At 44.7% G+C, this 62,407-nt stretch overlaps 4 protein-coding genes across 5 annotated transcripts in view; 2 read left to right on the top strand and 2 right to left on the bottom strand.

Annotated features, from left to right (window-relative positions):
- exosc3 (exosome component 3) overlaps positions 1 to 45 on the bottom strand; it is a 2,034-nt gene extending 1,989 nt beyond the window's left edge. Inside the window, exon 1 of the mRNA XM_062393211.1 lies at positions 1 to 45. This exon is cut by the window's left edge and continues 234 nt beyond it. The gene's annotated coding sequence lies outside the window, so the exon portion shown is untranslated.
- Positions 46 to 3,251: 3,206 nt separating this feature from the next.
- tgfbi (transforming growth factor, beta-induced) lies at positions 3,252 to 22,510 on the bottom strand. The gene is made up of 17 exons (XM_062394051.1): positions 22,317 to 22,510; positions 21,283 to 21,381; positions 17,395 to 17,459; positions 15,071 to 15,228; positions 14,599 to 14,763; positions 14,369 to 14,515; positions 14,153 to 14,294; positions 13,847 to 14,059; positions 12,057 to 12,194; positions 11,815 to 11,957; positions 7,252 to 7,388; positions 5,402 to 5,532; positions 4,490 to 4,614; positions 4,298 to 4,400; positions 4,132 to 4,199; positions 3,997 to 4,021; positions 3,252 to 3,904 (listed from the first exon to the last, which is right to left on the bottom strand). Exons 1-17 carry the CDS (start codon positions 22,427 to 22,429, stop codon positions 3,849 to 3,851), a joined length of 2,028 nt encoding a protein of 675 aa, XP_062250035.1. The 5' UTR covers positions 22,430 to 22,510; the 3' UTR covers positions 3,252 to 3,848.
- A 3,085-nt stretch (positions 22,511 to 25,595) lies between these two features.
- stard15 (StAR-related lipid transfer (START) domain containing 15) lies at positions 25,596 to 30,723 on the top strand. Its single transcript, XM_062393525.1, has 6 exons — positions 25,596 to 25,890; positions 28,676 to 28,823; positions 28,935 to 29,038; positions 29,224 to 29,341; positions 30,290 to 30,342; positions 30,442 to 30,723. The coding sequence occupies exons 1-6, from the start codon at positions 25,735 to 25,737 to the stop codon at positions 30,652 to 30,654; spliced, it is 792 nt and encodes a 263-aa protein (XP_062249509.1). The 5' UTR covers positions 25,596 to 25,734; the 3' UTR covers positions 30,655 to 30,723.
- A 5,023-nt stretch (positions 30,724 to 35,746) lies between these two features.
- Positions 35,747 to 59,513, top strand: arap3 (ArfGAP with RhoGAP domain, ankyrin repeat and PH domain 3). Of its 2 annotated transcripts, XM_062393523.1 has the most exons (36): positions 35,754 to 35,900; positions 35,989 to 36,703; positions 38,170 to 38,379; positions 39,036 to 39,998; positions 40,551 to 40,591; positions 40,669 to 40,745; positions 40,916 to 40,983; positions 42,050 to 42,250; positions 43,907 to 43,976; positions 44,118 to 44,238; positions 44,579 to 44,763; positions 44,951 to 45,057; positions 45,793 to 45,992; positions 46,500 to 46,585; positions 47,419 to 47,601; positions 47,683 to 47,821; positions 48,076 to 48,180; positions 48,400 to 48,571; positions 48,664 to 48,766; positions 48,985 to 49,183; positions 49,271 to 49,334; positions 50,126 to 50,289; positions 53,838 to 54,050; positions 54,756 to 54,861; positions 54,936 to 55,083; positions 55,164 to 55,232; positions 55,301 to 55,375; positions 56,389 to 56,506; positions 56,759 to 56,887; positions 57,030 to 57,166; positions 57,366 to 57,448; positions 57,557 to 57,592; positions 57,757 to 57,820; positions 57,932 to 58,069; positions 58,456 to 58,494; positions 58,580 to 59,513. In XM_062393523.1, the coding sequence occupies exons 3-36, from the start codon at positions 38,306 to 38,308 to the stop codon at positions 59,084 to 59,086; spliced, it is 5,184 nt and encodes a 1,727-aa protein (XP_062249507.1). In that variant the 5' UTR covers positions 35,754 to 35,900; positions 35,989 to 36,703; positions 38,170 to 38,305; the 3' UTR covers positions 59,087 to 59,513. The 2 variants fall into 2 exon arrangements, with proteins under 2 accessions (XP_062249508.1, XP_062249507.1); XM_062393524.1 differs by lacking the exon at positions 58,456 to 58,494 and having other exon boundaries at positions 35,747 to 36,703; positions 58,525 to 58,757.
- Positions 59,514 to 62,407: the final 2,894 nt, after the last annotated feature.

Genomic DNA, 62,407 nt, shown 5'->3' on the forward strand with positions numbered 1-62,407 from the left:
GAGCAGGAAGCGGGGCCGGAAATGAAGGTGACACACACACCGGAAACGAAGTCGGCGGCCACAGAGGGACGGATAAAACAAGACGTGGTTCCAACATTGGTTCCGCTGATCTCTGGTTCTACGGTTCTACCTTAGGACGAGTCAATTAGTTACGAGGGCGAAGTACAATTACTCGTGATTCATTTAAGATACATTTTAATGTTGTTTTCTCCTCGCCATGTGAACAGCAGGTGGCGCTATGACTCCATCATGTTTCATGTCTCTGTGTTGCAACGTAACTAGGAAACTTACCGTAACCCTTCTAAACTAAACCAAACATTAACTCTTCAAACTAAACCAAACTTTAACTCTAATAAACTAAACCAAACTTTAACCCTTCTAAACTAAACCAAACATTAACTCTTCAAACTAAACCAAACTTTAACTCTTCTAAACTAAACCAAACTTTAACTCTTCTAAACTAAACCAAACTTTAACTCTTCTAAACTAAACCAAACTTTAACTCTTCTAAACTAAACCAAACTTTAACTCTAATAAACTAAACCAAACTTTAACTCTTCAAACTAAACCAAACTTTAACTCTAATAAACTAAACCAAACTTTAACTCTTCTAAACTAAACCAAACTTTAACTCTTCAAACTAAACCAAAATTTAACTCTAATAAACTAAACCAAACTTTAACTCTTCTAAACTAAACCAAACTTTAACTCTAATAAAATAAACCAAACTTTAACTCTTCTAAACTAAACCAAACTTTAACTCGTCTTAACTAAACCAAACTTTAACTCTTCTAAACTAAACCAAACATTAACTCTTCTAAACTTAACTAACTTTAACTCTTCTAAACTATTCTAAACTTTAACTCGTCTTAACTAAACCAAACTTTAACTCTTCTAAACTAAACTAACTTTAACCCTTCCAAACTAAACCAAACTTTAACTCTTCTAAACTAAACCAAACTTTAACTCTTCTAAACCAAACTAACTTAAACGCTTCTAAACTAAACTAACTTTAACACTTCTAGACTGAACTAATCTTTAACCCTTCTAAACTAAACTAACTTTAACTCTTCTAAACTAAACCAAACTTTAACCCTTCTAAACTAAGCTAACTTTAACTCTTCTAAACTAAACCAAACTTTAACTCTTCTAAACTAAACTAACTTTAACTCTTCTAAACTAAACCAAACTTTAACTCTTCTAAACTGAACTAAACTTTAACTCTTCTAAACTAAACTAACTTTAACCGTTCTAAACTAAACTAACTTTAACTCTTCTTAACTGAACTAAACTTTAACTCTTCTAAACTAAACTAACTTTAACCCTTCTAAACTAAACTAACTTTAACTCTTCTAAACTAAACCAAACTTTAACTCTTCTAAACTGAACTAAACTTTAACTCTTCTAAACTAAACTAACTTTAACCGTTCTAAACTAAACTAACTTTAACTCTTCTAAACTGAACTAAACTTTAACTCTTCTAAACTAAACTAACTTTAACTCTTCTAAACTGAACTAAACTTTAACTCTTCTAAACTAAACCAAACTTTAATTCCTCTAAACTAAACTAACTTTAACTCTTCAAACTAAACCAAACTTTAACTCTAATAAACTAAACCAAACTTTAACTCTTCTAAACTAAACCAAACTTTAACTCTTCAAACTAAACCAAAATTTAACTCTAATAAACTAAACCAAACTTTAACTCTTCTAAACTAAACCAAACTTTAACTCGTCTTAACTAAACCAAACTTTAACTCTTCTAAACTTAACTAACTTTAACTCTTCTAAACTATTCTAAACTTTAACTCGTCTTAACTAAACCAAACTTTAACTCTTCTAAACTAAACTAACTTTAACCCTTCCAAACTAAACCAAACTTTAACTCTTCTAAACTAAACCAAGCTTTAACTCTTCTAAACCAAACTAACTTAAACGCTTCTAAACTAAACTAACTTTAACACTTCTAGACTGAACTAATCTTTAACCCTTCTAAACTGAACTAAACTTTAACTCTTCTAAACTAAACTAACTTTAACTCTTCTAAACTAAACCAAACTTTAACCCTTCTAAACTAAGCTAACTTTAACTCTTCTAAACTAAACCAAACTTTAACTCTTCTAAACTAAACTAACTTTAACTCTTCTAAACTAAACCAAACTTTAACTCTTCTAAACTGAACTAAACTTTAACTCTTCTAAACTAAACTAACTTTAACCGTTCTAAACTAAACTAACTTTAACTCTTCTAAACTGAACTAAACTTTAACTCTTCTAAACTAAACTAACTTTAACCCTTCTAAACTAAACTATCTTTAACTCTTCTAAACTGAACTAAACTTTAACTCTTCTAAACTAAACCAAACTTTAATTCCTCTAAACTAAACTAACTTTAACTCTTCTAAACAAAACCAAACTTTAACTCTTCTAAACTAAACCAAACTTTAACTCTTCTAAACCAAACTAACTTAAACGCTTCTAAACTAAACTAACTTTAACTCTTCTAGACTGAACTAAACTTTAACCCTTCTAAACTAAACTAACTTTAACTCTTCTAAACTAAACCAAACTTTAACCCTTCTAAACTAAGCTAACTTTAACTCTTCTAAAATAAACCAAACTTTAACTCTTCTAAACTAAACTAACTTTAACTCTTCTAAATTAAACCAAACTTTAACTCTTCTAAACTAAACTAACTTTAACCCTTCTAAACTAAACTAACTTTAACTCTTCTAAACTGAACTAAACTTTAACTCTTCTGAACTAAACTAACTTTAACTCTTCTAAACAGAACTAAACTTTAACTCTTCTAAACTCAGCCAAACTTTAACTCTTCTAAACTAAACTAACTATAACTCTTCTAAACTAAACTAACTTTAACTCTTCTAAACTAAACCAAACTTTAACTCTTCTAACCTAAACTAACTATAACTCTTCTAAACTAAACCCCAGTTATGTAAACTAAGCCTGGTCACAATTATAGAAAGATCCATGATCCATGTATTTCAAAATAATAGCCTAAAGCTGCATATTAGTTTTTTCTGAAGTCACTTTGTCTTAGCTTTATGCAAAATATAAAACAATGAATGAATATGAAATATAAAAATGTGTGCGTGTGTGTTTAAACAAGCACACACTGAGGCTTTGGCTGTTCCTCACCTGGAACACATTAACGTTTCATAAAACTGATCCTGCTCCTGCGGTGGCGGGCGTGCACGGATGAAACGTGCACATATCACAGACACATGAACCTGAACTCTGAGGCTTTATTCAGAAAGACACACACATACAGTTACAGACTTGGTGTGTTTTCATTTTTATTTTACAAAACAGAGCAAAGAAAAAATCTGAGGATCTGCTGAAGTCAGCTGGTCACAGTGTGAGTCTGACCTCTGACCTCGGACCTCAGGCTGCAGGATGTCAAACTTCAAACTCTGGACATTTATTAAATTGACTTAACCCTCTTTATTACAGAACACAGAAAATAAAACACTTTTAAAATAAAACGGCGATTAAAAACTTTCAACTGTTTGTAAAAAATCCCTCAATTTGATCCATCGTTTATCACTGGTCATAAAAACTACTTCTCCCAGAATGCCTTTCAACAACCCACAGGGGCTGTGAATAAAACAACAAACACTGATGAAAGTTTATTTTTCTAAATGAATCGTTTTCACGTGTTTGACCAGAATCTTTGGTTTGGACGACTCTGAAACTTTTCCTGATCTCAGGGAACAAACTTTTTGGAAGATTTCAGAGGATTTAAGGTTTGAGACATTTGACCCTTTAGGAGGAGAAGGCGTTCTGTGGTTCTCATTCTTTGGTTCCTCGGATGTTGTGGCAAGTCTCTCATTGACCCATCGTCCTGCTGGAGCGACTCCGGATCACCTTCTGGAAGAGGTCGTCTGAAACAGAGGGACACAGCGTAGTTGACGAGAGAACGACTCAACGCCGTCTCAGTAGAGTTTGAACTTTTCAAACACCTGAACAAACTCACCGTTCCTGAAGCTCTTGGCCTCGGCCTGTGAGAAGAGAGAAGGTGTCAGAGTCCAGTAAAAGGCTGAAATGTGAAACATGCTGTGACTGAGTCCTCGGGTTCACATGAAGGTGATCAGGTGTTTTCTTTACTCACCCTGGAGGAAGCAGCTGATCTGAGAGCAGACGCAGGTCCGTCAGCCTGTTCTCTGTCCACTTTGGGAGCTGCAGAGAGACAGAGACATCAGCAGGGGGCAGCAGGACAGAAGATGAAGTAATGATCTGCAGGTTCACCAACAGGAAATGAAGAGGCTGAGACTCACGCAGGGATCTGATGATGCTGTCGACAGCGTGCACAACTCCGTTAGTCGCCATCAGGTCTGCGTCGGCCACCGGGACCTTGTTGACGTAGACGGTGTAGTTCCGCTGAAAGGAAACAGACCACCACGTGATCATGTGCTGTGACTGATCGATGATCAATGAAAAGTATTGATGAGTGAGGCGCGAGCACTGACCAGGCCCAGCTCCAGCTTCTCTCCCTGCAGAGGCTTGACTCTGGTGTGAGATCCCACGCCCCCGCTGACCAACACACCCTCCCCCAGATGATACCTGAGCATGGCCGACAGCTCCTGGTGGTCGCCTGCTGACAAAGAGAGGCTGTCAGTCCCTTCCTGTCAAGGACTTTACTTAAAGTTTTAAATCAGTTCGAAAGAGTTCAGCCTCAGTTTTAGAATTTGCATCTGATCCTGAAAGATCTGGCATCGTGATGAAAGAGGGGGCGGAGCTTTCAGACCTCGGCCCTCGTGCCTTCATTCTGCAGCAGCACAGTTTATATAAACCACATTCTGCAGTCGCATAAACTGCTGGAGACGTTAGGACCAAACAAGGAGCAGCTGAGACGAGAAGGAGCAGAGACGTCACCTGATCCAGATGTTTTCACCTCAGTCTCTTTAAAATCAATTTTTACTTTATGTTTTCAATCTGGAAGAAACAGTTTTAATCAAGGGAATGTTGCATTTGTTCACCTGTTGGTGGCCTCACCTCCTTTTTGTGCTTGTGACAGTTTGTTTGTCTGAAGAGTCCAAAATGACTTTTCTCCAGTTTGAAGTCATTTTACACTTTTTACATCTTGGTGGTTTTTAACTGTGTTTGAAGCAGATGCAGGATTTAAGTCGTCAGACATCAGATCTGAAGTTTCCAGAGAAACAAGCTGAGCAGCTCAACTCACAAGCCGGACTGAAACGCCCTCTAGAGGCCGAAAGTCACAGTGACGTTAACTGAGGGTGTGGGTACGTTTACAAAGTGTGATGTCACATAAACTGACGGGAGCGAATCACCCTCTGAACCATGTAGCGTGTTCTTCTTGGGTTTAAACTATGTTCACAGGGGGATCGTGGATTTCAGAGTTTGTGAGGTGTCATACGCACGCAGCAGGTTGTTGAGCTGGAGGCGTGGCAGGGCGTTGAAGGCGTCGTTGGTGGGAGCAAAGAAGGTGTGCGCCCTCTGCTGGTTCAGCAGCTCCGTCATCCCCGCCGTCTGGATGGCACCGACCAGGAGACTGAAAACACAGGTGTGTTGGTTTCTTAGACCTTCGTTGAAATGGGGGGTGGGAGCATGGAGGTTTATCCTGTGATGCAGCGGACGTCTTCTTTAACATCAGCTTGAAGCAAAAACATCTATACTGCCCCCTTGTGGCTGGCTGCAGCACAAGTCATAAACCCTGCCTCCTCCTTGGGAAAATTCCGGATGTTGATATCACAATGATTCATATTAGTAACAGTATTATTACGTTACCTTTCATTTAGCTGACGCTTTTATCCAAAGAGACTCTAAGTGAACAATAAGTGCATCAACCATGAGGAACAAACCAGAACAACAAGAATCAAGAAAGTACTTCTTCCAACATTTAAGAGCCAGGACGGCAACAGTCGGGAATTTGATGAGTCGTAGAAGTAGAAGTATTTGCATAAGTAGAATTATTATTCGTAAGGTACAGTTTACTAATGTTTAATAGATTTTACAACTGTACCGTCCTATCAGTTTTGCCACAATTTACCTGTGGTGTTTACCTGTTGTTTACTACGTTGACCTGTGTTGCCTATTGTTTCTTAGTGTTTACTAGTGTTTACTGTCGTTTACTAGTGTTTACTGTCGTTTACTAGTGTTTACTATCATTTACTATCATTTACTAGTGTTTACTATCATTTACTAGTGTTTACTAGTGTTTACTACTGTTAAACTGTGTTTACTGTTGTTTACTAATGTTTACTGTCGTTTACTAGTGTTTACTGTTGTTTACTAGTGTTTACTGTCGTTTACTAGTGTTTACTAGTGTTTACTGTCGTTTACTAGTGTTTACTGTCGTTTACTAGTGTTTACTAGTGTTTACTGTCGTTTACTAGTGTTTACTGTCGTTTACTAGTGTTTACTAGTGTTTACTGTCGTTTACTAGTGTTTACTATCGTTTCCTAGTGTTTACTATCATTTACTAGTGTTTACTGTCGTTTACTAGTGTTTACTAGTGTTTACTGTCGTTTACTAATGTTTACTATCATTTACTAGTGTTTACTATCATTTACTAGTGTTTACTAGTGTTTACTACTGTTAAACTGTGTTTACTGTTGTTTACTAATGTTTACTGTCGTTTACTAGTGTTTACTATCGTTTACTAGTGTTTACTGTCGTTTAGTAGTGTTTACTAGTGTTTACTACTGTTAAACTGTGTTTACTGTCGTTTACTAGTGTTTACTGTCGTTTAGTAGTGTTTACTAGTGTTTACTACTGTTAAACTGTGTTTACTGTTGTTTACTAATGTTTACTGTCGTTTACTAGTGTTTACTGTCGTTTACTAGTGTTTACTGTCGTTTACTAGTGTATACTGTTGTTTACTAGTGTTTACTAGTGTTAAACTGTGTTTACTGTCGTTTTCTAGTGTTTACTGTTGTTTACTAGTGTATACTGTTGTTTACTAGTGTTTACTAGTGTTTACTAGTGTTTACTACTGTTAAACTGTGTTTACTGTTGTTTACTAGTGTTTACTGTCGTTTACTAGTGTTTACTGTCGTTTACTAGTGTTTACTGTCGTTTACTAGCGTATACTGTTGTTTACTAGTGTTTACTAGTGTTTACTACTGTTAAACTGTGTTTACTGTCGTTTTCTAGTGTTTACCATTGTGTATCAGTGGTTTCCACCATTGAACAGTTAGCAGGGAAATTGTTTCTTCGAGCTCTGGAGAGGATTCTTTTCCTGGTAAACATGATGGAGACGTGTTCTCACCTGAAGCGGTCGTCGGCCTTCAGGATGTCCATGATGGTTCCCATTGGTGGAGTGAGGACTTTGTCCACAGTGAACATGGAGGCGTAACGTCCCGTCTTATCGTGAGCAGCGATGCAGGCGTTCTCGATGCACAGATTCTATAACACAGAGACATGAAACGAGTTCTGAACATGATTCATTCTCCACATACTCATTATTATTATGATAATAACTAGAACTAGACTTGTGAGCAGGAACAATGTGGACCCGAGCCTCGCGACCGTACGGATGTGACGAAAAAGCACCAAGGTGGTCTAATCTCCCCCCTCACTCCCATCTAGAGGCATTCGCTTAGGACGGGCATAACATGTCTAGTATAAACATGGTAAGTATAAAAGTATAAAAGTATAAAACATGGTAAGTCCTGTCACAGCTAGGTGGCGCTGTGACTATGGAAGTTACAGCTACTGGAAGGTTTTTGGCGAGTCATCCAGATTTGCCACCATGCCAAGGACACGTCCCCTGATGACAACTCATAAATAATATAACTTTTAATCAGATAGTCTCAAAAATGATAAAAACCAAGTGTGAAGTCGACCCCATGTAATCTGTCGGAGAAGTTCGTTTGAAAACTGCAAATATCATTTTCAATCCAAAATGGCCGACATCCTGTTGGGTGTGTCCAAGAGTGTCGAGAGGATTTTGTGTGCGTCTGGTCATGATACATATCTGTGCAATTTGAAGAGGGTGCCGAGTGTTTTCAAGTATGATCTGTCCCCAAAAAGACTTTTCAACAAGCAGAGGAAGAAGAAGAAGAGAACGACCACAGGTCCCTGCAGCGTCGAGCTCGGTCCTGAGAAGACTCAGTGTCTGGAACGATTGAGTGGGAGCAGGGAACATTTTGTGGTTTTCAGAGTTCATGTCTGAGGAGACGTGAACCACCCGCGAGTCCTGAGAGACGTGAAGACGCTGGAGACAACCTGTCAGTCTCCGGTCACGATCAGCGACTACACAAAGACACTGGGAGACAAAGCGTTAACAGTTCACCTCCACCAGCTGTGGACTAGTTCTGTTAATGAGTCACATGACTGACGACTGGTCGATGCTTCACCACAGAACCACAGCAGTGAGCGGCGTCATGTGGGATGATGTCATCACCACATGTGGTCGCAGTGATGGAATATGCTGAGTCACCGTATCATCTCCATCCAACAGAAGGTTTCATGAAATGCAGAAACAAACTCAGTGACCGGATGACATCATCACACAGGGACTGACTCCTCAGCCAATGAAGTCAGACCTTCCACTCAACCTGCCTGGCAACGGATGACACAGTGGGAAAGACTCAACCGACTGAAAGTTGAAGAATCAGAATCTGAACAGGTCTCATGTTTGTTCCATGTTTCATCTGATTGGTACGTTTTTCACTTTGTAATTTAGGGTGGGGGGGGGGGGAGAATGGAGAAGATAAATTAAGCTTCATTTGGTTGTCATGGTGACATCATGATGGTATCACTAACAGCATCAGATCCTTCAGGCGCAGTACTCCACATTACCACAGTACTCAAGAGTACCACAGTACTCCACATTACCACAGTACTCAACATTACCGCAGTACTACAGTACTCCACAGTACCACGGTACTCAACATTACTACAGTACTCCACATTACCACAGTACTCCACAGTACCAAAGTACCACAGTACTCCACATTACCACAGTACTCCACATTACCACAGTACTCCATGGTACTCAACAGTACTACAGTACTCCACAGTACCACGGTACTCAACATTACTACAGTACTCCATAGTACTCAACAGTACTACAGTACTCCACATTACCACAGTACTCCACAGTACCAAAGTACCACAGTACTCCACATTACCACAGTACTCCACATTACCACAGTACTCCACAGTACCAAAATACCACAGTACTCCACATTACCACAGTACTCAACAGTACCACAGTACTCCACATTACCACAGTACTCCACATTACCAAAGTACCACAGTACTCCACAGTACTCAACATTACTACAGTACTCCATAGTACTCAACAGTACTACAGTACTCCACATTACCACAGTACTCCACAGTACCAAAGTACCACAGTACTCCATATTACCACAGTACTCCACAGTACCACAGTACTCCACATTACCACAGTACTCAAGAGTACCAAAGTACCACAGTACTCCACATTACCACAGTACTCAACATTACCGCGGTACTACAGTACTCCACAGTACCACGGTACTCAACATTACTACAGTACTCCACAGTACCAAATTACCACAGTACTCCACATTACCACAGTACTCCACAGTACCAAAGTACCACAGTACTCCACATTACCACAGTACTCCACATTACCACAGTACTCCATGGTACTCAACAGTACTACAGTACTCCACAGTACCACGGTACTCAACATTACTACAGTCCTCCATAGTTCTCAACAGTACTACAGTACTCCACATTACCACAGTACTCCACAGTACCAAAGTACCACAGTACTCCACATTACCACAGTACTCCACATTACCACAGTACTCCACAGTACCAAAATACCACAGTACTCCACATTACCACAGTACTCAACAGTACCACAGTACTCCACATTACCAAAGTACCACAGTACTCCACAGTACTCCACAGTACCACAGTACTCAACATTACTAAAGTACTCCATAGTACTCAACAGTACTACAGTACTCCACATTACCACAGTACTCCACAGTACCAAAGTACCACAGTACTCCATATTACCACAGTACTCCACAGTAGCACAGTACTCCACATTACCACAGTACTCAAGAGTACCAAAGTACCACAGTACTCCACATTACCACAGTACTCAACATTACCGCAGTACTACAGTACTCCACAGTACCACGGTACTCAACATTACTACAGTACTCCAAAGTACCAAAGTACCACAGTACTCCACATTACCACAGTACTCCACAGTACCAAAGTACCACAGTACTCCACATTACCACAGTACTCCACATTACCACAGTACTCAACATTACCGCAGTACTACAGTACTCCACAGTACCACGGTACTCAACATTACTACAGTACTCCAAAGTACCAAAGTACCACAGTACTCCACATTACCACAGTACTCCACAGTACCAAAGTACCACAGTACTCCACATTACCACAGTACTCCACATTACCACAGTACTCCATGGTACTCAACAGTACTACAGTACTCCACAGTACCACGGTACTCAACATTACTACAGTACTCCATAGTACTCAACAGTACTACAGTACTCCACATTACCACAGTACTCCACAGTACCAGAGTACCACAGTACTCCACATTACCACAGTACTCCACAGTACTCCACATTACCACAGTACTCCACAGTACCACAGTACTCCACATTACAACAGTACTCCACATTACCAAAGTACCACAGTACTCCACAGTACCACAGTACTCCACATTACCACAGTACTCCACAGTACTCCACAGTACTCTACATTACCATAGTACTCAACAGTACTACAGTACTCCACATTACCACAGTACTCCACAGTACTCCACATTACCACAGTACTCCACAGTACCACAGTACTCCACATTACAACAGTACTCCACATTACCAAAGTACCACAGTACTCCACAGTACCACAGTACTCCACATTACCACAGTACTCCACGGTACCACAGTACTCCACAGTACTCTACATTACCATAGTACTCCACAGTACCACAATACTCCACAGTACCACATTACTCAACAGTACTTCTTCTTCTTCTTCTTCCTCTTCTTCTTCTTCTTCTTCTTCTTCTTCTTCTGTTCAATGCTGCCTCTGTCAACAGGATGCTCATGAATTTGATGAGCACAGTTACCTGCATGTGGAAGACGACACTCAGACTCTGTCACGATACAAACCAACTGCTGCTTCTGATCTGATCCTGAAGCTGCAGCGAGGATCCTTTTGTCTTGGTCCGTAAACTGTATTCACACTTTTTGTTTCCACGTTACTGAACTCCATCGTCTTCACCATCTCTGTCTCTCTCTGTCAGTGAGTGGGAGTTTAATATAAATCATAAAATCAAATACACAGACACGTTAAATGTCAGACGCCCTCGTGTGACCACAGTTTTAGTCGCTCTTCAGAGATTTGTTGCTCGCAGCAGACGAGGCTGAACGTTCCCCATCCCTGTCTCAAAGGAGACGTCTTCATATCATCATCTTCAGGGCGATCATTTGAATTTGTGTAATAACTATAAAATGTTTTCATGCTCTAATGTTCAGAAAGCATTACCATTCCTCAGACTGTCCATCGCTGCAGCTCCTCTTTTCAGCCTCTGTCTCTTACACTTGGTTTTACCTCCTGTCTCTTTAAGACCCCTGCTCTGATTGGCCAGCTGGTCCTCTCTGTTGTGATGGGTCCATGGTGTCTCTCTTTACCTTTTTTGTTGGGGGGGCGTGTCAGACCAGCTGCCAGGTGTGGATATGCGACACAAGGCGCTGCTACACAACTCATCACAATGTCACGTGACATCAAAGTGATTTTGAACAAAGAATGCGAGGAGCAAACCAAACGTTCGTACGTTTCTGTAGACGAAGACTCTGAGTGTGAGGCCTCCCAGCGTCTCCAGCTCTTGACCGTGGTACAGAGACTTTGAGGACAACTGCTGCTTCACCAGGTGATTAGTCATCAGCTTCTTCATGTCAGGAGACATCGTCACACTGCCTGAGAGACAGACAGGTGGACAGACAGGTGTCAAAGAGACAGGTTGACAGACAGGTAGGGCAGAGTTGTCTAGCTGGGTCAGAGGAGTGTGAGCGTTACCTGTGAAGGCGTCGTTGAGCGGAGCTAACAGGGTCAGAGCCTCGGAACCCGTCAGGTGGGGGCTCAGCCCGGCCTCAGCAAACAACCGGCTGGCCGTGGTGACAGAGGAACCTTCAGCCAGCTCCAGGAGGGTTTTCGCTGAAATAGTCAATGATACTGTGAGTTCTGCAAGTATCACTACGAGTACTAGTATGAGTTGTACTGTGGCTTTAAGTGTAGCAGTAGCAGTAGTAGCAGCAGTACAAGTAGCAGTAGCAGTACCAGTAGTAGTAGTAGTAGTGTAAGTAGTAGTAGCAGTGTTAAAGTAGTAGAAACAGTGTTAGTAGTAGTATTATTAGTAGTAGTAGTGTTAGTAGTAGCAGTGTTAAAGTAGTATAAACAGTGTTAGTAGTAGTGTTATTAGTAGTAGTAGTGTTAGTAGTAGCAGTGTTAAAGTAGTAGTAACAGTGTTAGTAGTAGTTTTAGTAGTAGTAGTAGTGTTAGTAGTAGTAGCAGTGTTAAAGTAGTAGAAACAGTGTTAGTAGTAGTGTTATTAGTAGTAGTAGTGTTAGTAGTAGCAGTGTTAAAGTAGTAGTAACAGTGTTAGTAGTAGCAGTGTTAAAGTAGTAGTAACAGTGTTAGTAGTAGTTTTAGTAGTAGTAGTAGTGTTAGTTGTAGCAGTGGTAATAGTAGTGTTAGTAGTAGTGGTTAGTAGTAGTGTTATTAGTAGTAGTAGTGTTAGTAGTAGCAGTGTTAAAGTAGTAGTAACAGTGTTAGTAGTAGTGTTATTAGTAGTAGTAGTGTTAGTAGTAGCAGTGTTAAAGTAGTATAAACAGTGTTAGTAGTAGTGTTATTAGTAGTAGTAGTGTTAGTAGTAGCAGTGTTAAAGTAGTAGTAACAGTGTTAGTAGTAGTTTTAGTAGTAGTAGTAGTGTTAGTAGTAGTAGCAGTGTTAAAGTAGTAGAAACAGTGTTAGTAGTAGTGTTATTAGTAGTAGTAGTGTTAGTAGTAGCAGTGTTAAAGTAGTAGTAACAGTGTTAGTAGTAGCAGTGTTAAAGTAGTAGTAACAGTGTTAGTAGTAGTTTTAGTAGTAGTAGTAGTGTTAGTTGTAGCAGTGGTAATAGTAGTGTTAGTAGTAGTGGTTAGTAGTAGTGAATGCAGTAACAGTAGTAGTAGTAGTAGTAGTAGTAGCAATGGTAGTAGTAGTGAATGCAGTTACAGTAGTAGTAGTAGTAGTAGTAGTGGTAGTAGCAGTGAATGCAGTAACAGTAGTAGTAGTGGTAGTAGTAGTAGTAGTGAATGCAGTTACAGTAGTAGTAGTAGTAGTAGCAGTGGTAGTAGTAGTGAATGCAGTTACAATAGCAGTGGTATTGGTTGTGGTAGTAGTAGTGAATGCAGTAACAGTAGTAGTAGTAGTAGTAGTAGTGGTAGTAGTAGTGAATGTAGTAACAGTAGTAGTAGTGGTAGTAGTAGTGGTAGTAGTAGTGAATGCAGTTACAGTAGTAGTAGTAGTAGTAGTAGTAGTGGTAGTAGTAGTGAATGCAGTAACAGTAGTAGTAGTAGTAGTAGTAGTAGTGGTAGTAGTAGTGAATGCAGTAACAGGAGTAGTAGTGGTAGTAGTAGTGGTAGTAACAGTAGTAGTGGTAGTAGCAGTGATTGCAGTAACAGTAGTAGTAGTAGTAGTGAATGCAGTAACAGTAGTAGTAGTGGTAGTAGTAGTGGTAGTAACAGTTGTAGTGGTAGTAGCAGTGATTGCAGTAACAGTAGTAGTAGTAGTAGTAGTAGTGAATGCAGTAACAGTAGTAGTAGTACCTGAGTCTGGGATGAGCAGCTCGTTGATGTAGTGGACGACTCCATTGGTTCCCAGCTGGTCTTTCTTGGTGACGATGGCCTTACCATTCAAGGTCATGTGGTCACCGTCACAGCCGACCTCCAGAACAGTTCCTTGCAGCGTCTCCATCGGAGTCCCGGACACGATGGACTCGGCACACTGCATCTGCTTCAGGATGTGGTAGTTCAGCAGGTCTGAGGGGAAAAGAGGCGGGCCACGTCAGTCCACTTCTTTAAGTTTGTCTTAACAAACAAAACTATCAGCAGTGTAATCAGAGTGCCAGCCACCTTTCAGAGCAACAGGGTCTCCAAGGATCCTGTTCAGGGTCTCTGGAGGAATTTTCTCGAAGGCTTCATTGGTGGGAGCGAAGATGGTGTACTGACCCTCGCTCTCCAGCATTGGGGTCAGACCTGCGGCGGCGATTGCCGTCTGGAAAAAAATAATCGAAGGAAGTCAGTGACTGAACCTTGAACCTGAAGCTGTGTAAGACCTGATGGACTCACACGCAGCGTCTCCAGGTCCTCATCAACGTCGATCAGCGTGTTCACGTTGCTGGAGATGGCGGTGATGACACGGTCAACCACATGCACAATGCCATTGGTGGCGTGTTGGTCAGGTTTGATCAGACGAGCACAGTTCACTGTGACGATCTGACGAGGTGAGATAGAGGAGGTCGTCAGTGTTGATAGAGCAACGCAGTGTTAGTGCTTGTGTGTCACAGTGGGTCACTGACTCCGTTGCTGTAGTGGTGGATGTGAACGTGGAAGTCCTGGTACATTGAGGTGAACGAGGATCCGTGTTTCAGCTCCTCTGAGGTCAGTCGGCGGTTCACCATGTGGTAATGAAGAGCGTTCAGCAGCTCGATGTTCACATTGCTCACCAGAGCATCTAGGATCTCCTGCAACAAGACGACAAAGAACACAATACGGTTAAAGCAGGAACACACAACCATCGTCGCTGTGAGAGAAACGTCCCAGTAACATGTTTTTCAAGTCCTGAGTTCCTGATGTTCTGATGTCCACTCAAAGCCTTCACCTTCTTCATTAACACATCCACACACATTCACACACAGTGCATGTAGGTGCAGCACGTTCTGTGTGAAGATGTCACATGTCATCAGTCTGGGTGCTTGTTGGATGAAAGGTGGTTGTGTGATTGTGTGTCTGCAGCAGATGAAAGTGATGGTGCGTCTGTCTGGTACTGACTGTGGGCAGAGCAGCCCAGGCCTCGTTGCTCGGGGCGAAGAAGGTGAAGCTTCCTGGACCTTCGACCTCCTCCCTCAGTTTGGCTCGATCAGAGTACATCTGAGTGGTGGAGGCTCCGACCACACCCAGAGTGTTGTAGATGTTGACCAGAGGCAGTGCTGCAGAGACACACAGGGACAACATCACGTTGTGTCTTGAAGGAGACGCTCTGTCATGTTAAAAGGTTTCATGCTCTAATGTTCAGGAAACATCTTGTTCCTCAGACTGTCCATCGCTACAGCTCCTCTCTTCAGCCTCTGTCTCAAGCACCTGGTTTTAGCTCCTGTCTCTTCAAGAACCCCCTCCTGATAAGGTCTGCTCTTATTGGTCAGCTGGTTCCCTCTGTTGTGATTGGTCAACAGCTTCCAGTGTTTGTAGGACTCTACCTGGCTTCGTTATTGGGCATGTCAGACTAGTCACCCTTGTGACATCACAGCAGAGGTGGGACCAAGTCATTTTTTTGCAAGTCCCAAGTAAGTCTCAAGTCTTTGCCCTCAAGTCCCGAGTCAAGTCCAAAGTCAAGACTGACAAGTCTCAAGTCAAGTCCAAGTCCTGCAGTTTGAGTTTCGAGTCTTTTCGAGTCCTTTTGATCACTGAGTAATAATATATTTACACAGATCATGTATGCTTTTAAAATCTGTATTTATTTATTAAAACAAGTGCAATTGAAATTACAGAAAAAAAATTGCGCCAACATTGCACTTCCCTATTGCACTATTAACCAGTCATTTTTAACATTTAACTCATATTTTGCAAGAATATTCTTCATTTTAAACCACTCCTACAGAATGAACACATTTGAAAAAACAAGTGCAACTGTAATTATTTGTACAAAAGTGCTAACAACATTGTCCTGTCCTGTGTTTATCTCACGTCATATTGTCTGTGTGTGTGTGTGTACATGTGAGAAACATAACAAATACTTAAACATAACAATGAACAGGGTTGTGATTTTTATATGTCAGGGCCCTATGCTGCATTGCATTTGCAAAAGACCACATTGGCCAAAAGTCTGTCAGTCATTTGTGCACGATGGGGACGTAGTATGATTCCACCAAGTGCCGCTGCGAGCCATTTTGGTGCCCTAAGCATAACTCCTCTATGATTACGTTAAATAATCATCAATAAGTACAATCAAGAATAGTCAATCTTCTTTAACTTTTTTTGAGCAATTTAATATATCTCTTGTTCTGCCTTTTTTGTGATATACATGTCTAAAAGGTACCTAATATTTCTATACTGAAATAATATCGGCATTATAATTGTAAGCTAATTTATTTAATGACGTTATTGTTGAGGGTTGATTTGTATTTCTGGTTTTAAGTGGGTTGTTGGTAGTGACTCTTATTTTGAAAGGGGGTTTTAAAGGAAGTGGGTGCTGTGATGAGTGAAGTTGTAAAATGAACGGAGAATAAACGGGTGTGCTGTCACGAGCGCATGACCTGCTCTCGTGTCCTTTGTCGGCTGAAGCCGGACTTATGATACAACCAAACGCTCGGCTACATAATTATGATAACTATGATCATTTTTCAGTTGCTTTTTTTTTGGTGCCCCCTCAGGACTTGGTGTCCGACGCACAGCGCGTAGTGCGCGTTTTGGGAGCGGCGGCACTGCATACACACACACAGACGCACACACAAACACGATGACAGATACAGAGCGCTCCTTAATAACATACTTTTGAATCTTTGTGTTTTGGGGAAAGGAGCAAGTCTTATCAAGTCAAACGGCTCAAGTCCAAGTGAAGTCACGAGTCATTGATGTTGAAGTCCAAGTCGAGTTGCAAGTCTCTTTACATTTTGTCAAGTCGAGTCAAAAGTCATCAAATTCATGACTCGAGTCTGACTCGAGTCCAAGTCATGTGACTCGAGTCCACACCTCTGCATCACAGTGTAGAAGTACCTTCAGAATACTGACGAGGTATTTCCTTTTGAACTCTTTAACTATTTCACAAAAAAGGAGATAACCTTAGTACCTTAGTAATACCAAAACTCCTTTAAATAGATCATGTGATCCGTCACTAGTTGATCTCGATCTTTTCATTGGACGACATATTATTGACAATCACCACATGATCAACTTGTTCACATGATCAGAGTCTCCACCTCCTCCAGAAACATCAGGGAATGCATCTGTAGCTATGTCACGGCGTTTCTTAACCTTGTACTACCTTCTACTCCCGGCATGTTGAGTTGTGTTTTAGAACAGAAAGTCCTTGTATATTGTGTGTTTTTTATTTTTATTTGAATTGTGTGTTTGGGGAAGTCAAAGGTCAGAGGTCATACCAGCAGGACATCCTTTCTCTCCTGGAATCTTCTCATATCCCGGGCAACACTCGTACGTGATCAAACTGAAAAACAAAGAAGTAGACTTCCATAAAACAGAGCATGACTCCTCCCTCTCCACTGACCCCTCCCCCAACTGACCCCTCCCTCTATACGGGTTAGGGTTAGAACATTAGGTTCAACTAAGAACATTTATTTCCTTCTGAAAATGTATGAGGTGTTGATGTCACACCACCAAGGTTAAGGTAATTTGATGATGTCATCAGTTAGTTGTGTGATGTCACCAGTGTAGAAGCCTCCCAGACTGTGGTGAGAGCTTCCTGGACCAGTTCCTGTAGAACCGCTCGATGAAGAACCAGAAGGTCCTCAACGAGCTAAACACTTAAGAGACTTGAAATCTACGATCTATCTTTTTGACAATAAGTACCGAGTGAATTTTCTTTTTAATTAATTTTCCATATCAACATTGTTTTAAACATTAAGTTTTACTATTGAACCACATTAATATTTCCATCAGATGTCAATAGCCCCACCAGCCGGACTCATATCCAGGTTTATGAACCTAGTTGTCTTCTCACACCTGTCACTGCACGTTTGATGGATTCTCCCTCGTCTTCCTGATCTTTGAATCTTCTGTCGTGCTTTGTGTCATAGTTGCGCTTCACACAGGACGTTCGACACACAACATCTTCTAAACATAACGTGCACACATCATGGTCCTTATGGAAAACAAAGCCACAATCCCATAGCTGAAATAACTGTGCCATCACAACACACTGGAACGATGGCCCGCCTGCCTCCGGTATCTGATCCCTGATCTGTGAATCAGACGACGGGTTTGAACGAGCTTTAAAACCTGATGCACAGTGAATGTGAAGCTCGTCCAGCTGTGAGCAGCTGTGGCCTGTTACATCTCAGAATCACTGACTCCACAACTGTCATCACGCTACTGTGAACTCTGCTGCTGCGCGGATCACCGGGTTTCAGGTTCGATACCCTCTGCCCTCCCGTGGAGCGTCTGAGCCTGATGGCGGCTCTCAGCACATGTGGACTGTAATGAAGCGTGGCAGCAGAACCTCCACGACTTCCTGTAGAGATTTCCATCATAAATGTGTCTCAGCCGTCTGGGCTCATAAAGCTCATTTCCTCCGAGACCAGAAGAATCTGCAGCCTGAGCAGACGCCTGAGGAGGAACCGGAGCCGCTGCCAGGAAAAACACCGCGTTCCAGTGTCTCCAGTTCACTGCTGAACCACAACCCTCCAGGAAGCCGCGGCTCATTTAACCACCCATGATGCACTGCAGCACGGACGGGACCACTAACCACATTAGAGACTCTTTAACCAGAGTGTGAAACAGCTGCTGCTCAGAAACAAAATCAAAGAAATGTTCATGATGCAGAACTTAGAAAGACAAAGCAGTCTCGGTCTCTAGTCCCTAGTCTCTAGTCTCTGGTCTAGTCTCTAGTCTCTGGTCTCTAGTCTCTAGTCTTGGTCTCTAGTCCCTACACTCTAGTCTCTAGTCTCTAGTCTCTGGTCTCTGGTCTCTAGTCTCTAGTATCTAGTCTCTGGCCTCTAGTCTCTGCTCTAGTCTCCAGTCTCTAGTCTCTGCTCTAGTCTCTGGTCTCTAGTCTCTAGTCTCTAGTCTTTGGCCTCTGGCCTCTAGTCTCTGGTCTCTAGTGTCTAGTCTCTAGTCTCTAGTCTCTGGCCTCTAGTCTCTAGTCTTGGTCTCTAGTCCCTACACTCCAGTCTCTAGTCTCCAGTCTCTGGTCCCTAGTCTCTAGTCTCTAGTCTCTAGTCTCTGGTCTCTGGTCTCTATTCTCTAGTCTCTGCTTTAGTCTCCAGTCTCAGTCTCAGTCTCTGGTCTCTAGTCTCTAGTCTCTAGTCTCTAGTCTCTAGTCTTTGGTCTCTGGTCTCTGGTCTCTGGTCTCTAGTCTCTAGTCTCTTGTCTCTATTTCAGCAGCAGTTCCTTCGATCAAATAAGAGTTCACATCTGAGACAGAAAAGAGTGAAAGCTCCCACAGCTCCTGAAGCGTCCAATCACAACGGCAGTAAAATGTAAACAGATGGAGATCAGCTACTGACTGTGTGTGTGTGTGTGTGTGTGTGTGTGTGTGTGTGTGTGTGTGTGTGTGTGTTGGAACACACTGGACTGATTTTCAAACCAGATGGAAACTCGACTCTCGTTTGTTCTCCACATAAACAAAGATGGGCGCTGTGGATTCCTGACAAAACAAACAGAGCGAGGTCGCAGTAATTCAGCTGCCGGGTCGAACCCGGACGGAAACTTCCAGAAGCTCCAGAGAGAAAAACACGTGTCTGATGTCGGAGTGAGAAACGTTCAGAGTCCGACTCTCACATGGAAATAAAAACTCTCCTGATGCAAGTGAAGCTGCTGCAGATTAAAAACAATAAACCTGAGGAGAAGGTTAACGAGGACGTTTCCGAGGACGCTGTGATGTCGGAGGAGACAGACGAGACAGAGACTCGTTCAATACGTCCAACGCTGAAGTGTCAATAAACTGAGACTATAGAGAGTGAATGAGCTGCGATAGAAACAAGTGATAAAGACCCAGATGAGAAGAGGACCCAGGACCGCAGCTGGACAAAGTCTGTCTCTGTCTCTGACATTGACTCATTGATCCAGAGACACTGAAGCTGGAGTCCAGTCCTACACTGACTGTGGCCATGAGCCAACAGACACCATGAGACTCTGGACTGTTATGTTCAGACATGAACTCCGGAAAATGTCCAGAAAATCGAATCTGAAATAGAAAATTGAATCAACGTAATGAAGACGTCCCCTCGTCCCTGTGAAGCTCCAGAGACATTGTCCTGCTGTCTTCTCACTTGGACTCTGACACTTTACAGACAGACCAGGAGGCTGCAGGAGAGGTTCAGGAACATGTCTGTGGCTCAGTACACGTTCACCAGGGACACTTCAGAGTGGACAGTCTTTCAGGAGACGAGGACAGAAGTCTGCTGGGAGGACGGGCGGGGGTGTGGGGTTATGAGTATTCCTCCTGTTGACCTCCGACCTGCTGATCCTCCTCCAGAGAAACCCAGAGATACACAACCAGACAAAGACAGGACTGTTCTCCCCCCCCCCCCCCCCCCCGAGTGTAAATGTAATAAATCTGTCAGTGATATGAGTGTTTTCACAGAGTGTGTGTGTGTGTGTCTGTGTGGTTGTGTGTGTGTGTGTTTGTGTGTGTGTGTGTGTGTGTGAGCAACTCTCACTTCCTTAGTTTCCAGTTTCCTGAAAGACTCAGTTTGTGAGAAACATTCGACTCTGAGGACGTTAACAAACTGCGCTCAACATTCTGTCCAATCACAGACTGAGACACGACTGAAAAGACAGTGAGACACGATGAGGACGACTGTCTCACCCTGCAGGGACAAAGAGTTTCTATGACAACAACACACACACACATTGTTAATGAGGCACTGGCAGCAGCTGTGTGAGTCTCTCCATGAAGTGAACAGGATTAAAGCAAGGAGTGTGTGTGTGTGTGTGTGTGTGTGTGTATGTATGTGTGTGTTTGTGTGTGTATGTATGTATGTGTGTGTTTGTGTGTGTATGTGTGTGTGTGTGTGAGGACATTTTACTAAAATATCTTACGCTTTAATAGTTTCAGCTGATAACTGACAGGAAGTCGAGGGAAACTTCCCAGAGTTCCGAGCAACATGTTAACGTCTGAATCAGAACCATCATCTGAGAAGCTTCAGAGGTATACTGGTGATAATCAAGCAAAATGATTTGTCAGAGAACCCGACCGGTTCTGGAGCGGAGCTGATAAACAAAGGTTCTGTAAGAGGAACACTGGTACGTCCCCAGCACACACACACACAGACACAGACACACACACACACACACAATGCAGGACTCACGTGGGTTTGCCGCACACCTTGCGATGGTACCACTGTTTGCAGTTGGTGAAGTACTTTCTGTCAGTTCCTTTAATCTGCTGCATCGCACACACGTTTGGTCTGTAAGAGAAAAGAGACGAAGATCACAGGAAGAACAACTCGTCTTCGTCATCTCAACATCACAACTCTCTGTTAACACACGAGTCAGAGTGTGTCTGCTGAAGACATGTACACACTCACAGCGTGTGAATCATGAATCCTATCAGAGTGGTTCCATGAAGATAATCAGATAAATCAGATAAAACAATGTGTCAGTTCATCAGCTTCTGAGTCCTGGAGAAGATCCTCACACTGCGCTTCATCTCTGATCCTTGTTAACCTCTGTGAGGCAAACTGGGAATATGAAACAAACTGGGAACATGAGACAATACAAATAAAATGTGATTGATTGATAATGATAGTTGGTCGGTTGTGTAATCAGATGTATAATCAGATGTATAACCAGATGTATAACCAGATGTATAACCAGATGTATAACCAGATGTATAATCAGATGTATAACCAGATGTATAATCAGATGTATAACCAGATGTATAACCATATGTATAATCAGATGTATAACCAGATGTATAATCAGATGTATAACCAGATGTATAATCAGATGTATAACCAGATGTATAACCAGATGTATAACCATATGTATAATCAGATGTATAACCAGATGTATAATCAGATGTATAACCAGATGTATAACCAGATGTATAACCAGATGTATAACCAGATGTATAATCAGATGTATAATCAGATGTATAATCAGATGTATAACCAGATGTATAATCAGATGTATAATCAGATGTATAACCAGATGTATAATCAGATGTATAACCAGATGTATAACCAGATGTATAATCAGATGTATAACCAGATGTATAATCAGATGTATAATCAGATGTATAACCAGATGTATAACCAGATGTATAATCAGATGTATAATCAGATGTATAACCAGATGTATAATCAGATGTATAACCAGATGTATAACCAGATGTCCTCACCCCTGCTGGCGGCCTCGGATGCGGCTGTGCTGTAGAACAGCCTGATAAGGAGAGCGGGCCTCACACCGGCTCAGAACCAGGACCAGACCCAGAACCAGCACACACACCTTCATCTTCGCTGAAAGTCTCTGTTCTCTGCTTCGCTCGTCTCTTCCTCTTCTTCCCTCAGCTGCTCACACTGACCCCCCCCCCCCCAGCCAGCAGCAGGATTTATACAGGGGGGCAGGGGGAGGGGCAAGGGGAGGGACAAAAGGCTGGGGGTGGACTCTGATGCCAGAAGAAGAATTCCTGTCCTGTTGTGGACGAAGTCTTAAAAGTGAGAAAAGGGAAGAGAGAATCTGTCACGTTAAAAAGTTAGAGGGGGAGGCTACGTTCATGTACCAGACATAAAATCTGAATTGAAAGAACTCCATGCTGTGTTCAGGAACATGAACAATAACATGGAAACTTCCTGGATGTGTTCATCACATGAAGACGGACGACATGACAGCTCGTTGAAACTGAAGACAAGTCATCTGCATCGCCCCCTGGTGTCTGGCTGCAGTATGGATCACATGCCTCCTCCATGTTAGCAGATGGGACATGGACCAAATGGAAAAAATCAAAGTAGACGTTAAATAAATGTTTGTGAAAGCCTAAACAATACAGATTAAACATGTTAAAGCCAGTATAAATGATATGGCCTTAGCAGCCAGGCCTCCGTGGTTCTTTAATACAAAGGGTTTTGTTGTTGACATAGAAACTTTATGCTGCTGCGACATAGAGCAAGGGACAAATAGAGCCAACTATAAGTATATGGAAAACAAAGAGTTATAGATTAACATGTACCTTCCCTGGCATACAAGTGGTGTTACATGGTGTTGAGATTCTGGGGCTCATCTGAAAATGATTAGGTTTTAACTATAAACTTGCATGTGAGCCAGATTAAATTCAGATTAGAAATAGATTAGATACACTTTGGATTTCTTCTTTAAAAGCAACAAGGTGTCCAGCTGTCAAGCAGCTGGGCCGAGGGGAGAGAAAGACGTTCTTGCAGAAAGGAACCAACTGCTCTGGGGAACAAGGCAGCCCTAGTTAAACACCTGGAGGGACATTCAACACTTTGACACTTTGACAATGGAACGCAGATTATGAAATGAATAGAGGAAGTCCACTGCAATTTTAAACAATATAAAATTTGGAACATTAAAATTTCACTAACAATTTTAGTTTTTCACTATATTTTCTTATGCATTTTTACAAACTACCCTGTTTCCCAATGGATCAATAACACACACACACACACACATGCATATATATGCACAGTACTACTACCAGAGACGTTTTGGGTATGGCCCTGGATTTGGGGTGACAGGTCTGGCAGGTTCGTGGGAGAAAATAAAAAAAACACAAACAAGACACAATGCAGGTGAGGCCGAAAGGGTCAATGTTGGAGGAAATGTGGAGAACAGCTGGCAGATCATTTCCACATATTTTGGAGCTGCCCAGCTATTCAGCCATACTGGCAGGTGGTAATCCAAGTAATACAGACTGTTTTTGGAGATGGATTTGACTGTTCCTTTTCTACAGTCTATTTGGGCAACATCGCAGCTCACCTATTGGTGCAGGACAAATATTTGTTAAAGATATTGTTAGCAGCCAGCAAGAAAGCTGTAACAAGAAAATGGCTACAGGCCGAACCCCCAACAGAGGCTGACTGGACAGATATTGTAACTGATATTAAAAATATGGAGAGAATGACTTTTTCGCTGAATCTACGGTTTGATACATTTTTGTGGTATTGGGAAAAATGGATTGTGTTTGTGACCTCACAGGATCATCCCTGATCTGTTACTGTGTAAATTGACATTTACTTCCATCAGTGTACCATCAGTTAAAATTTATAAGTGACCAACTTTTTGTTCCATGTATGTATGTATGTATGTTTCAATGTATCTTTGTTTCTTAAAAAATAAAGTATAAAAAAAAAAAAAAAGACACAATGACTCACACAGAGAGAGAGAGAGAGAGAGAGAGAGAGAGAGAGAGAGAGAGAGAGAGAGAGTGAGAGAGAGCGCTACGGGCAGATGCTGACTTGTAAAACAGTGTTGGTTTATCTTAATGAAGGCTTGAGGTTGGAATAAGGAGCAAATCACAGATTATCTGTTAAAAACTATGGTCAAAAGAAAGCGTTTCAACATTAGCATATTAGCCTAGCTGTGTTATGTTGTAAACAAGTTTACATTTTACCTTAATTACTTTACAACTGTGCAAAACTTTTATTTTGTTGACACAATTGATATGTTTAATGGTGAAATAAGTATTAGAAGTTTGGATTTGAATAAACTTGAGGACTTAGCTTGGCAGGGGGCGATAATGTTATGGATCTTTGTGCAGCGCAACGGCTGCTTGTGTTACAGAAGTGAATGGCATGATATTAAATAATCAATCAGGTAAGGTGTAGTTCATCGATGAAACTGTTATTATTCATGTTGAGAAATTGGAACGATATTAACGATTTTAAAGTACTCCCGGTCTGACAGCTGGGGGCGTCCGTAGCAACCGACAGAAACTTCAAATCCTCAAAATAACGAACAAACCAAACATCTATAGATTCACTGAAAGAAAACAGAAAAACTTAAACACACATTTCTCTAAATATCACCAAGTGGAATTTTTTTTTCTGTTCTCGTCTTTATATTTGGATCAAAAATAAATCCAGAAACACAAACTCTGGTTGAGCTTCGTTAAACCAGCCGGTTGCAGCCGGTTGGACTGATCCACTCTTCTGTCTGAGGGGTTCAGTGTCCGCTCGTCTGAGACGTGTCCTTCAGACGGTCTCCTGTGGTGGACGGGTTCTGTGTCACTGTAGGAGAACCATTCTGCTTTTTAACTTTTAGCAAATCAAGTTTAATTCTAGTGTTTGTGTGTGTGTGTATGAATTCATCATTAGTTTACATTGAACTAGATATTATGCATCTTTTAAAATGTTTCATAAATAAAGTTCTTCTTCCTCCACTCCTGACATCATCATCATCATCGTGTGATGTCACAGACAGATCCTGGACGCTGGTCATCAGGAGGCGGACTCGCGGCTGAAGGTCACATGAAAAGGTCACATGATGAGTTTTGTCGTTATGGTAACAGGGGGCGTATTCTGTTGATACCTGAGCTGCAGGTGTCGGGTGCTGTGTGTGTGTGTGTGTGTGTGTGTGTGTGTGTGTGTGTGTGTGTGTGATCCTGGGGGAAGAATCAGAGTGAGAGCTCTTTACCTCCTGTTCCTTCTCTGCAGTGCTCAGAGTCAGTGGGTGAGAGCAAAGATCCTCGGCTGAGAGACAGAGCTCCTCTTCTTCATGCAGCAGCACATGATGTGAAGCTTCTTCACTTTCCTGTGACATTTTCTTATCCTTTGTTTTACTGTAGGACTTTTTTTGGGGGGATGGCAGAGATGCCGGTGCAAATCCCGGATGACTCTGACTTCTCTTCATTCAGAGATCAGTGTCTGAGCACAGACGGATGGATCAGCCGCTACAGCAAAGGTGGTGTGACGGTGTGGTGCCGGGAGGAGGAGAGCAAGGCAGTCCAGAAGCTCAAGGTGAGGGAGGGGTAACAATGAGAGACCAACTTACCTCCAACTAACTATCAACTAACCTCCATCTAACTGTCATCTAACCTCCAACTAACTTCCAACTTACCTCCAACTAACTTCCATCTTACCTCCAACTAACTATGAACTAACCTCCAACTAACTGTCATCTAATCTCCAACTAACTTCCATCTTACCTCCAACTAACTATCAACTAACCTCCATCTAACTGTCATCTAACCTCCAACTAACTTCCATCTTACCTCCAACTAACTATCAACTAACCTCCATCTAACTGTCATCTAACCTCCAACTAACTTCCAACTTACCTCCAACTAACTTCCATCTTACCTCCAACTAACTATCAACTAACCTCCAACTAACTGTCATCTAATCTCCAACTAACTTCCAACTTACCTCCAACTAACTTCCATCTTACCTCCAACTAACTTTCATCTAACCTCCAACTAACTTCCAAATTACCTCCAACTAACTTTCAACTAACCTCCAACTAACTGTCATCTAATCTCCAACTAACTTCCAACTTACCTCCAACTAACTTCCATCTTACCTCCAACTAACCTTCAACTTACCTCCAACTAACTATTGAATGTTAACTAACCTCCAACTAACTATAGATAGGACGACATGCAGAGTAGGGAAATGTGTCTTCTGCTTTTGTCCCATCTGGTGAACATCACAGGACAAACAGAGCAGTGGGCAGCCATGCACAGCGCCCAGGGAGCAGATGTTGGGGGAGTTAGGTGCCTTGCTCAGGGGCACTTAGACAGTGGGGGTAGGGAGAGTGCTCTTTGGACTTTGGAACAGATCTGGGTGTTGTCCTGGCAGGTATGTTGTATTGTCACCGCGAGGAATCGAACCAGCAACCGTCCAGTCCGATGTCCGTAACTTTCTGCTCATAGTCCAACTATTCTGCATCTAACCTCAAAATAACCTCCAACTCACTTTTGACTATTACCTAACCTCTAACTAACCCTAAACCAGCCTCCAAATAACCATTAACTAGACTAACCATTAACCAGTCCTCAGCTAACTAAACAGAATAGGACAAAAGAGGACAGACAAGGACACAAGATGATGAAGGAGGATGAAGGAGGACAGAAGAGGACAGAGGAGGCTAGGACGGACGAGGACCGAGGAGGATGGAGGAGGATGGAGGAAGACAGAAGAGGAAGGACAAGGACAGACTAGGACAGAGGAGAAGGTGAGAATAGGATGGAGGGGGACAGAGGAGGATGGAGGAGGACAGAGGAAGACAGACGAGGATGAAGAAGGAAAGAGGAGGATAGACGAGGATTAGGGAGGACAGAAAAGGACGGAGGAAGTTGGAAGGAGGATGGACAAGGACAGAAGAGAAGGTCAGAGGAGGACAGAAGAAGACGGAGGAAGGTACTGCTCAGTACAGCAAGTGCTGCATTCCACTTCCTGTTGTGTAATGTGACTCGAAAGATGCTGATGACATCACAACATGTCTCCACAGCCTCCTTCATCCGTCCATGGACGGCTGGACGGACACGTTCTGTCTTGGGAGGATTTCACAGCTTGTGTTTCTCAAGACAGAACGTCCCTGAGGCTCGGGCGGCAGACGCCTCATTAAGGATTCTAACACGATCAAACTCAATGAGACACGTGTTCAGTGGTGGAGTGACGGACAGCAGATGTGGAGACAGACAGAGTGACAGACAAAGACATGAGGACTTCATGAATGATTCAAGCTGCTGATTGAGTTACATGGAGCGTTCACTGACCCTCTCGAGATCCGGTGACTGCAGCGCTCCTGATTACAGCAGTGGAAAAAAGTGACGTACTACAGTAAAGCAGCCGTCTCACATGACGTCCACTGACAGGAAGGAGGTCTGTCTCACAGACGTGGTGGACAGGTGTCTCATCCATGATCTAATGTCAAACCTCTGTACGTGCAGAAAATGTGATTGAGGAAATTAGATCCAAAAGATCCCAGGAGAAAGGTTCCCATGGTTACCATAAGGGACATGGTGGACGCTCACGTTAACGTTAGCGCCAGCGTGTTAGCACGCTAACGCTCAGGTCACATGACGGAAAGACAAAGACAACACGATAAATGAGGTGTGTTTGAAATTAGAATCTCTGAAGACATCATCAACACGTCACCTCTGGAGGAGATTCAGAGCTCAGATGACCTCTACTGGTAACGTGTGGAACTACACCTCATCGGAAACAGGAGCCGGTGGAAACAAGAAGTCATGATGAGGAGCCTGGGGACAGGTGGAGTTAGGTGACAGGGACAGAGAGGACAGTCGGAGGACATCTGCTGCACGGACACTTCATGTTCTTCTCACCTCAGATGTACGATATGAATACGCTGTTAGCACAATCCACCTCATTCTGTTTGTCAGAAGATTATTTATGTTACATCTTTATCTCATGTTCTTCACACGTCAACTTTCTGATCCAGCTGCAGTTCCTCTAACATCCAGCAGGTGGATCAGAGCTCAGATCAGAAGCTGCTTTTGACCACAGACGTTAATAAAGATGGACGACATGACTGCTCCCATACATGAAGCCAAAGCATCTGGATCGCCCCCTGGTGGCTGGCTGCTGTATAGGTCATAGACCTCTTCCTGTTACCAGATGGGACATGAACCACACAAAGATGTTTTCTGTCATTTCAGGAAGTTTTTATCTCACTGTTAGTTATTTATGATATGAAAACACGTCTTGATTGACAGCTGAGACTGAGATACAGAAATGTTTGACAGGTCTGACTGTTTGTGATAACGTCTCTCTGTCCCAGATGAGGATCGTGTGTAAAGACGTGACTGCAGAGACGCTTTACGACGTCCTCCATGACACCAGCTACCGCAGGAAGTGGGACACCAACATGATCGACACGTACGACATTGGCCGACTGACCGTCAACGCAGACGTTGGATATTACTCATGTCAGTCGAGTGTGACTCTCATCTTGTGAGCGTTGATGAATCTGCTGTTGGATTTAATAATTGATTTATTTCCATAGTTGTGAAGTGTTTTATATCTTTGTGTGTTTGAAGGGAGATGTCCGACTCCTCTGAAGAACAGAGACTTTGTAACGATGAGATCTTGGCTTCCTCTCGGCAGCGACTACTTGATCATCAACTACTCCGTCAAACACCCGGTGAGGACTAACCCTAACCCTACATTGACTGTTGCTTCTCGTCTGTCTTTACACCTCCATGGATTGTGTTGAAGGTCTGTGTCCTGCAGAAGGACTTCCTTGGTTCTGGTTCAGGTTCGACAGGATCTTCCTGCTGTGAGAAGGTGAAAGTGAAAACTTTTAAAGTAAAGTGTTTTTCTGTGCAGCAACATCCTCCAAAGAAGGACTATGTCCGAGCCGTGTCCCTGCTGACCGGATACCTGATCCAGTCCAACGGCGCCACCAGCTCCACCCTCTACTACCTGACCCAGATGGATCCCAGAGGTAAGGTGATGGAGTCTGAACCCGACACAAACCCAAAGCCTGCTGGTTTCTCTGACTACAGGCACGTGCTGTGTAAGTAGATCAGACAGCCATAGTGTATCTAAGAATATTTGTCCAACCCGGACGGCTCGGGTCAGGTCTCCACAGGGGACACCAGTCCTGCTGCAGACTAACCCTAACCCTGTGTTACAGGTGGGAACTTCATTGTTGTTTTGATGCCTCGAGATGTGGACGTAGTCAAATCTCCATCGATGAAGACACAGAACTTAATTGATTCATGTTTTCGCTAAGTACATTTTTTGGTGATGTCCCGCTGCTGCATAATTATAACCACAGCTGCTTCAGGACAGACGCACATTAAAGGTCCAGTCGTCTTTTACAGTATCAGAGTGTCTGTGTCCTCCCTCGTCTCCTGCTGACCTGCTGCACTTTACACTTCAACAATACACACGCCACTCACTGCAAGTTATCAGGAACTGACGTTTACTTTGTGTTGTTGATTCACTCCAGAGTTTATGAGACACATATTTAAACTTCAGCTGTCAAACTATTTACATTTGTTTCAGATTAATTACAAATTGACATCACAGGATGGATATGGAGACAAGTTGTGTTTCCTGTTGTATTACGTCTAATGTCTTAAGTTGTCTTGGATTCTGCTCAAACACACACACACACTTTTATTTTGAAAAGTTGTGAGCATCAAGCATCAACACAGGACAAACTAACACAACATTACAAACACACATCTTTACTATGTAATGTATCTGAACAGACACATTTACAAATTGGACTGAAATTGTTATAATAATAGTATTATGCAAATGTCCCCACTTCACATGAAACTGTCCTGTTATGTCCCACATGTGTTTCCTAATGTTTTTCCTGAGTGTCAAATGTCTTCTGAAGACAGAGAGCACAGCTAGGTGACCTGCTCTGTGTTCTCAGGCTCTTTACCGAAGTGGGTGGTGAACAGAGTCTCTCAGTTCGTGGCTCCGAAGGTAAATCACATCAGAATGTCTTCATGGTGGACAGTTTGTCTTCCTCTCAGTTTGGACAGTGGACGTGTCTCGGTGTCTCACTTGTCTCTGTCTTCTTAGGCCATGAGGAAGATCTACAAGGCGTCTGTGAAGTATCCGGAGTGGAAGCGGAAGCACAACCCGGCGCTGAAGCCCTGGATGTTCCCGGAGCAGAGCACGCTGCCGTGCGTGCGCGTGTCCGAGCTCGCGCTGCAGCGCGCCGACTCGCTGGACAACATCGACGAGAGCAGCGTGCACGAGGGGAAGACACCCAGCGAGGACGAGGACACCTGACGGACTCACAACGGACTCACAACCGGCTGCTGTTTGTGTGTTGCTTTGTTTGACCAGATAAACGGTTTGATCCACAGTGTGTGTGTCTGTGTGTGTGTTTGTTCTGTCACGTGACTGATCACACCTGGTGTTACCGTGGTTACAGGGAGGTCAGCCAATCAGGACCATCTAACATAATATTCCAACATTATTAATAAAGGGTTTTTTATTGCAGTAATAATAAGAATGCTGTGAACTGGTCCTGAAACAAATCTTAACGATAACATTACAATCACAATATTATCTTAACATCATCATCATTGATATTTTCCAGATTTTCTTGTATAACATTTTTTGATCTTTAATCAGCAACAAAAAACTGCTGTTGATACGATTTAATCACACGTGTTTGATAAGAACATGAAATCAGTTTTTTAAACGTGGTCCTGGTCTTGGTCTTGGTCTTGTCTTGGTCCTGCTTCTGGTTCTGGTTCTGGTGCTGGTTCTTGTCCTGTTCCTGTTCCTGGTCCTGGTCCTGGTCCTGGTCCTGGTCCTGGTCGTGTTCCTGGTCCTGGATGACTTAATTTCCCTTCGGGGATGAATAAAGTAATATATCTATCTATCTATCTATCTATCTGGTCCTGGTTCTGGTCCTGGTCCTGGTCCTGGTCCGTGTTTCAACTGTCTCCTGTCACCTCCTGAACATGATTGGACTTTTTTTAGCAGATCATCACAGATTTTATTGACAGGTCTCTCAGCCTATCAGAGGCTGATCATCTGATGTGTTTATTTGATTGACAGATTGAACACAGACGTGTGTTAGTCTGTGGCGCCTCCCAGTGGACAGATAATGTTACTGCAGTGAGAAGTGCAGTTCAGAGTTTGTTTACTTGAAGGAGACTGTGGTTGTATTGCAGGAGTCAGAGGTCAAAGGTCATACACTTACATACGCTGTTGGTTGAAGGATTTTCATCTGCAGCTGATTTAAATAAACATATTGTTTTCTTTACTTCACTCATAATGTACTTTGATTTTTATTACAAATTACATTTCAATTTTACGAGCTGTTTGTCATCATTCTGCTGATATGAGAGAACTCGCGTGTGCTGATGAAACAGGACGTCCTGCAGCAAAGATGACATCATCATTTCAGCCGTGACCTCAGAATGACGTCACAGCTTCACTGACCATAAAAAGAGTATGAGCTGAACTGAGGCTGGAGAGGGACGACACCATAAGAACCAAGTTGACGTCACAGCTCCACCTCCCTGATTCATGATCAGAACCTAATCTGAGAGATCTTTATTCAAATCAGACCACACGGAGGCGCTAATGGTTCCCGTGTGCCACACATGACCAGCAAGTATTAGAGCTATAACACTTTTAAATACATGAACTAAAGAAGCAGCTCCTGCGTCTGAACACTGAGGTTTTCCGGCCGTGATAAACTTTATGTTTCCTCCTCCAGCGGCTGAAGAATGCAGCCAAGTCCGGATCCTCTCGCGCTTTTATTGTCTCAGGCTCTTCCTGTTTCCTGTCTGCACAGCTCCCATTGTTGTTAGAGCAGCGAGGAGGAAACGCCACCGCTGTCCAACGTCTTACTGCTCTCAGAGGACAGGACGCAGTGTTCACCAAGGACGTCCTCACTGCTGCTGCCAACCACTCAGTCCATGTCCTGCTGCACACTACACACGTAGAAACATACTACGTAACAACATACTATGCACATGACAACACACTACACATGTAGAAACATACTACGCACATGACAACACTACACACGTAACAACATACTACTCACATGACAACACACTATACACATAGAAACATACTACTCACATGACAACACTACACACGTAACAACATACTACGTAACAACATACTACTCAAATGACAACACACTATACACATAGAAACATACTACTCACATGACAACACTACACACGAAACAACATACTATGTAACAACATACTACGCACATGACAACACACTACACATGTAGAAACATACTACTCACATGACAACACACTACACACGTAGAAACATACTGCTCACATGACAACACTACACACGTAACAACATACTACGTAACAACATACTACGCACATGACAACACACTACACACGTAGAAACATACTGCTCACATACCAATGACAGCGTCATCGGAGCAGTGAAATTCTTATGACATGGCAGTAGGCGACTTTACAAAATGACAAAAAATAACATACTATGTAACATAACATATAACATAACATTGTAACATATAACATATAACACAGTCAAGTGAATATCAAGTGAATATTAAATTAAATAATATGAATATATGTATAACATATAACATAGTCAAATTAAAGTCAAATTTAAATGAAGCAGCAGTTTACAGGGTGAAGAAGTGGGAAATATTAAATAAGATAAGTATATGTGAAGTAAGTGTATTTGTATGATTCGGGAGTAGAATGTACATGGTGACTATTCAGAGGATAGAAAAAACAACAACATGCTATCTAACATAACATATAACATCACATCGTAACATATAACGTAGAAAAGTGAAGCAGTAGTTTACAGGGTGAATGGAATATTAAATTAAATAATATGAATATATGTATAAATATAACATAGTCAAGTCAAAGTCAAATGAAGTAGCAGTTTACACGGTGAAGGACTGGGTAATATTAAATTAAATTAAATAATATGAATATAGGTATTACATAGGCAGATAAAAGTCCAAATGAAGCAGCAGTTTACAGGGTGAAGAAGTGGGGAATATTAAATAAAATGAATATATGTGGAGTAAGTGTATTTCACATCATCACATTTCATTTAGCTGACGCTTTTGTCCAAAGCGACTTACATTTTTAGAACACTCAACATTTTATGAGGGGCCATTTAGGGGTTCAGTATCTTGCCAAGGACACTTAGGCATGCAGATGGGAAAGAGTGGGATTCGAACCGGCAACCTTCTTGTTGCAGAACACCCGCTCTATCCCCTAGGCCACGCTCTCCCGTATTTGTTTGAGTGTGGGAGCAGAATGTACATGGTGACTGTTCAGAGGGTCAGTGTTGGTTGTTCAGAAGCCTGATGGCCTGGGGGGGGGGGGGGGGGGGGTAGAAGCTGTTTGTGAGTCTGGTAGTCCGCGCTCGAAGCTCCGGTAACGTCAGACGACAGCAGGTTGAGAAGTCCTTGATGATCTGAAGGGAGATGGCAGCCGATGATGCTCCTCTGTCTTCAGCAGCCTCTGCAGGGCCTTGTGATCAGCAGCGGAGCAGCTACCAAACCAGGCAGTGATGCAGCTTGAGAGGATGCTCTCCATGGTGCACCTGTAGAAGTTTGTTAAAGTTTTTGCAGCCATGCCAAACTTCTTGAGTCTCCTCAGGAAGTATAAACGCTTTTGTGAGGTTTTCACCACAGAGTCCGCTTGTTTGGACCAGGTCAGGTCATCTGTGATGAACACACCGAGGAACTTGAACTCGGAGACTCTCTCCACTACAGCTCCATCAATGTGTAACGGACCGTGCCCCCCCCCCCCCTCTGCAGCTTCCTGAAGTCCACGATCATCTCCTTGGTCTTGCAGACATTGACAGACAGGTTGTTCTCTTGGCACCATGTCTCCAAGCCTGACCTCATCTCTGTAGGCGGTCTCGTCGTTGTTGGAGATGAGACCCAGGACGGTGGTGTCCTCTGCCATCTTCAGGATGATGTTTGAACCGTGTGTTGCCACACAGTCCTGTGTGTACAGGGAGTACAGGAGGGGGCTGAGCACGCAGCCCTGAGGGGCCCCGGTGCTCAGGGTCAGTGAGGAGGAGGTGTTGTTACCGATTCTCACCACCTGGGGGCTGCTCGTCAGGAAGTCCAAGATCCAGTTACACAGGGGGGTTTTAAGACCCAGGCTCCTGAGCTTGGGGACGAGTTTGGCCGGCACAATTGTACTACTCACATGACAACATACTAAACACGTGACAACATACTACTCACATGATAACAAACTAGACATGTGACAACACACTACACACATGACAACATACTACACACGACAACATCCTATCACGTAACAACATACTACTAACCTGACAACACACGTAACAACATACTACTCACATGACAACATACTACACACGTAAAAACATACTACTCACATGACAACATACTAAACACGTGACAACATACTACTCACATGATAACAAACTAGACATGTGACAACACACTACACACATGACAACATACTACACACGACAACATCCTATCACGTAACAACATACTACTAACATGACAACACACGTAACAACATACTACTCACATGACAACATACTACACACGTAAAAACATACTACTCACATGACAACATACTACACACGGGACAACATACTACATACATGATAACAAACTACACACGTGACAACATACTACACACATGACAACGTACTACTCATGTGACAACAAAATACACACATGTGACAACATACTACAGACGTAACAACAAACAACTCACATGACAATATACTACACATGTGACAACATACTTACCAAGTGACAACAAACTACATACATGTGACAACATACTACACACGTAACAACGAACTACACAGATGATAACAAACTACACATGTGACAACATACTACAGACATGACAACATACTACACACATGTTACAACATTCTACACACATGACAACATAATTCAATTAAGGAGAGAGGAAAGATTTGTGGACACTGGACTTCAAAGTAAGAGTTTATCTATTTAATTACATTCATTTAATTATACAAATTATTTTTATATAATATTAAGTTAAAGTGATATGTACATATATTTGATTAATTTCATAATAGTTTGTCCTTTGTTACTAATGAATCATCAGATTATATTTGTCTTTATTGATTTAGTTGCATATCAATATTATGAGTTGATCATTTATACATTTACACGATGCAGTTTTATGACATTGTGACATATTACTCACTTGATTTGTTCATCTATATTTTGTTTTGCTGATGGGATAATGGATGTGGACTTTATTTTGGAAAAATAACCAGAAAAGCTTTTTATTTTGAAATGTCCGGGCGGAAGCTGGCGCAGTGACCATTGTTTTGCCTTGATTCTGTTTCACAGCAGAGTTTGTTCCCGCAGCTGAGACCAGAGACCAGGACAGAGACCAGAGACCAGGACAGTGACCAGAGGACAGTACCAGAGACCAGGTCACAATCCTTCAGAGACCAGAGACCAGGACAGAGGACAGTACCAGAGGACAGTACCAGAGACCAGAGACCAGGTCACAATCCTTCAGAGATCAGAGACCAGAGACCAGAGACCAGGACAGAGGACAGTACCAGAGGACAGTACCAGAGACCAGAGACCAGGACAGAATCCTTCAGAGACCAGAGACCAGGACAGAGACCAGAGACCAGGACAGTGACCAGAGGACAGTACCAGAGACCAGGTCACAATCCTTCAGAGACCAGAGACCAGGACAGAGGACAGTACCAGAGGACAGTACCAGAGACCAGAGACCAGGTCACAATCCTTCAGAGATCAGAGACCAGAGACCAGAGACCAGGACAGAGGACAGTACCAGAGGACAGTACCAGAGACCAGAGACCAGGACAGAATCCTTCAGAGACCAGAGACCAGGACAGAGACCAGAGACCAGAGACCAGGACAGAGGACAGAGACCAGAGACCAGAGACCAGAGACCAGGACACAATCCTTCAGAGACCAGAGGACAGAGGACAGAGACCAGAGACCAGAGACCAGAGACAAGGACACAATCCTTCAGAGACCAGAGACCAGGACAGAGACCAGAGCCAGAAACCAGAGACCAGGACACAGGACTTCAGAGACCAGAGACCAGGACACAGGACTACAGAGACCAGAGACCCGAGGACAGAGACTTTAAGGTGTGTTGTGGGGATACAGGACATGGTCTGATGTGCGTCCTGCAGGAAGGAGCTCGTCCTCAGTCTTCTGGTTTTGTGGATTTCTGAGTGAATTGTCCTGGACTCGGATCCCGTTTGGGTTCAGGACTCTTCTGGGTCTTTGAGCAGCTTCAAGCCGTCGGTTTGAATCCTGATAAAGGTGAGTGTGTGCTGGTGATGAAGATGATGATGATGGTAATGATGATGATGATGATGATGATGATGATGAGGTTGATGGTGAAGAAGATGTTGATGGTGAAGAAGATGATGATGATGATGAGGATGATGAAGATGATATGTAGAGGTAGAGTTTTGATTCAGTTTCAGTGTGATGACATCACAGTGTGTGTGTGTGTGTGTGTGTGTGTGTGTGTGTGTTCCTGAACAGTAACAGGAAGCCGGAACGACGGTCCTCCTCTTCCTCTTCCTCTTCCTCTTCCTCTGAGACAAACAGCTGTGATGTAATCATCATCCACTTCACTTCAGGAAGTGGATCAGTGACCTTCCACCTAAGTCCCGCCCTCTGAAAGTCAACAATTTTAATCAGGCCAATAAGTTCTGAATGTTCGTCAGAAGAATCTGATTCCAGATTGGGGTCAAGGGCAAAAGGTCAAAGGTCAAGGTTCAAAGGCCACTGTGACTTTACTCAGTTCATCCTGTAGTTTAGATAAAAACACTTAAATTAATCTGGACAGAGACGGCGCTGTGTGTGTTTGTGTATGTGTGTGTCTGTGTGTGTGTGTGTGTGCGCGTGGTAAACTGAGATATCAGCTGTTGTTTGTTGACCAGCGTCATCATGTGACTTTTTCCTGCACCATGTCCTTCCTGTCCACTGTTGTGTCCTCAGAGGACGGACGTGTCTCACACCTTCATATTACCCAGAGTTCCCTGCAGTGACTCAGTGTGTGGTTCAGGAACAATCGAGCGTCTGTTCATCGCTAAAAAGCCTGTTGTTCCCCCCCCCCCTCTATTTGTCTTCCTATCACGCCTCGTCTTTCTGTCTGTCTTTCTCTGGAGGACTTTGTCTTGTTCCTCTTGTTCCTCTTGTTCTCTTTACTCTGAGTTTGTTCTCAATGAGGCAGAGAAACAGTTTATAATCATGTGTGTGTGTGTGTGGGGGGGGGGGGGGGGTGGAAGTAGGATGGGAGTGTCTGTTTCCTGCTCGCCACTTCCTGCCTCCATGAAAACGTGTGTGATCCTTCAGAGACAATGAGATTTGTCCAGAGACATTCACAGACAGACAGAGGACAGAGGACAGTCAGCGTCGGTCTGAGGGGACGGAGGCTGATCTCTGATCAGAGCAGAATATTGATTTGACTGGTTTTATATGAAGCAACTGTCAACAAAACATGGACAACGGGAAGCTAGTGTGACTCACTTCCTCCATGTGTATGAGTGTGTGTGTGTGTGTGTGTGTGAGTGTGTGTAGGTGTGTGTGTTAGTGTGTTTGTGAGTAGCTGTGTGTGGGTGTGTGTGAGTAACTGTGTGTGTATGTGTGTGTGAGTGTGTGTGTGTGAGTAACTGTGTTTGTGTGTGTGAGTAACTGTGTGTGTGTGTTTGTGTGTGTGAGTAACTGTGTGTGTGTGTTTGTGTGTGTGTTAACGGCTGCATCCCATTTGTCTCCAGGCTCCTGACGCTGTGTGACTCTGGTTGTGGGTTCTAGTCTCATGGTTGTGGCCCCCCCCCAGATGGACAGCTGGTAGGGCAGCGATGGCGGCAGAGTGTCCTGGACGTGGAGGAGACGCCTTCAGATCCAGACTCCATGTCGGTGGTCATGGCCTCGTTGGACAGAGACACACCGGTTGAGACGCTTCTGGCAGCGATCCATCTGGAGAGGTCAGGACGGGGGGGTTCAGCACGAAGCTCCGCCCTCTCACAGTGTGACGGCCATGACCCACAAAACCAAATGTTTATTTTTATTTTATTTTATTGTCCAGGACACGTATGAAAGCCCATTTCCACCACTTTGATGAAGAAAATATAAATCTGTATCTCATTTTATGACTTAGTAACTCATATTAATAAGATATTATAATAATGAGATACTAAGTCATAACAATGAGTCCTGAATGCAGCTTCAACTATTAAATTAAACTTCTTTTATTCCACTTTAAAGGTTTTAAGTCTCTTCAGCTGCTGATGTCACTGTCCTGCTCTGTTCTGATTGGCCAGCTGGTCAGCTGTAACCATGGTTGTAGTAATGGTAACAATGGTTTCGGTTCTGACACACCAACTGGAGCTAAACTGCATGTTGACATGTTGACATGTTGACATGTTGACATGTAATGTGTTTACGTTTTGCTGTGGGACGGGAGAACAGGAGTCGTTAGTAACTCAATAAAACTTTTATAAAAGCTGCGACACTGAAGTAAAGAGAAAAGCAGAGAAGTCGTTGACACGATGGATTTCATTGTGTTGTTGTAACGTCCCTGATTCTGATCTGATCTCAGTGTTTATGTTTATTAATCCACAAAAGGTTCTTGTCCCTGCAGGTACCTGGACACGTTCCGTCGAGCGGCTCTGCTGCTGGCCAGAGACTTCACACACCTGGACCATGACGCCCTGGTCAGTCTGGGTGTGACCGCCACTGGACACAGGAAGAGAATCCTACGCTTGGTCTCTCACATTCAGAGGACAGAGGTTCAACGAGCCAATCAGAAAGCTGATCTCCCCCGTGACCGCTGTCAGTCTGTGACAGACGTGTCTTCGGCCCGAGGTCGTGACGCTGCATCTCGCCGTCCGTCCACAGGACCTGTTTGCTTTGAGGGCTACAGGAACAGTTCGGCTCCCGACCTCGCCGCCATGTTGACCAACTCAGAATCCAGCGGCAGCAGAGCTTCGGTGAAGCCGGTTCCAAAACCCAGGACAGTCTTCAACCGCCGCAGGACTGCCCCCGTCCACTTCTGTCCCACACCAGAGCCTGCACCGCCCCCACCCAGGAGACTCTCCCAGGACTCCATATGTTTCACTGTGGTAGAGGGTTTGCCCTCAGGGGACGCACCCCCACCCCCGGCCGGCAACCTGTCGACCTCTGATCTCAACCTCAAGTCGACCACGCCCACGAGAAGACTGAGCCCGGTGGAGAGGATGAGGCCCAGAAGAAGTTTGTCTCTTTCAGATTCTGGAGGAATGTTGCCTCCAGTTCCCTTAAGGCTGAACCGGGCAGCCCCCCCCTCAGTATTCCAGGAGTCACTGTCATCTTCGTCTTCTTCACCTGTTCAAACGCAGCAGAACCAGACTTTGTCCTCAGCGACATCCAGAGCTGCTAGTGATGGCAGCGGACTCTGTGGATCCTCAACTTCCAGCTCAGCCAGAGGACTTGGGATGGAGATGGTCTCTAATGAGATCTACTGCGGCACTTTGCCTGGATCTACTGCCCCCAGTGGTGGGAGGACTTGCAACAGCCATCAGTCGGCTCCTCCGACTCCACCGAGACAAACTTCTGAGAGGAACAGGTATGTGGTTGTGGTGGACGTGTGTCCACATCAGGGTCCATGCCTTTCTTCACTGTGCTTGATGCAGTGCGGGTGCTCTAAAGGAAGGGGCGTGGCCACTGTTGTAAAACTATCCACTGTCAGAAAAACGGACAAAGTTCAGTTTGTGGCGTCAGAACCTGAAATGTTCATTTGTGAAGATGTCGTCTTCACCCTCCACATAATTAATGATAGGACAGGTGTTAACCACCAATATGTCCACCAGAGGGCAGCTTCTGACAAGAACAGACTCAGGGTGTCAAAGGTCAGAGTTCAAACCGGAGGCAGCATGGTAGACGTCCTATTGGCTGCACTGAATTCATGATGGACACTCAATTCTAATCTGTTAGCTTTCATAGAAACAAACATGTACGAAATTAATAACGGATTATGGGCAGAGGGCTCCATCTGGATCCAAATCATAAATGATACTTAAGATCTTCCCAGTCTGGATGGTAACACACAGTTTAATCCAGTGGAACCAGTTGTCTCTTTATTAAATGTGTTTGTTTGTGTGTGTGTGTGCGTTTTCAGTGGCAGCACTTTGAGTAACAACTCTTCAGGATCAGCCAGAGGTGAGTGGGACAGTCAACTCAGCGTTAAGGTTAATTGAAGGTGAAGCAGCTGACTCTCTTCTGTTGAACTGTGACAGCGTCCACAGACGACCCCGAGGAGGAGATCAGCCCGTACTGTGAGACCGTCTTCCAGACCAGAAGAAACCTGTGTGAGGTGAGAAAACTGCTTCCGTCTTCCTCTCCTGTCCCTCATCGGACAGATAATAAGAATCTAAAGCCACAGAAATTCAACCTTCACATGCTGCACTGTTGTTGTGATCACATTTTTTTGGGGATAAGCTTATGTTCAATGTGTCCCCTTAATATTTCATCTTACATATCCAGAGTGACAGAAGTCGTCTGGAAGGAAAAGAGATGAGGAGGGATGAGAGTAAACATGCAGAGGATCACGGGTAAGTCAGAAGCCATGTTAGAGAGACTGAGAGAAGAGAAGTATCTTCATGCTTCTCTCCGGTCTTTGTCTCAATTCAATACAAACTCACAAGAATATAGAAGTGTATGATCAGCATATGACTCTGCAGTGTGGACCGTACGTTGTACACACAACGTACCACAGCGCCTACAAAGTACAAGTTAATCCGACGACTGAATTTCTTAAAGGTCTGCAGATCTCCATCGGTTTGTCCACTGGTTCAACACCAGCAGTTGAAGTGCGTAAAGAGAGGAGAAGTAACTCTCCTGTATGCACCCCCCCCCCCCCCACACACACACACACCCACACAGTGACTGGAGGGGAAGTCCAGAAACTGCTGTGTCACATGAAAGAGGGCAAGAAGCACAAAGTGTCCACGTCACTGAAGCGATGACAAACAGAACGAATGAAACAAACAATAAAAACAACTAAAACAACTGAGAGAAGCCCCCCCCCCCCCCAATAACATAATTTTATAGATGATCTATCTTGTGTCGACGCCTTGTTGGAATTACTATAATTTCTTTATCAGTAACTTTTTGAACAACAAACTCGACTAACAGTTAGAACTTTGGTCACTGTAATTGTGATTTTCATTTTCATACTGTTTCATCCTGGTGCTGATGATATGTTTGATATGTTCTGTTATCAGTGGATCTTCTCTCTCAGACTTGAATCTTATTTTATTCTCAGTGTTTCTGAAAGTGAAGCTGAACGACAACATTATGAATTTATGAATCTTGTTTCTGAGCAGCTTTAATGAACTGAAAATGAGCTGCACCGTCTCAAAACATGTGATACCAACAGTTTGAGTTTCAGAACCAAACGTTTACATTCATTTAAAAAAATACAATTACTTTATTTAATGTGAACATAATTCCTCCTCACAAATTATCACAACTGTTTCACGAAGTAAAGATTTCCAGGATTCTTATGATAAAAGAGTTTCAGGATCAAACCTCTGACTGTTTAATGTGGATCTCATTGGCTCTCAGGATGTGATGTCATATGTTGTGTATCAATAAAGTTTTCATGTGTACCTTCAGGTGGGAGAAGTTGTCTCAGGCCCTTCACTCCGCAGACTCTCAGGGTTACAGTACTGTGGGAGAGCCTCCACCCCCCCTCCACCTCTTCCCATCAGAGACGGACGAGGACCTGACCATCTCGCCCTACGCCAGCTACACCTCCCTGTCCGAAAGAGCCCCGCCCATCATCAGCGGCTGGCTGGACAAGCTTTCTCCACAGGGGTGCGATGATCAGCTGTGGGATGTGGTTCAGCAGTATTCATTGGTTCTGTGGTTATCATCGGTCCTAGAGTAGTTTCCTGGTCTTCAGGGAGGCTGTCGGGGAGACTGAAGTTTGCCTTGAGAAGGTTCTGAATGTTCTTCATGGATTCAAACTATCTCAGGTTGCTTCCAGCTGTTTGAAGAGCAGGGCTCCTGTGGCTCTTTCAAAATTCTTAAATTAACATAATGTCAAGGTCTTAAATTGTCTTAATTGTCTGAAACTCACCAGAAATCTTCTGCAAAGTATTACATTTGCAGACAGTAAATTTAAGTTCTGACCCCAAAAACATCTTCAAAATGTGAGTCCTGAGACACTGTTATGATTTTAATGGCAGAACACCATGGGTGTTTATTTCTTCTACACTGAATGTTTAGTATTAATGTGAGCTGAGCACGACACAGCGCCATACATCCCCAGTCTTTCAAGTCAGTGGTCATTTTGGGAACTGCAGTGAGCGTTGCTACCTTGGCTCTTCTGGGGTCTCATTCAGAACCGATGCACACGCACAAAGCCTGAAACGTGCAGACGCCACTTCTCACACGTTGGGATTTATAAAAACAAACCTGATGGGAAAACTCTGACTCGTGCGTGAGAACGTTTTGCAGACGTGAGGTGATGAACTGAAGCAGATTATTGATCCAATTCATCATTAACATTAAAACCAACATCTCAGTTCTGCTCACGCAACATATCTGCTCCACACAAGCCTTTTAATTAATAAATATATAAAACAACTCAAAGCAAATTACGTTCAGATTCCATTTAACAGCGAGTCATTCACAGTTTTAATAATATCTTCTCACACTGTGCGTGTATCATCAGATCACTGCAGTGAACGTGAGGCGCACAGAGCACAGTGGAGATCACTTATAAGAAATGAAGAATCTTTCTAAAGAACATCCCAGAGGAGCTGAGGATCCACTGATGTGAGGGAATCGATCCGATGCTCTAAATAAATAAATACTGCTGTGACAGTGGAGCAGGGTTCTGTGATGTGTGATCTCACACATTGTGTTATCCACACATTGTGTTATCCACACATTGTGTTATCCACAGCAGCAGCAGAGAGTCAGTGCGTTTTCTTTATTAGTGACTTATTAATGAAGTCGCTCTTCACCTCCACCTCACTAACAGACACCTCTACGTCAGCGTTAGAAAGTTTCACTTCCTCTTCTCATCGCTTGATGCCGTGACTCCGTCAGGACTCACGGTGGAAGCCCATTGGTCAGCAGCATCATTTGATATTCGTGCCGTGCTTTGCATTGACCATTTATGGTTGGAGGTGGGCGTGTGGAGGGCGGAGTTAGAGGCAGATCCACGTGCAAACCTTTCCAGGTGGACTGTGATCTATTCCAGCTTTAGCACGTACTTACACTTTGAGTATGAATCCTACACACTGTTTTATAGACGAGACCCCGGGTCAGTAGCCTGTGTTTACTGCTGCCCGCTGTGGTGAGTGTCTCTTCTGTGGTGGTGAGGTTTATGTAAAGGAAAAGTGAAAAGACATAATATTCATGTGATCAATGAAGCTTTATCAGCAGACAACAAACAGCCTCATAAACTAATATCTCTGCTCCGCCCTGCAGAACAACTGATAGTGTGTTTGGACTTTTCAGGAACTATGTTTTCCAGAAACGCTTCGTGAAGTTTGATGGAAAAAACTTCATGTACTTCGGCAGCGAGAAGGTACGAAGAAGAGTACACCTGTACTCCTGTTTACCTGTGTGTATATGTATTTGTATAAAACACCTGTTTAGGTGTGATGATGAAATGTTCAGATCATATTTTAGATTTTTCTGAACAATTTCATCTGTCTCTCTGTTTCAGGACATTTACCCTAAAGGAGTGATCCCATTGGCTGCCATCCAGATGACCCGCCCAGCCAAAGACAGTAAATTTGAGATCATCACGAGTCCTAGGATTTTTGTTTTCAGGGCTGAAAATGAAGGTGAGTTCCAGTTCGGGACCCACAGCCGGACTCTACCGCTCCCGTTTGAAGGGACCTTTGAAATATGCGTCTGAAGGGGGCGGAGCCGAAACTAAGACACAGCTGTTGATTAAATCAACATCACAGATATATTTATAGACTATTTGTGATTTTAATGTATATTTTATTTAATATTTTGTTAACATGAACTGAAGATGAAACATTTTCCTTTATTTAAAGCTTAATGTGTTTAGATCAACAAGCTGTTAGTTCTTAAAGGTTTTTACAGACGCCACACATCGGTTACACATCTTCACACGACTCTGGTGACATCACTGGACTGTGTGACAATCTGTCGTAGTGTTGAGGCGTCGCTGGATCTCCACGCTGCAGGAACACGTCAGAGACCAGCAGGTGTTCGGGAGGCGCCATTTCGGTCCCGGATCTCACTGTCAGAAACATGGTGTCCTGGAACTGAAGGGAACCAAGTCCAAAGTATACACCGCCATTAACACGGATCAGATCTGGATTCACAAGAGCGAGCAGGTGGGAAACACGTGCTGATCAGTGACTGTAGATAAAGATGGTTGACATGTCGGATATGAACGCTGCCATCTTGTGGTGAGGACGATGTGTAATGGAGCCGTGGCATCGAGAGCCCAACCAAATCCCCTCTCATCCAATCACGAGTCAGTCAGAGACGTCACTCACAACATCTGTCTTGTGTCTGCAGTGTTTCTGTCACGGAATTGGAATGACGGTGATTGACGCTCGAGGAGCGACCATCAGAGACGGGAAGCACAAGAGCTTTGACCTCATCACGCCGTATAAGATGTTCAGGTACAACGAGTCGTGAACCTTTTATCAGACTTTATTCTAACATCTACAACATCTTCGTTTCTAGAAACACTCGACCCGTCAAAATAAAAGCTTGTATACAAATATGTAGGATTCATGTTCCAGGTTGAATCCTATTCATTTCTCTCGTGTTATAAAACCAACATCCTGGTCTAAATCTGATGAGTCATCCTCCACTCAGGGACCTAAACTCACAGAAAGCTTTACTGGATTTTTAAATTCCTCTCTTATAAATTCTGACGGTGAGCGGCCGGCGCTCCAGAAGCTACAAGGTCCCGTTGAACGGTTAAATCCAGATGTGTAGATGAAGGTGAGACGTCCTCGAGAGCAGAGACCAGGCTGTCATCATGATGTCCCGTTGAGCCACAGGGGGCGCTGATGCTCATGCAGAGCTATAGGCTGATCTGAACAACCAATCAACATCCACACCAGATTCTCCATAGCTTCAGGTTTTCATTAGAAACACGTAAATATGAGGAATCAAACATTTTATATCTGACTGTGTCCCAGTGTATTCGTCAGGTATTTTGTGATCTTTAGTTTCCAGCCACGTAGATAAAACTGAAACTCTGGCGCCCTCTGCCAGGTTGGCGTAGGTCACTGCACCAGAAAAATCATGGCGCAGCTGAAACATCAGATCAGCAAAAATCTGAATCTGTATTAACACAAGGTTCTGCACAAAGTGCTGTCGCTGTGACCTCTGATCTGCCTCCGCAGCTTCACGGCAGAGTCGGACCGGGACAAGCGGGACTGGATGGAGGCGCTGCAGGAGGCCATCGCTGAGACTCTGTCGGATTACGAGGTGGCCGAGAAGATCTGGTCCAACCGATCCAACCGGACCTGTGCCGACTGCAAGGCCCTGAACCCGGACTGGGCCTCCATCAACCTGTGTGTGGTCATCTGCAAGAACTGTGCAGGTCGGAGCTTTGCCCAAACACTTCCTGTTTTCTCCTGTTACGACTTCACCAAGCACTGATTAAGATGATAGATATAATATATATATAATAAAGATAGATATATGGTTCTATAACCGGCCTCCCCTCTGAGCCATGATGTCAGCAACTGCTTTTCAACCAATAGATCACATCATTAGAAACCCATCTATTTTATTACATAATTGATTATTGATTTATTTGATTAGTGAACAAATTTCACGGCAACCACATAGCAGCCAGTGGATGAAGCCTTAGCTACCACAGGTGAATTCTAACCACAATATTCATTCATGCCTCTCCACATGTAAATATGAAAAACAAAAGCGTTGATGTACAAACCAGTTTCCATGGATCAAACTTATTTACTCAACATGTCATGGACAAGTGTCTGAGACATGTGGGGACGCGTCACACGAGACGTCTGCAGGACGTCCACCTGGTGAACTGGTGTTAATGCTCAACCTGTCTCTCTGTCTCTCAATGTCTCAGGGCAGCACCGAGGTCTGGGGACGATGGTCTCTAAAGTTCAGAGTCTGAAGCTGGACATCAGCATCTGGAGCAACCAGATTGTCCAGGTGAGAGCCGAGCCAGGTGGTCCACCTATACCATTCAATCAATAAGTTAATGAATCAAATCCATAAAGTTCCCTCTGTCCCAGGCCCTGAACTCAGAGCAGGATTCTGGGTCATCAGGTGACCTGCTCCAGGTTCAGTTCTCAGAGCAGGATTCTGGGTCATCAGGTGACTCAACCTGAGCAGCTGACCTGCTCCAGGTTCAGTTGGAGATAAGAGATCAAACAGTATTAAGCTCCGCCCACTGACCAATCACCTCCTCTGAACCATGACATCATGTTCTTAGACGATCTGTGGAGTGAGGCTGAGCGGTGACCGGTCGGATGAGCCTCCAGCGGGTCGGGACTCGAACCGACTCCGCGGAGATTACAGATGTTCTTCATTACAGATGTTCTTCATTACAGATGTGCATCATTACAGATGTTCATCATTACAGATGTTCATCATTACAGATGTTCTTCATTACAGATGTTCATCATTACAGATGTTCTTCATTACAGATGTTCTTCGTTACAGATGTTCTTCATTACAGATGTTCTTCATTACAGATGTTCTTCATTACAGATGTTCATCATTACAGATGTTCTTCATTACAGATGTGCATCATTACAGATGTTCATCATTACAGATGTTCATCATTACAGATGTTCTTCATTACAGATGTTCATCGTTACAGATGTTCTTCATTACAGATGTTCTTCATTACAGATGTTCTTCATTACAGATGTTCATCATTACAGATGTTCTTCATTACAGATGTGCATCATTACAGATGTTCATCATTACAGATGTTCATCATTACAGATGTTCTTCATTACAGATGTTCTTCATTACAGATGTTCATCATGCTGGGGAACGACCGGGCCAATGAGTTCTGGGCAGCTCGTCTTTCCAAGTGGGAGGAGCTGGAGTGTGACTCCTCCCTCGAACAGAGGAGAGAGTTCATCACTCAGAAATACAGAGAAGGACGATTCCGGCGCCAGCACCCGGCGTTCAGCCGCCAGGAGGAGCTGCTCAAGGTCGGCAGGACGCCATCGCGTGTGTGACATCACTACCTGCTCATGTGTCGGCCTCATTTAAAACACCTTGTTGTTTTCTAGGTCTTGTGTTCGGCCGTCTCTGAACAGACGCTTCTGAAAACTGTCACTCAGATTTTCTTGGAGGCGGAGTCAGCTTGTCTTGCCAATGACTCGGACTGCGGCCAACAGCACCACCTGCTGGATCACTTCACCACGTCAGGTCTCTGGTGCTCTGAAGCCGTGTTTAGACATTTACACAATTAACCTGGTCACAGAAACACAAAGCGAACTTTGTGGGTTCATGTGAATCTATATACAAGTATGTTTATAGATTCACATGAACATACATATTGGTATTTGAATAATATTAAGAAAGTCAGCTGTTGCTTGTTCAGGTGTATACTTTTTGTAATCTCAAGAGGGCAGTCTCATGACTGTGTGTTTTTGTGTGTATGTGTGTGTGTCTGTGCTCAGATCCCAGTGTGTATGATGAGATCATGCAGCCTGTTCTTCACTCTGGTTACCTTTTCAAATCCGGCTCCGTCAACAGAGGAACCCTGTCGAGAAAAACTCGAGAAGGTTGGTGTGTGTCTGTGTGTGTGTGTGTGTGCTTATGTGTATCTGTGTGTGTGTGTATCTGTGTGTGTGTATCTGTGTGTGTGTGTGTGTGTGCTTATGTGTATCTGTGTGTGTGTGTGTATCTTTGTGTGTGTGAAGCTGAGACACTGACATCTGATCATAATCTTGAACTGGTGTTTCCTGGAGGAAACTTTGCTCTAACGATCTGGTCCGGTTCAGACTTCCAGAAGTTCTGGTGCTCGGTGGACCGCTCGCTGCTCCTGTACGAGTCGGAGCGATCAGCTGATCCCTGCCTGCAGATCAATGTTAAAGACATCGTGTGTGTGGGCGTCGGCCGCCCGGACTCATACAACAACAACAACAACAACAACAACAACGGGTTCATGGACCGGTACAGACTCTTCTTCTGGTTCCTTTTAAACTCACACAGAACGAGGAGCTTCAGCTTGAAACAGTCTGAATGTCCCCCCCCCCCCCCCCCAGGTTCCGCTACACCTTCGAGTTGTGTCTGACTTCGGAGAAGCTCGTCCTCTTCGGGCTGGAGACGGCCGGCGCTCTGCACAGCTGGACCCGAGCCATCGGGAAGGTCTCTGAGCTACACAAACATTTAGACAGTTTGTTCATTTTACATAAACAAATATTTAAATCAAAGTTTTTCTCATAAAATTGAAATATTATGACACATTTAAAGGTATAAATATTGGAATATCCTAAATTTGTTCTTGAGGTCGTTCTCCAGTTGTCCTGTTGGTTCTGGGTTCTGAAGCTTGAGGTGTTCTTCTTCTCACTGCTCGTCTCCACCAGGCGGCCACTCCCCTCAGCTGTCACTGTCTGCTGACTCGGGAGTTTGAGCGCATCGGCCTGCTGCGCTACCGGGCCATGTTGGACCCTCAGCAGTGGAAGGAAGCGTACTTCGTCCTGCAGAAGTCAAACCTCTTCATCTGTCCCCTTACTGACGGAGCGGCTGAGGACATCATCAACCTGAACCGCCTGCAGGAGCTCAGTCAGTGTCCTGGTTCTGGTTCTGGATCTGTTCTCCATGTTCACACTGGGTAGGACTGATTCAAACGGTTTGTGTTTGTTTTTGAAGGTATAACCTCTGAGAAGGAGAACCACGAGAGGAAAGACATCCTGGTGCTGGTGGAGAAAGGAAGGTGAGAGGACGTCATGGACCAGAGGAATTATGTTTCAGGTTGTCTGTTCGGTTCCTGGAATATGATATCGGAAAAACGCCTCGAGGGAGAGGTGGTCACAAACATTCACTTGGACTCAAGAAGGGGTCAAAGGTCACTCTCTTGAAGACGAGTGGTGAAGACCTGGTGCTGGACATCCTGCGCTTTTAAAAGATATTTCATGACAATTATGAGACAAATCATCTTTTCAGTACTTATTACCCGAGACCCTTCAGGATTTAGCTGTTGAGGCTTTAGGGTCTCAACTGGAAGGCAAATCAAAACATCCAGAATGTTTTGAAACAGGTTATAAACGGATGAGAAGTTACTGAACCTGAACATATGAAACTGCACTGTCAAATAAATTTAGAATTTTTTTACCAAACCAAATTACAATGAGTAGACTGTTCAAAATGTAAATACTTGGATAAATCATTTTAAAGATCTTTATAGAAAATTCAGGCTCGAGAGCAAATTTCAGCAAAACCGAAAAATCTCGAAAAAATATTTTGATTGTAATTGTACTTTGGAAACCCATTTGAATTTCATCCCAATAAAACCTATTGAATAGAATTGATTCTTTCAAACTTGGTCTGCACTCGGACTCACTGATTAACTGGTGGTCAAAGGTCAGAGGTCACAGTGACCTTTTGTGAATTTGGAAATAGAAAATATGGACATATTCGAGATGCACTGCACTGGTTGGCGGAGACGGTGATTCTAGTTCCTCTGGATTTAGTTTGTTTTCCTTCATGGTCTGGTCTCCTCCTCAGGACTCTGCACCTTCAGGGCGTCGGCCGCACCGACTTCTCTCTGTGGTCCTCGGACATCCAGCGAGCGGCCGGCGGCACCGGCAACACTCTGAGGGAGCAGCAGCTGAGCAGGAACGACATCCCCATCATCGTGGACAGCTGCATGGCCTTCATCACCCAGTACGGTGAGGAAGAGGAGCGGCGCTCACAAACTTCTGAGGATCTGCTGAAATCTCCTGGTCCCGAGTCAGATCCTGGTCCAGAGTCAGATCCTGGTCCAGAGTCAGATCCTGGTCCAGAGTCAGAATCCTGGTCCAGAGTCAGATCCTGATCCAGAGTCAGAATCCTGGTCCAGAGTCAGATCCTGGTCCAGAGTCAGAATCCTGGTCCAGAGTCAGATCCTGGTCCCAAGTCCTGATCCAGAGTCAGAATCCTGGTCCAGAGTCAGATCCTGGTCCAGAGTCAGATTCTGGTCCAGAGTCAGAATCCTGGTCCAGAGTCAGATCCTGGTCCAGAGTCAGATCCTGGTCCCAAGTCCTGATCCAGAGTCAGAATCCTGGTCCAGAGTCAGATCCTGGTCCCTAGTCAGATCCTGATCCAGAGTCAGAATCCTGGTCCAGAGTCAGATCCTGGTCCAGAGTCAGATCCTGGTCCCAAGTCCTGATCCAGAGTCAGAATCCTGGTCCAGTGTCAGATCCTGGTCCAGAGTCAGATCCTGGTCCAGAGTCAGATCCTGGTCCCAAGTCCTGATCCAGAGTCAGATCCTGATCCAGAGTCAGAATCCTGGTCCAGAGTCAGATCCTGGTCCAGAGTCAGATCCTGGTCCCAAGTCCTGATCCAGAGTCAGAATCCTGGTCCAGAGTCAGATCCTGGTCCCCAGTCAGATCCTGATCCAGAGTCAGAATCCTGGTCCAGAGTCAGATCCTGGTCCAGAGTCAGATCCTGGTCCCAAGTCCTGATCCAGAGTCAGAATCCTGGTCCAGTGTCAGATCCTGGTCCAGAGTCAGATCCTGGTCCAGAGTCAGATCCTGGTCCCAAGTCCTGATCCAGAGTCAGAATCCTGGTCCAGTGTCAGATCCTGGTCCAGGGTCAGATCCTGGTCCAGAGTCAGATCCTGGTCCCAAGTCCTGATCCAGAGTCAGAATCCTGGTCCAGAGTCAGATCCTGGTCCCCAGTCAGATCCTGATCCAGAGTCAGAATCCTGGTCCAGAGTCAGATCCTGGTCCAGAGTCAGATCCTGGTCCCAAGTCCTGATCCAGAGTCAGAATCCTGGTCCAGAGTCAGATCCTGGTCCAGAGTCAGATCCTGGTCCAGAGTCAGATTCTGATCCAGAGTCAGAATCCTGGTCCAGAGTCAGATCCTGGTCCAGAGTCAGATCCTGGTCCCAAGTCCTGATCCAGAGTCAGAATCCTGGTCCAGAGTCAGATCCTGGTCCAGAGTCAGATCCTGGTCCCAAGTCCTGATCCAGAGTCAGAATCCTGGTCCAGAGTCAGATCCTGGTCCAGAGTCAGATCCTGGTCCCCAGTCAGATCCTGATCCAGAGTCAGAATCCTGGTCCATAGTCAGATCCTGGTCCAGAGTCAGATCCTGGTCCCAAGTCCTGATCCAGAGTCAGAATCCTGGTCCAGTGTCAGATCCTGGTCCAGAGTCAGATCCTGGTCCAGAGTCAGATCCTGGTCCCAAGTCCTGATCCAGAGTCAGAATCCTGGTCCAGTGTCAGATCCTGGTCCAGAGTCAGATCCTGGTCCAGAGTCAGATCCTGGTCCCAAGTCCTGATCCAGAGTCAGAATCCTGGTCCAGTGTCAGATCCTGGTCCAGAGTCAGAATCCTGGTCCAGAGTCAGATCCTGGTCCAGAGTCAGATCCTGGTCCAGAGTCAGATTCTGATCCAGAGTCAGATCCTGGTCCAGAGTCAGATCCTGGTCCAGAGTCAGAATCCTTGTCCAGAGTCAGATCCTGATCCAGAGTCAGAATCCTGGTCCAGAGTCAGATCCTGATCCAGAGTCAGAATCCTGGTCCAGAGTCAGATCCTGGTCCAGAGTCAGAATCCTGGTCCAGAGTCAGATCCTGGTCCCAAGTCCTGATCCAGAGTCAGAATCCTGGTCCAGAGTCAGATCCTGGTCCAGAGTCAGAATCCTGGTCCAGAGTCAGATCCTGGTCCAGAGTCAGATCCTGGTCCCAAGTCCTGATCCAGAGTCAGAATCCTGGTCCAGAGTCAGATCCTGGTCCCCAATCAGATCCTGATCCAGAGTCAGAATCCTGGTCCAGAGTCAGATCCTGGTCCAGAGTCAGAATCCTGGTCCAGAGTCAGATCCTGATCCAGAGTCAGAATCCTGGTCCAGAGTCAGATCCTGGTCCAGAGTCAGATTCTGATCCAGAGTCAGAATCCTGGTCCAGAGTCAGATCCTGGTCCAGAGTCAGATCCTGGTCCCAAGTCCTGATCCAGAGTCAGAATCCTGGTCCAGTGTCAGATCCTGGTCCAGAGTCAGATCCTGGTCCAGAGTCAGATCCTGATCCAGAGTCAGAATCCTGGTCCAGAGTCAGATCCTGGTCCAGAGTCAGAATCCTGGTCCAGAGTCAGATCCTGGTCCCAAGTCCTGATCCAGAGTCAGAATCCTGGTCCAGAGTCAGATCCTGGTCCAGAGTCAGAATCCTGGTCCAGAGTCAGATCCTGGTCCAGAGTCAGATCCTGGTCCCAAGTCCTGATCCAGAGTCAGAATCCTGGTCCAGTGTCAGATCCTGGTCCAGAGTCAGATCCTGGTCCAGAGTCAGATCCTGATCCAGAGTCAGAATCCTGGTCCAGAGTCAGATCCTGGTCCAGAGTCAGAATCCTGGTCCAGAGTCAGATCCTGGTCCAGAGTCAGATCCTGGTCCCAAGTCCTGATCCAGAGTCAGAATCCTGGTCCAGTGTCAGATCCTGGTCCAGAGTCAGATCCTGGTCCAGAGTCAGATCCTGGTCCCAAGTCCTGATCCAGAGTCAGAATCCTGGTCCAGTGTCAGATCCTGGTCCAGAGTCAGATCCTGGTCCAGAGTCAGATCCTGGTCCCAAGTCCTGATCCAGAGTCAGAATCCTGGTCCAGAGTCAGATCCTGGTCCCCAGTCAGATCCTGATCCAGAGTCAGAATCCTGGTCCAGAGTCAGATCCTGGTCCAGAGTCAGATCCTGGTCCCAAGTCCTGATCCAGAGTCAGAATCCTGGTCCAGTGTCAGATCCTGGTCCAGAGTCAGATCCTGGTCCAGAGTCAGATCCTGGTCCCAAGTCCTGATCCAGAGTCAGAATCCTGGTCCAGAGTCAGATCCTGGTCCCCAGTCAGATCCTGATCCAGAGTCAGAATCCTGGTCCAGAGTCAGATCCTGGTCCCAAGTCCTGATCCAGAGTCAGAATCCTGGTCCAGTGTCAGATCCTGGTCCAGAGACAGATCCTGGTCCAGAGTCAGATCCTGGTCCCAAGTCCTGATCCAGAGTCAGAATCCTGGTCCAGTGTCAGATCCTGGTCCAGAGTCAGATCCTGGTCCAGAGTCAGATCCTGGTCCCAAGTCCTGATCCAGAGTCAGAATCCTGGTCCAGTGTCAGATCCTGGTCCAGAGTCAGATCCTGGTCCAGAGTCAGATCCTGTCTGTTATCTCAGAGTGCAAATAAGAATCATGATGGTCTAATCAGATGTTCTGGAGAGAACTCAAAGCAGCTTCTTCTTTTCTCAGAGCTCAACTTCATTGTCTTTCTCATTTTGTTCAGGTCTGGGCCACGAGGGCATCTACAGGAAGAACGGGGCCAAGTCCAGAATTAAACTGCTGATGGACGAGTTTCGTAAAGACGCTCGAAACGTCAAACTGCGGATCGGAGACCACTTCATTGAGGACGTGACTGACGTCCTTAAGAGGTTCTTCAGGGAGATTGATGACCCGGTCTTCATGGCCGACCTGTTTCCACTATGGCAGGAGGCTTCCAGTGAGTCCTGTCAGGGTCCAGGTTTAGAGGTCATGGTCTGTCCCAAGGACGCACTCTGGTGGACTTGTCTCTCAAATGTGATACCTTGATTTTAGACACCATGGCCTGTAAAACCAGATCTGAACGATGTTGGTCCTGATACGTAAGACCGTCCCACTGGAGCTCCATCAGGGTGTCCTCTAACAAACTGACGTCCTGTGAACGATCTGAGATATTCAATTAATCCTAGATGAATCTATCCATCAGGTCTGAAGCAGAGTGAGATGTTACTGTCCTCTTCTGACCCTGAGAGTCAAACCTCCTCAGTCTCTCAGCCTCATCGCCCCCCCCCCCCCCCCCCCCATAGCTTTCTGCAAACGTTTCAATGTTCTGTTACTGATGTGAGAGGTTGAGGACTCGTTCACACCTGGTTTGTTTCAGACTCCTCAGTTTAGTCTGACCCCAGACATCAGGTGTGAAAGGTTACTCAGACCACCCCCTTCATCATCTTCTCCATATGTCAGATTAAATTCCAAATTCCATGTCAGATCTATGGAACCAACTCGTGGTTCAGACTGAGTGGAAACGAGCTGCAGCCCGAATATCAAACTGTTCCTACGATCCAACCTGTTGCATCTTTAAATACTGAGTCTCTATTGTTGAAAAGTATATACACTATTTAAAACCGACTCTATGAGCTAAATCCAATTGAATGTTGATCTCCAGAAATCCCTCAGAAGAGTCAGAGGTTGGACCGTTACAAAGAGATCATCGCGAGTCTCCCTCGGGTCAACAGGACGACTCTGGCTGCGCTCATCAGTCACCTGTTCAGGTGAGCTGCCCGGACCCACACAGCAGCAGATGGATCAGGGCTGAAGTAGCAGCGCTTGTCTTTGTCCCCCTCAGGGTGCAGAAGTGTGCCGACCTGAACCAGATGTGCACCAAGAACCTGTCGCTGCTGTTTGCTCCCAGTCTGTTTCAGACCGATGGGAAAGGAGAACACGTGGTCAAGATCGTAGAAGATCTGATAGACAACTTCTTGTACGTCTTCGATGTGAGTACAGCTGCTATGTAATGTTGCTCGCTCTTCCTCTGAGTCGTTAAACCCACTGAGGAGGTTTGTGTTGGTTCCAGATCGATGAGGAGCATCAGACTCAGATCGAACTGGAAATCAGCCTCATAACCTCCTGGAAGGACACGCAGGTAAGAACCAATCAGTGCTTAATGGACGAAGAGTCACAGATCAGGTCCTCATACGTGTTTATGTGCAGCTGTCTCAGGCTGGAGATCTGATCATCGAAGTTTATCTGGAGATGAAGATACCAGACTGCTGCATCACGCTTAAAGTGAGTTTCTACCACTCTCAAGATGTTTTCAGACCTGAACTAAACCACAGACATGTTCCTGACATACTCCTGACATGCACCTGACATGCTCCTGACATGCTCCTGACATGTTCCTGACTTGTTCCTGACATGCTCCTGACATGTTTCTGACACGTACTTGACATGTTCCTGACATGCTCCTGACATGCTCCTGACATGCTCCTGACATGTTCCTGACATGCTCCTGACATGCACCTGACATGCTCCTGACATGTTCCTGACATGTTCCTGACATGCTCCTGACATGTTCCTGACATGTTCCTGACATGCTCCTGATAGGTTCCTGACATGCTCCTGATATGTTCCTGACATGTTACTGACATGTTCCTGACATGCTCCTGACATGTTCCTGACATGTTCCTGACATGCTCCTGACATGTTCCTGACATGTTCCTGACATGTTCCTGACATGCTCCTGACATGTTTCTGAAACGTACTTGACATGTTCCTGACATGCTCCTGACATGTTCCTGACATGTTCCTGACATGCTCCTGATAGGTTCCTGACATGCTCCTGATATGTTCCTGACATGTTACTGACATGTTCCTGACATGCTCCTGACATGTTCCTGACATGTTCCTGACATGCTCCTGACATGTTCCTGACATGTTCCTGACATGTTCCTGACATGCTCCTGACATGTTTCTGACACGTACTTGACATGTTCCTGACATGCTCCTGACATGCTCCTGACATGTTCCTGACTTGTTCCTGACATGCTCCTGACATGTTCCTGACATGTTACTGACATGTTCCTGACATGCTCCTGACATGCACCTGACATGCTCCTGACATGTTCCTGACATGCTCCTGACATGCACCTGACATGCTCCTGACATGTTCCTGACATGTTCCTGACATGTTCCTGACGTGTGGATGAGTTTTCGAGCCTGTGACGGACATGACACTGTGTCTGTGTGTGAACAGCTGGTCCTCGGGTCATGTTCAGGTGTTTGACCTCTGTCCTCTGCAGGTGTCTCCCACCATGTGTGCTGAGGAGCTGACCAATCAGGTTCTGTACATGAGGAACGTCCCCCCCGGAGACAAAGACATCTGGATGACATTTGAGGCCATCGAAGACGGACAGTTGGGTGAGACAACATGTTACACCCTCTCTCTCTCTCTCTCTCTCTCTCTCTCTCTCTCTCTCTCTCTCTCTATGTCTCTCTCAATCTCTCTCTCTCTCCCCTTTTCTCTCTCTCTCTCTTCCTCTCTCTCTCTCTCTCTCTCAGAGCAACAATCAGTCCATCTGTCCCAGTTTCACTCCCCCAAAGGAATCACCCTGTGCCCCCCCACACACACACTAAACGTCTCTCTGATACACCTTTCTCTCTCTCTGTCAGAGCGTCCATTACATCCTAAAGAGAAAGTCCTGGAACAGGCCCTGCAGTGGTGCAAGATGGCCGACCCGAGCTCCGCCTACCTGGTGGTGAAGAAAGTTCCTAAAGGAGACGGCATCGACATCCTCACCTGTCTGTCCACATTCTGTCCACATTCTGTCCATTCAGTATTGATCCAGAAAAAGCAGAAAAAAAAATTCTGATGATTGTCCAGACGCCAGATTTTTACTTGACATTGTTGAAATTCAATTTATCTGTCTCTCTGTCTGTTCAGCCTATAAGAGTGAGATTATGAAGATCGGTCTGTTGAGGTGTCGTGAGGAACCTCCAAAGCTTCTTCAGGGTAACAAGTTCCAGGAGAGAACATTTCAGATCAAGGAGCAAAAACTGCTGTTACTCAAAGACAAGAAGGTAAAGAGTCACCAGGCTTCTGTCAGAACCTGAACCTCAGACTAGAGACCAGGGTTCTGTCAGAACCTGAACCTCAGACTAGAGACCAGGGTTCTGTCAGAACCTGAACCTCAGACCAGAGACCAGGGTTCTGTTAGAACCTGAACCTCAGACTAGAGACCAGTCCTGTTTCTCCTGACTGCTGTGTGTCGTTGTTCAGAGCATCAAACCAGAGAAGGAGTGGTCTCTGAAGTCCATGAAGATCTACATCGGTATCCGCAGGAAACTAAAATCTCCAACCAGGTGAGAAGAACTTCAGGGTTCAGCCTGAGGAACCAACACTTCAGTTAAATGACATTAATTCATAAAGTAGCAGATAACTGATCATTAACGACCTGTTTTCACCTGCAGGTGGGGTCTCACTGTGATGTCACACAAACACCAGCTGTAAGTATCAACTGTTTATAAAGACCGTTGATCCATTCTGTGACATCACGTGTTTCCATCAATGAAGTCATCACAGTGAAAACCATCTGTCATCATGATGTCACAGTGTGACTTGTTTGTGACCTCAGTCATGTGACCCGTGCTTCCTGCTTCTCGTGTCTCAGGTTCCTGAGCTGCAGCAGCGAGGCCGACCTGTGGGACTGGGTCACCGGCTTCCTCAAGGCTCAGGTCGGTGTCTCTCTGATCCAGGATCAGATCTCCTGGTCAGACTGAAGTGGACTGAGTTCTCCCCACCAATCAGACTGAGTGTGTGGAGCTAACTGTTTGGTTCTTTTGCAGAACGATGGCCCCGGTCCTCCGATGCTGAGGCGTCACTCCTCATCAGATATCTGCAAACAGAAGTTCGGTACGATGCCGCTCGTCCCCATCAGAGGAGACGAGAGCAACAGCAGCATGCTGTCGGCCAATCAGACGCTGGTGAGACCCACGGCTTCATGCCTCCGTGTGACAGCCAGCAGAAGGCCGTTAGCTTTACGTCCGTCCCGTTTTCCTGTGAACGCGATATCTCAACAATGTTTTGAGGGAATTTCAATCTTAAAGTGTAGCGGGGGTGCACCTGGTTTGAAAGGTTATGTAGCCTTGTCAGTGGTGTGGCCGATACTTACCCATCATGGTGATGTGGGTTAGCATGTGACAGAGCATGAAAACATTTTACATTTTTAAGATTATTAAAATTATCGACATTAAGTTACAGTAACTTAAATCTTTTCTCTGGATGATGTTTGACTCGGGACATATTCCAGATGTGAAATAAAATGTCTCTCCCGTCATTCATCACACTTTCTGTTTCCTTTTCCCTTTAGAGGAAGTTGCATGACAGAAGAACTCTCTCCATGTACTTTGTGAGTATTTTGTACTTTGTGTGGAATCAGGGGGGAGACATGAAGCTGCAGGACTCACATCTCCAGTGTCTCCCGGTATCTTCAGCCCATGAAGGTGCAGCAGGACTCGTTTGATAAGCGTCCAGAGACTCCTGACCTCCCTGAGCCGCTCTACGAAGAGGTCGGAGACTTTGGCCTGCAGGTCCTAAAGTCTCTGGAGACCAGCTTCCTGTCCAATAGTGCTGCAGAGACCCAGGAGGTCCTGGATCACCCTCGTCTCAGACTAGTCCCCCTGGAGACCAGACAGGACCATGTGATCGTCCCCGACCCGGTCCGGACGGACAGTGGCTCTGTGGAGACTCTGGTGCACGGCAGCAGCAGTGGAGGGGGGGGTGGTCATGGAGAAGCAGACTGCAGCTCTCGAGAATCGAACGCCCCCCAGCAGCCGGCGGTGAGGAGGAGGCCACCGCTGCAGGGAGTCTGTACTCCGTCACAGGAACTACTGCTGCAGGAGCTGTCGTCTGCCTTCATCAAGAAGACCGAGGACGAAGACGAGGAAGAAGAGGAGGAGGAGGAGGAGGAGGAAGAGGAGGAGAGGCCGTATGATGTCTGATATACAGACTGAAGAGGTTCTAATGCAGCAGAGCAGAATCTATCAGGTTATAGGTTATATATGGGGGGGGGGGGTCTCAGTGAAAGGGAGACAGGAGGACAAAAGTCATCTGTCTCTGAGGGACATGTTTCAGATTCATACACATGCTGATAATGGATTCATTAACTCTCCAGTGAAACATAGGTCACATGTTTGATTCCCCATATTTACGTGTGTCTATTACAAACAAGGAGCTAGGGAGAATCTGTTGTGGATGTTGATCAGTAAATGTTGCAGTAAAATATTTAACTGGTTCCATTGGTTTCACTGGTGACACTGTACAGCTATTTAGAACCCCCCCCCCTCCCCTTGTGCAACACGATTTATTACAGAAGTGACTGAACTGCTGTTCCTAGTAAAATGATAAATAAAAGGCTGGTGATGTCTATCTCTTACTGCCTCTTTTTGTTCTTATCATTTCAAGTTTAACTCTCAACCTTTCAAATTGTGACAGGCTGCAATGCTCAGAGTGAACAGCAGGAGGCAGCAGACACTAATGGTTTACCACAGACCCTCTGCAGCTGTGCCCCCCCCCCCCACACCCACCATGTGTTCATGGAGTCAAATCGTGACTGAAACAGAAAAACAGCATTGACGCCATCATGGAATCAAAGTTCCTGCAAAGAAAATTTTAATTTACATTTAGAAACTTTCATTAAAGGATTTGAGAGTGAAATCGAGATTCAGAAGAAAGGTTTCCACGGTGTCATCTCAAGACTTGGATGGTCCTGTGAAGACAGGAGGACCTGGTCATGTCCTCTGCAGGCACCTGTAGCTCAGCGGAGCAGAGAGAAACAGAGCCGGCGGCTGATGGAGCCAAAACAAAGAGGATGGATTTCTGAGTGAAGACTAAACCTTCCTAAATCAGTTAGTCCTGGGCCCGTCCTCTAATCTGCTCATCCGGCCTTTGAAGCGTGCAGCTCGGGGGGGGGGGATGCGGATCGTCCCTCTCTTAAGTGACAAAATGCCCCGAGGAGACGCACAGACACACACAGCTGGACGAGGTAGAAACACTCCTGACTTTGTCCTGGTGAGAGGACAGATGCTCTCTGTCGGACCAGACCACCTCAGTCGAGTTCAACACAAGTCCAAGACCAGATGTGTCTGTTCTTAGACCTGAACTCCAGAGACCGGCTGCACATTTAGATCTGGACTTTCTCTGGAGTTCGTCTCTCACACATGAAGCTTCTAGGTTGTTCACAGAAGCATCAGATCCTCCTCATGGTTCAGGTGAGAGGTGGAGCAGCCGGGTGCAGCAGACACACACAGGAAGTGACCTGGTACCTCTGCTGCAGAGGTCATGTGACCATGTTTACATCACCTGACACGTTGTCAGCTCTGATCACCACGAACTCTCTTCACATCTTCATCTGTGTCTTCTTCGTGTGTGTCAGCTCCTCTTCACCAGAGACATTGATTTTAGTTTCTTCATGTTTGTGTGCCCCCCCCCCCCCCCCCACCTCACTGATTCAGACATTTGCATTCAGGCGTCCAGCCCGTCCCATGATGTCCTCTCTGCAGAGTTCACACTGCAGCGCTCACTGAGCAGCCTCCGTCTTTCTCATGTGCTTTTCCTGCTGAATGTCTGTTTTCATACTCAAGCCTGCACGTGTTCCTGAAATGTTCTGGAAGTTCTGTCTGTCAGTTGCTCCAGAACAGTTGCCTCTGAAACTTTTCCTGGATGAATCTAAACATATCAGGATGAAGAGGAGGAGCCGTACACGTAGAAGACGAAGACGTCGACTCGGAAACATGAGGAGATTCCAGATCTTCTGGTGATGAGGGCCGACGCCGCTGTGGATGAGCTGTAAACAACAACACTGATCTTTCCACAGAGGGGGGTTTATACATCATGTCCCGCCTCCTGCGCCTCTACAGGCTCCGCCCCTCGCCTGGATGTTCCCCACATGTTCATGTTGTTAAATCCTATGAGACACATTCTGATTTGTGAATATGAGCTCTACACATAAAATGTGATTGTGAGCGAGTCGGACCCGACAACCTGCTGCTGCTGCTTCACAGGATAAACACTAACTACAGGAACTGTCCAGAGAACATTTCACAACGTTCAGGTTTGGAACATCTGGACAGAGTCATTCTGAACGTCAGCAGCACAGAGAGGTTTTACATTCTGTTTGGAATCAAATGATCTGGAATTGAAAGTGTGTGTGGGCTGTGATATGAGTCTTTGTTATGAGGTAGATGTGCTTGTGATTCTAGTTTAAACTGATGAACAACAGTTTGAGCACGTTGCACATCAGTGTGATCCTCTCCACCTCTTGAACCCTGCACTCAGTCCTCAGTCACCCTTCATGGTAATGAGCTGCAGCCTCTATCTCATTAGCAGCTCCTCATTCCTGTTCTTTCTCTGTGCGTTTGCCCTCAGTATTATCTCTGAGCTGAGAGCAGATCATCACGCTGGAGCCTCCTTGATGCTTGTTAAACCCTCTCGCTCACAGCTCCTCCTTTACAAGAGTGAAAAGATCCCACAAGGATTCACTAAAGCTCAGAGAGACACAGAGAAGTCCCTTCATCCCTCCAGAGACCCCATAGGAAGAGCTGCTCTGTCGCTCTGGATTCGTCTGTTGGTCCCTGCTGGCTTTTAAATTGTCAAGTGATGATTGAGATCTGACTCTGTGGCACAGACTCAACATCTACATGGAGACGAGAGCTTTTGTCTTTACTAAAAATCCAATGAGCACAACACAGCTGAGCTGAACCGAAATATCAGGAGTGAAAGTTTCTTCATTCATCTTCTCCATTCAAACAGAATGACTACCCCCCCAACGGACAACAGGCCCACATCAGACGCCGTCTACAAACCAATCAGAGTCAAGTATAGGTAGACTCCGCCCACATAGCTGATGACGAGAGGACGTACGCATGACAGACAGAATTCTCTAGTCCCTAAATTACAATGAGAAACCAAAAGTAACAGATCAGAGGAAACTGTGGAACAAACTCATGAAGCTTCAGACCTCAAATCAACTTCTGTGATGTTTACATAATGTTTAGATAATTAATAATTTACTGCTGTTAAACTTCGAACAGAAAAGATATCACTGGGATGTCTGAAGATTAAGACTCTGATCCAATCTTATCTTTTCTCTTGTTCTTCTCAATGTCAAACACAAAGGTTTTCACTGTTGTTGTTGTTGTTGTTGTTGTTGTGTAACCCTAACCTGTGATGTTAGGGATTAGCAGACAGATTCATTCATTCTGTGTGTGTCTGTGTGTCTGTAAACCTAGATATAGACAAACACATTCATTTGTTCAGACCAT

This window comes from Platichthys flesus, chromosome 8 (assembly GCF_949316205.1).
Source record: "Platichthys flesus chromosome 8, fPlaFle2.1, whole genome shotgun sequence".
In the NCBI taxonomy this organism is placed as follows: domain Eukaryota; kingdom Metazoa; phylum Chordata; class Actinopteri; order Pleuronectiformes; family Pleuronectidae; genus Platichthys; species Platichthys flesus.

Coding starts and splice junctions, on each gene's coding strand:
- stard15 (XM_062393525.1), top strand. CDS start 25,735: ATGGCAGAGATGCCGGTGCAAATCCCGGATGACTCTGACTTCTCTTCA. Junction 25,891..28,675: donor AGGCAGTCCAGAAGCTCAAG/GTGAGGGAGGGG, acceptor TCTCTGTCCCAG/ATGAGGATCGTGTGTAAAGA. Junction 30,343..30,441: donor CTCAGTTCGTGGCTCCGAAG/GTAAATCACATC, acceptor CTGTCTTCTTAG/GCCATGAGGAAGATCTACAA.
- arap3 (XM_062393523.1), top strand. CDS start 38,306: ATGTCGGTGGTCATGGCCTCGTTGGACAGAGACACACCGGTTGAGACG. Junction 56,507..56,758: donor CATCGAAGACGGACAGTTGG/GTGAGACAACAT, acceptor TCTCTCTGTCAG/AGCGTCCATTACATCCTAAA. Junction 57,167..57,365: donor TGTTACTCAAAGACAAGAAG/GTAAAGAGTCAC, acceptor GTCGTTGTTCAG/AGCATCAAACCAGAGAAGGA.
- tgfbi (XM_062394051.1), bottom strand. CDS start 22,429: ATGAAGGTGTGTGTGCTGGTTCTGGGTCTGGTCCTGGTTCTGAGCCGG. Junction 5,533..7,251: donor AAGGCCGACGACCGCTTCAG/GTGAGAACACGT, acceptor CTGTGTTTTCAG/TCTCCTGGTCGGTGCCATCC. Junction 4,200..4,297: donor CAGCATCATCAGATCCCTGC/GTGAGTCTCAGC, acceptor GTCTCTCTGCAG/CTCCCAAAGTGGACAGAGAA.